The following is a 72,089-nucleotide window of genomic DNA, read 5'->3' on the forward strand; positions in this document are numbered from 1 at the left end:
CATCAATCTTCTACAGCCGCGAGTAAAAGCTGAATTATAGCAGTCAATCTTCGACGGCCACGAGTAAAAGTTGAATTATAGCAGTCAATCTTCTGCAGCCGCGAGTAAAAGCTGAATTATAGTCGTCAATCTTCTACTGTCGCGAGTAAAAGCTGAATTATAGTAGTCAGTCTTCTACAGCCACGAGTAAAAGCTGAATTTTAGGTGTCAATCTTCTACAGCCACGAGTAAACGCTGAATTATAGTTGTCAATCTTCTACAGCCGTGAGTAAAAGCTGAATTATAGTCGTCAATCTTCTACGGTGGCGAGTAAAAGCGGATTTATAGCAGTCTATCTTCTACAGCCATGAGTAAAAGCTGAATTATAGTCGTCAATCTTCTACAGCTACGAGTAAAAGCTGAATTATAGTCGTCAATCTTCTACGGTCCCGAGTAAAAGCTGAATTATAGTAGTCAATCTTCTACAGCCACGAGTAAACGCTGAATTATAGTTGTCAATCTTCTACAGCCATGAGTAAATGCTGAATTATAGTGGTCAATCTTCTACAGCCACGAGTAAAAGCTGAATTATAGTCGTCAATCTTCTACGGCGGGGAGTAAAAGCGGATTTATAGCAGTCTATCTTCTACAGCCACGAGTAAAAGCTGAATTATAGTCGTCAATCTTCTAGGGCGGTGAGTAAGTGCTGAATTATAGTAGTCCATCTTCTACAGCCACGAGTAAAAGCTGAATTATAGTAGTCAATCTTCGACAGCCACGAGTAAAAGCTGAATTATACTAGTCAATCTTCTCCAGCCACGAGTGAAAGCTGAATTATAGTAGTAAATTCATTCAAAAAGAACTAAAAATGTCGGAACGGGCCCCGGGAAGGTTGTAGGCAAGGTGGCGAGGCCAGTCGCTGCCGCCTCGGCCGGGCTGGGCCCATTTCGCAATTAAAAGCTGAGCTGAACTATAGTGGTCAATCTTCTCCAGCCACAAGTAAAAGCTTAATTATATTCGTGAATTTTCTACAGCCGCGAATAAAAGCTGAATTAGAGTAGTCAATCTTCTACGGCTGCGAGTATAAGCTGAATTATAGTAGTCAATCTTTTTAAGCCACAAGTAAAAGCTGAATTATAGGAGTCTATCTTCTTCAGCCGCGAGTAAAAGATGAATTATAGTCGTCAATCTTTGACAGCAAAGAGTAAAAGCTGAATTATAGTCGTCAATCTTCTTCGGCCGTTATTAAAATCTGAATTATAGTCGCAATCTTCTACGGCCATGAGTAAAAGCTGAATTATCGTAGTCAATCTTCAACAGCCGCAAGTAAAAGCTGAATTATAGTAGTCAATCTTCTTCAGCCATGAGTAAAAGCTGAATTATAGTAGTCAATCTTCTACAGCCGCGAGTAAAAGTTGAATTATTGTAGTCAATCTTCGACAGCCATGAGTAAAACCTGAATTATAGCAGTAAATCTTCTACAGCCACGAGTAAAAGCTGAATTATAGAAGTCAATCTTCTGCAGCCACGAGTAAAAGATGAATTATATTAGTGAATCTTCTGCAGCCACGAGTAAAAGCTGAATTATAGTAGTCAACCTTCTTCGGCCACGAGTAAAAGCTGAATTATTTAGTCAATCTTCTATAGCCGCGAGTAAAAGCTGAATTATAGAAGTCAATCTTTTACGGCCACGAGTAAAAGCTGAATTATAGTAGTCAATCTTCTACAGCCGCGAGTAAAAGCTGAATTATTGTAGTCAATCTTCTCCAGCCACGAGTAAAAGCTGAATTATAGTAGTCAATCTTCTGCAGCCACGAGTAAAAGCTGAAATATAGTAGTCAATCTTCTACGGCCGTGAGTAAAAGCTGAATTATAGTTGTCAATCTTCTACAGCCACGAGTAAAAGCTGAATTATAGTCTTCAATCTTCTACAGCCATGAGTAAAAGCTGAATAATCGTCGTAAATCTTCTACAGCCGCGAGTAAAAGCTGAAATATAGTTGTCAATCTTCAACAGCCGCGAGTAAAAGCTGAATAATATCAGTAGTCAATCTTCGACAGCCGCGAGTAAAAGCTGAATTATAGTAGTCAATCTTCTACAGCCGCCACTAAAAGCTGAATTATATTCGGAAATCTTCTGCAGCCACGACTAAAAGATGAATTATATTAGTGAATCTTCTCCAGCTGCGAGTAAAAGCTGAATTATAGTTGTCAATCTTCTACGTCCGCGAGTAAAAGCTGAATTATAGTAGTCAATCTTCTACAGCTGTGAGTAAAAGCTGAATTATATCAGTCAATCTTCTACAGCAGCAAGTAAAAACTGAATTACAGTCGTCCATCTTCTACAGCCACGAGTAAAAGCTCAATTATAGTCGTCAATCTTCTACAGCCGTGAGTAAAAGCTGAATTATAGTCGACAATCTTCTACAGCCATGAGTAAAAGCTGAATTATAGTCGTCAATCTTCTACAGCCACGAGTAAAAGCTGAATTATAATCGTCAATCTTCTACAGCCACGAGTAAAAGCTGAATTATAGTAGACAATCTTCTACAGCCACGAGTAAAAGCTGAATTATAGTAGTCAATCTTCTACAGCCACGAGTAAAAGCCGAATTATTGTAGTCAATAATCTACAGCCACGAGTAAAAGCTGAATTATAGTCGTCAATCTTCCACAGCCGCGAGTAAAAGCTGAATTATAGGAGTCAATCTTCGACAGCCACGAGTAAAAGTTGAATTATAGCAGTCAATCTTCTGCAGCCGCGAGTAAAAACTGAACTATAGTCGTCAATCTTCTACTGTTGCGAGTAAAAGCTGAATTATAGTGGTCAATCTTCTACAGCCACGAGTAAAAGCTGAATTTTAGTAGTCAAACTTCTACAGCCACGAGTAAAAGCTGAATTATGGTAGTCAATCTTCTAAAGCCACGAGTAAAAGCTGAATTATAGAAGTCAATCTTCTGCAGCCACGAGTAAAAGGTGAATTATAGTAGTCAATCTTCTACAGCCACGAGTATAAGCTGAATTATAGTAGTCAAGCTTCTGCGGCCGCGTGTAAAAGCTGAATTATCACAGTCAATCTTCTGCAGCCGCGAGTAAAAGCTGCATTATTGTAGTCAATCTTCTACAGCCACGAGTAAAAGCTGAATTATAGAAGTCAATCTTCTGCAGCCATGAGTAAAAGCTGAAATATAGTAGTCAATCTTCTACGGCCATGAGTAAAAGCTGAATTATAGGAGTCAATCTTCAACAGCCACGAGTAAAAGCTGAATAATATTAGTCGTCAATCTTCGACAGCCGCGAGTAAAAGCTGAATTATAATAGTCAATCTTCTACAGCCGCAAGTAAAAGCTGATTTATATTCGGAAATCTACTACAGCCACGAGTAAAAGATGAATTATATTCGTGAATCTTCTCCAGCTGCGAGTAAAAGCTGAATTATAGTAGTCAATCTTCTACGGCCACGAGTAAAAGATGAATTATATCAGTCAATCTTCTACAGCCGCGAGTAAAATCTGAATTACAGTCGTCCATCTTCTACAGCCATGAGTAAAAGCTCAATTATAGTCGTCAATCTTCTATAGCCATGAGTAAAAGCTGAATTAAGTAGAGAATCTTCTACAGCCATGAGTAAAAGCTGAATTATAGTCGTCAATCTTCTACAGCCACGAGTAAAAGCTGAATTATAGTCGTCAATCTTCTACAGCCACGAGTAAAAGCTGAATTATAGTAGACAATCATCTACAGCCACGAGTAAAAGCTGAATTATAGTATTCAATCTTCTACAGCCACGAGTAAAAGCTGAATTAATGGAGTCAATCTTCTGCAGCCACGAGTAAAAGCTGAATTAGTGTAGTCAATCTTCTGCAGCCACGAGTAAAAGCTGAATTATAGAAGTCAATCTTCCACGGCCACGAGTAAAAGCTGAAGTATAGTCGTCAATCTTCTACGGCCGCGAGTAAAAGCTGAATTATAGCAGTCAATCTTCTACAGCCACGAGTAAAAGCTGAATTATAGAAGTTAACCTTCTACAGCTGTGAGTAAAAGCTGAATTATGGTCGTCAATCTTTTGCAGCCACGAGTAAAAGCTGAATTTTTGAAGTCAATATTCTGCAGCCGCGAGTCAAAGCTGAATTATAGTAGTCAATCTTCTATGGCCACGAGTAAAAGCTGAATTATACTAGTCAAACTTCTACAGCCACGAGTAAAAGCTGAATTATCGCAGTCAGTCTTCTACAGCCATGAGTAAAACCTGAATTATGGTAGTCAATCTTCTGCAGCCATGAGTAAAAGGTGAATTATAGTAGTCAATCTTCTACAGCCACGAGTAAAAGCTGAATTATAGTAGTCAAGCTTCTGCGGCCGTGTGTAAAAGCTGAATTATCACAGTCAATCTTCTGCAGCCGCGAGTAAAAGCTGAATTATAGTCGTCAATCTTCTACGGTCGCGGGGTAAAAGCTGAATTATAGAAGTCAATCTTATACAGCCATGAGTAAAAGCTCAATTATAGTCGTCAATCTTCTACAGCCGCGAGTAAAAGCTGAATTATAGTAGAGAATCTTCTACAGCCATGAGTAAAAGCTGAATTATAGTCGTCAATCTTCTACAGCCACGAGTAAAAGCTGAATTATAGTCGTCAATCTTCTACAGCCACGAGTAAAAGCTGAATTATAGTAGACAATCATCTACAGCCACGAGTAAAAGCTGAATTATAGTATTCAATCTTCTACAGCCACGAGTAAAAGCTGAATTATAGTAGTCAATCTTCTTCAGCCATGAGTAAAAGCTGAATTATAGTAGTCAATCTTCTACAGCCGCGAGTAAAAGTTGAATTATTGTAGTCAATCTTCGACAGCCATGAGTAAAACCTGAATTATAGCAGTAAATCTTCTACAGCCACGAGTAAAAGCTGAATTATAGAAGTCAATCTTCTGCAGCCACGAGTAAAAGATGAATTATATTAGTGAATCTTCTGCAGCCACGAGTAAAAGCTGAATTATAGTAGTCAACCTTCTTCGGCCACGAGTAAAAGCTGAATTATAGTAGTCAATCTTCTATAGCCACGAGTAAAAGCTGAATTATAGAAGACAAACTTTTACGGCCACGAGTAAAAGCTGAATTATAGTAGTCAATCTTCTACAGCCGCGAGTAAAAGCTGAATTATTGTAGTCAATCTTCTCCAGCCACGAGTAAAAGCTGAATTATAGTAGTCAATCTTCTGCAGCCACGAGTAAAAGCTGAAATATAGTAGTCAATCTTCTACGGCCGTGAGTAAAAGCTGAATTATAGTTGTCAATCTTCTACAGCCACGAGTAAAAGCTGAATTATAGTCTTCAATCTTCTACAGCCATGAGTAAAAGCTGAATAATCGTCGTAAATCATCTACAGCCGCGAGTAAAAGCTGAATTATAGTTGTCAATCTTCAACAGCCGCGAGTAAAAGCTGAATAATATCAGTAGTCAATCTTCGACAGCCGCGAGTAAAAGCTGAATTATAGTAGTCAATCTTCTACAGCCGCCAGTAAAAGCTGAATTATATTCGGAAATCTTCTGCAGCCACGACTAAAAGATGAATTATATTAGTGAATCTTCTCCAGCTGCGAGTAAAAGCTGAATTATAGTAGTCAATCTTCTACAGCCGCAAGTAAAAGCTGATTTATATTCGGAAATCTACTACAGCCACGAGTAAAAGATGAATTATATTCGTGAATCTTCTCCAGCTGCGAGTAAAAGCTGAATTATAGTAGTCAATCTTCTACGGCCACGAGTAAAAGATGAATTATATCAGTCAATCTTCTACAGCCGCGAGTAAAATCTGAATTACAGTCGTCCATCTTCTACAGCCATGAGTAAAAGCTCAATTATAGTCGTCAATCTTCTATAGCCATGAGTAAAAGCTGAATTATAGTAGAGAATCTTCTACAGCCATGAGTAAAAGCTGAATTATAGTCGTCAATCTTCTACAGCCACGAGTAAAAGCTGAATTATAGTCGTCAATCTTCTACAGCCACGAGTAAAAGCTGAATTATAGTAGACAATCATCTACAGCCACGAGTAAAAGCTGAATTATAGTATTCAATCTTCTACAGCCACGAGTAAAAGCTGAATTAATGGAGTCAATCTTCTGCAGCCACGAGTAAAAGCTGAATTAATGTAGTCAATCTTCTGCAGCCACGAGTAAAAGCTGAATTATAGAAGTCAATCTTCCACGGCCACGAGTAAAAGCTGAATTATAGTCGTCAATCTTCTACAGCCACGAGTAAAAGCTGAATTATAGTAGACAATCATCTACAGCCACGAGTAAAAGCTGAATTATAGTATTCAATCTTCTACAGCCACGAGTAAAAGCTGAATTAATGGAGTCAATCTTCTGCAGCCACGAGTAAAAGCTGAATTAATGGAGTCAATCTTCTGCAGCCACGAGTAAAAGCTGAATTATAGCAGTCAATCTTCTGCAGCCACGAGTAAAAGCTGAATTATAGAAGTTAACCTTCTACAGCTGTGAGTAAAAGCTGAATTATGGTCGTCAATCTTTTGCAGCCACGAGTAAAAGCTGAATTTTTGAAGTCAATATTCTGCAGCCGCGAGTCAAAGCTGAATTATAGTAGTCAATCTTCTACGGCCACGAGTAAAAGCTGAATTATACTAGTCAAACTTCTACAGCCACGAGTAAAAGCTGAATTATCGCAGTCAGTCTTCTACAGCCATGAGTAAAACCTGAATTATGGTAGTCAATCTTCTGCAGCCATGAGTAAAAGGTGAATTATAGTAGTCAATCTTCTACAGCCACGAGTAAAAGCTGAATTATAGTAGTCAAGCTTCTGCGGCCATGTGTAAAAGCTGAATTATCACAGTCAATCTTCTGCAGCCGCGAGTAAAAGCTGAATTATAGTCGTCAATCTTCTACGGTCGCGGGGTAAAAGCTGAATTATAGAAGTCAATCTTCTACAGCCATGAGTAAAAGCTCAATTATAGTCGTCAATCTTCTACAGCCGCGAGTAAAAGCTGAATTATAGTAGAGAATCTTCTACAGCCATGAGTAAAACTGAATTATAGTCGTCAATCTTCTACAGCCACGAGTAAAAGCTGAATTATAGTCGTCAATCTTCTACAGCCACGAGTAAAAGCTGAATTATAGTAGACAATCATCTACAGCCACGAGTAAAAGCTGAATTATAGTATTCAATCTTCTACAGCCACGAGTAAAAGCTGAATGAATGTAGTCAATCTTCTGCAGCCACGAGTAAAAGCTGAATTATAGAAGTCAATCTTCTACGGCCACGAGTATAAGCTGAATTATAGTAGTCAATCTTTTTAAGCCACAAGTAAAAGCTGAATTATAGGAGTCAATCTTCTTCAGCCGCGAGTAAAAGATGAATTATAGTCGTCAATCTTCTACAGCCACGAGTAAAAGCTGAATTATAGAAGACAATCATCTACAGCCACGAGTAAAAGCTGAATTATAGTATTCAATCTTCTACAGCCACGAGTAAAAGCTGAATTATAGAAGACAATCATCTACAGCCACGAGTAAAAGCTGAATTATAGTATTCAATCTTCTACAGCCACGAGTAAAAGCTGAATTAATGTAGTCAATCTTCTGCAGCCACGAGTAAAAGCTGAATTAATGTAGTCAATCTTCTGCAGCCACGAGTAAAAGCTGAATTATAGAAGTCAATCTTCTACGGCCGCGAGTAAAAGCCGAATTATAGCAGTCAATCTTCTGCAGCCACGAGTAAAAGCTGAATTATAGTAGTTAACCTTCTACAGCTGCGAGTAAAAGCTGAATTATGGTCGTAAATCTTTTGCAGCCACGAGTAAAAGCTGAATTTTTGAAGTCAATATTCTGCAGCCGCGAGTCAAAGCTGAATTATAGTAGTCAATCTTCTACGGCCACGAGTAAAAGCTGAATTATAGTAGTCAAACTTCTACAGCCACGAGTAAAAGCTGAATTATCGCAGTCAGTCTTCTACAGCCATGAGTAAAAGCTGAATTATGGGAGTCAATCTTCTGCAGCCATGAGTAAAAGGTGAATTATAGTCGTCAATCTTCTACGGTCCCGAGTAAAAGCTGAATTATAGTAGTCAATCTTCTACAGCCACGAGTAAACGCTGAATTATAGTTGTCAATCTTCTACAGCCATGAGTAAATGCTGAATTATAGTGGTCAATCTTCTACAGCCACGAGTAAAAGCTGAATTATAGTCGTCAATCTTCTAGGGTGGCAAGTAAGTGCTGAATTATAGTAGTCCATCTTCTACAGCCGCGAGTAAAAGCTGAATTATAGCAGTCAATCTTCGACAGCCACGCGTAAAAGCTGAATTATACTAGTCAATCTTCTCCAGCCACGAGTGAAAGCTGAATTATAGTAGTAAATTCATTCAAAAAGAACTAAAAATTTCAGAACGGGCCCCGGGAAGGTTGTAGGCAAGGTGGCGAGGCCAGTCGCTGCCGCCTCGGCCGGGCTGGGCCCATTTCGCAATTAAAAGCTGAGCTGAACTATAGTGGTCAATCTTCTCCAGCCACGAGTAAAAGCTGAATTATATTAGTGAATCTTCTACAGCCGTGAGTAAAAGCTGAATTATAGTCGTCAATCTTCTTCGGCCGTTAGCAAAAGCTGAATTATAGGAGTCAATCTTCTACAGCCACAAGTAAAAGCTGAATTATATTCGTGAATTTTCTACAGCCGCGAATAAAAGCTGAATTATAGTTGTCAATCTTCTACGGCCGCGAGTATAAGCTGAATTATAGTAGTCAATCTTTTTAAGCCACAAGTAAAAGCTGAATTATAGGAGTCAATCTTCTTCAGCCGCGAGTAAAAGATGAATTATAGTCGTCAATCTTCGACAAAAACGAGTAAAAGCTGAATTATAGTCGTCAATCTTCTTCGGCCATTATTAAAATCTGAATTATAGTAGTCAATCTTCTACGGCCGTGAGTAAAAGCTGAATTATCGTAGTCAATCTTCAACAGCCGCAAGTAAAAGCTGAATTATAGTAGTCAATCTTCTACAGCCGCGAGTAAAAGCTGAATTATTGTAGTCAATCTTCGACAGCCACGAGTAAAACCTGAATTATAGCAGTAAATCTTCTACAGCCACGAGTAAAAGCTGAATTATAGAAGTCAATCTTCTGCAGCCACGAGTAAAAGATGAATTATATTAGTGAATCTTCTGCAGCCACGAGTAAAAGCTGAATTATAGTAGTCAATCTTCTTTGGCCACGAGTAAAAGCTGAATTATAACAGTCAATCTTCTATAGCCGCGAGTAAAAGCTGAATTATAGAAGTCAATCTTCTACAGCCGCGAGTAAAAGCTGAATTATAGTCGTCAATCTTCTACAGCCGCGAGTAAAAGCTGAATTTTAGTAGTCAAACTTCTACAGCCACGAGTAAAAGCTGAATTATGGTAGTCAATCTTCTAAAGCCACGAGTAAAAGCTGAATTATAGAAGTCAATCTTCTGCAGCCACGAGTAAAAGGTGAATTATAGTAGTCAATCTTCTACAGCCACGAGTATAAGCTGAATTATAGTAGTCAAGCTTCTGCGGCCGCGTGTAAAAGCTGAATTATCACAGTCAATCTTCTGCAGCCGCGAGTAAAAGCTGCATTATTGTAGTCAATCTTCTACAGCCACGAGTAAAAGCTGAATTATAGAAGTCAATCTTCTGCAGCCATGAGTAAAAGCTGAAATATAGTAGTCAATCTTCTACGGCCACGAGTAAAAGCTGAATTATAGGAGTCAATCTTCAACAGCCACGAGTAAAAGCTGAATAATATTAGTCGTCAATCTTCGACAGCCGCGAGTAAAAGCTGAATTATAGTAGTCAATCTTCTACAGCCGCAAGTAAAAGCTGATTTATATTCGGAAATCTACTACAGCCACGAGTAAAAGATGAATTATATTCGTGAATCTTCTCCAGCTGCGAGTAAAAGCTGAATTATAGTCGTCAATCTTCTACGGCCACGAGTAAAAGATGAATTATATCAGTCAATCTTCTACAGCCGCGAGTAAAATCTGAATTACAGTCGTCCATCTTCTACAGCCATGAGTAAAAGCTCAATTATAGTCGTCAATCTTCTATAGCCATGAGTAAAAGCTGAATTATAGTAGAGAATCTTCTACAGCCATGAGTAAAAGCTGAATTATAGTCGTCAATCTTCTACAGCCACGAGTAAAAGCTGAATTATAGTCGTCAATCTTCTACAGCCACGAGTAAAAGCTGAATTATAGTAGACAATCATCTACAGCCACGAGTAAAAGCTGAATTATAGTATTCAATCTTCTACAGCCACGAGTAAAAGCTGAATTAATGGAGTCAATCTTCTGCAGCCACGAGTAAAAGCTGAATTAATGTAGTCAATCTTCTGCAGCCACGAGTAAAAGCTGAATTATAGAAGTCAATCTTCTACAGCCGCAAGTAAAAGCTGATTTATATTCGGAAATCTACTACAGCCACGAGTAAAAGATGAATTATATTCGTGAATCTTCTCCAGCTGCGAGTAAAAGCTGAATTATAGTAGTCAATCTTCTACGGCCACGAGTAAAAGATGAATTATATCAGTCAATCTTCTACAGCCGCGAGTAAAATCTGAATTACAGTCGTCCATCTTCTACAGCCATGAGTAAAAGCTCAATTATAGTCGTCAATCTTCTATAGCCATGAGTAAAAGCTGAATTATAGTAGAGAATCTTCTACAGCCATGAGTAAAAGCTGAATTATAGTCGTCAATCTTCTACAGCCACGAGTAAAAGCTGAATTATAGTCGTCAATCTTCTACAGCCACGAGTAAAAGCTGAATTATAGTAGACAATCATCTACAGCCACGAGTAAAAGCTGAATTATAGTATTCAATCTTCTACAGCCACGAGTAAAAGCTGAATTAATGGAGTCAATCTTCTGCAGCCACGAGTAAAAGCTGAATTAATGTAGTCAATCTTCTGCAGCCACGAGTAAAAGCTGAATTATAGAAGTCAATCTTCCACGGCCACGAGTAAAAGCTGAATTATAGTCGTCAATCTTCTACGGCCGCGAGTAAAAGCTGAATTATAGCAGTCAATCTTCTGCAGCCACGAGTAAAAGCTGAATTATAGAAGTTAACCTTCTACAGCTGTGAGTAAAAGCTGAATTATGGTCGTCAATCTTTTGCAGCCACGAGTAAAAGCTGAATTTTTGAAGTCAATATTCTGCAGCCGCGAGTCAAAGCTGAATTATAGTAGTCAATCTTCTACGGCCACGAGTAAAAGCTGAATTATACTAGTCAAACTTCTACAGCCACGAGTAAAAGCTGAATTATCGCAGTCAGTCTTCTACAGCCATGAGTAAAACCTGAATTATGGTAGTCAATCTTCTGCAGCCATGAGTAAAAGGTGAATTATAGTAGTCAATCTTCTACAGCCACGAGTAAAAGCTGAATTATAGTAGTCAAGCTTCTGCGGCCGTGTGTAAAAGCTGAATTATCACAGTCAATCTTCTGCAGCCGCGAGTAAAAGCTGAATTATAGTCGTCAATCTTCTACGGTCGCGGGGTAAAAGCTGAATTATAGAAGTCAATCTTCTACAGCCATGAGTAAAAGCTCAATTATAGTCGTCAATCTTCTACAGCCGCGAGTAAAAGCTGAATTATAGTAGAGAATCTTCTACAGCCATGAGTAAAAGCTGAATTATAGTCGTCAATCTTCTACAGCCACGAGTAAAAGCTGAATTATAGTCGTCAATCTTCTACAGCCACGAGTAAAAGCTGAATTATAGTAGACAATCATCTACAGCCACGAGTAAAAGCTGAATTATAGTATTCAATCTTCTACAGCCACGAGTAAAAGCTGAATGAATGTAGTCAATCTTCTGCAGCCACGAGTAAAAGCTGAATTATAGAAGTCAATCTTCTACGGCCACGAGTATAAGCTGAATTATAGTAGTCAATCTTTTTAAGCCACAAGTAAAAGCTGAATTATAGGAGTCAATCTTCTTCAGCCGCGAGTAAAAGATGAATTATAGTCGTCAATCTTCTACAGCCACGAGTAAAAGCTGAATTATAGAAGACAATCATCTACAGCCACGAGTAAAAGCTGAATTATAGTATTCAATCTTCTACAGCCACGAGTAAAAGCTGAATTATAGAAGACAATCATCTACAGCCACGAGTAAAAGCTGAATTATAGTATTCAATCTTCTACAGCCACGAGTAAAAGCTGAATTAATGTAGTCAATCTTCTGCAGCCACGAGTAAAAGCTGAATTAATGTAGTCAATCTTCTGCAGCCACGAGTAAAAGCTGAATTATAGAAGTCAATCTTCTACGGCCGCGAGTAAAAGCCGAATTATAGCAGTCAATCTTCTGCAGCCATGAGTAAAAGCTGAATTATAGTAGTTAACCTTCTACAGCTGCGAGTAAAAGCTGAATTATGGTCGTCAATCTTTTGCAGCCACGAGTAAAAGCTGAATTTTTGAAGTCAATATTCTGCAGCCGCGAGTCAAAGCTGAATTATAGTAGTCAATCTTCTACGGCCACGAGTAAAAGCTGAATTATAGTAGTCAAACTTCTACAGCCACGAGTAAAAGCTGAATTATCGCAGTCAGTCTTCTACAGCCATGAGTAAAAGCTGAATTATGGGAGTCAATCTTCTGCAGCCATGAGTAAAAGGTGAATTATAGTCGTCAATCTTCTACGGTCCCGAGTAAAAGCTGAATTATAGTAGTCAATCTTCTACAGCCACGAGTAAACGCTGAATTATAGTTGTCAATCTTCTACAGCCATGAGTAAATGCTGAATTATAGTGGTCAATCTTCTACAGCCACGAGTAAAAGCTGAATTATAGTCGTCAATCTTCTAGGGTGGCGAGTAAGTGCTGAATTATAGTAGTCCATCTTCTACAGCCACGAGTAAAAGCTGAATTATAGCAGTCAATCTTCGACAGCCACGCGTAAAAGCTGAATTATACTAGTCAATCTTCTCCAGCCACGAGTGAAAGCTGAATTATAGTAGTAAATTCATTCAAAAAGAACTAAAAATTTCAGAACGGGCCCCGGGAAGGTTGTAGGCAAGGTGGCGAGGCCAGTCGCTGCCGCCTCGGCCGGGCTGGGCCCATTTCGCAATTAAAAGCTGAGCTGAACTATAGTGGTCAATCTTCTCCAGCCACGAGTAAAAGCTGAATTATATTAGTGAATCTTCTACAGCCGTGAGTAAAAGCTGAATTATAGTCGTCAATCTTCTTCGGCCGTTAGCAAAAGCTGAATTATAGGAGTCAATCTTCTACAGCCACAAGTAAAAGCTGAATTATATTCGTGAATTTTCTACAGCCGCGAATAAAAGCTGAATTATAGTTGTCAATCTTCTACGGCCGCGAGTATAAGCTGAATTATAGTAGTCAATCTTTTTAAGCCACAAGTAAAAGCTGAATTATAGGAGTCAATCTTCTTCAGCCGCGAGTAAAAGATGAATTATAGTCGTCAATCTTCGACAAAAACGAGTAAAAGCTGAATTATAGTCGTCAATCTTCTTCGGCCATTATTAAAATCTGAATTATAGTAGTCAATCTTCTACGGCCGTGAGTAAAAGCTGAATTATCGTAGTCAATCTTCAACAGCCGCAAGTAAAAGCTGAATTATAGTAGTCAATCTTCTACAGCCGCGAGTAAAAGCTGAATTATTGTAGTCAATCTTCGACAGCCATGAGTAAAACCTGAATTATAGCAGTAAATCTTCTACAGCCACGAGTAAAAGCTGAATTATAGAAGTCAATCTTCTGCAGCCACGAGTAAAAGATGAATTATATTAGTGAATCTTCTGCAGCCACGAGTAAAAGCTGAATTATAGTAGTCAATCTTCTTTGGCCACGAGTAAAAGCTGAATTATAACAGTCAATCTTCTATAGCCGCGAGTAAAAGCTGAATTATAGAAGTCAATCTTCTACAGCCGCGAGTAAAAGCTGAATTATAGTCGTCAATCTTCTACAGCCGCGAGTAAAAGCTGAATTTTAGTAGTCAAACTTCTACAGCCACGAGTAAAAGCTGAATTATGGTAGTCAATCTTCTAAAGCCATGAGTAAAAGCTGAATTATAGAAGTCAATCTTCTGCAGCCACGAGTAAAAGGTGAATTATAGTAGTCAATCTTCTACAGCCACGAGTATAAGCTGAATTATAGTAGTCAAGCTTCTGCGGCCGCGTGTAAAAGCTGAATTATCACAGTCAATCTTCTGCAGCCGCGAGTAAAAGCTGCATTATTGTAGTCAATCTTCTACAGCCACGAGTAAAAGCTGAATTATAGAAGTCAATCTTCTGCAGCCATGAGTAAAAGCTGAAATATAGTAGTCAATCTTCTACGGCCACGAGTAAAAGCTGAATTATAGGAGTCAATCTTCAACAGCCATGAGTAAAAGCTGAATAATATTAGTCGTCAATCTTCGACAGCCGCGAGTAAAAGCTGAATTATAGTAGTCAATCTTCTACAGCCGCAAGTAAAAGCTGATTTATATTCGGAAATCTACTACAGCCACGAGTAAAAGATGAATTATATTCGTGAATCTTCTCCAGCTGCGAGTAAAAGCTGAATTATAGTCGTCAATCTTCTACGGCCACGAGTAAAAGATGAATTATATCAGTCAATCTTCTACAGCCGCGAGTAAAATCTGAATTACAGTCGTCCATCTTCTACAGCCATGAGTAAAAGCTCAATTATAGTCGTCAATCTTCTATAGCCATGAGTAAAAGCTGAATTATAGTAGAGAATCTTCTACAGCCATGAGTAAAAGCTGAATTATAGTCGTCAATCTTCTACAGCCACGAGTAAAAGCTGAATTATAGTCGTCAATCTTCTACAGCCACGAGTAAAAGCTGAATTATAGTAGACAATCATCTACAGCCACGAGTAAAAGCTGAATTATAGTATTCAATCTTCTACAGCCACGAGTAAAAGCTGAATTAATGGAGTCAATCTTCTGCAGCCACGAGTAAAAGCTGAATTAATGTAGTCAATCTTCTGCAGCCACGAGTAAAAGCTGAATTATAGAAGTCAATCTTCCACGGCCACGAGTAAAAGCTGAATTATAGTCGTCAATCTTCTACGGCCGCAAGTAAAAGCTGAATTATAGCAGTCAATCTTCTGCAGCCACGAGTAAAAGCTGAATTATAGAAGTTAACCTTCTACAGCTGTGAGTAAAAGCTGAATTATGGTCGTCAATCTTTTGCAGCCACGAGTAAAAGCTGAATTTTTGAAGTCAATATTCTGCAGCCGCGAGTCAAAGCTGAATTATAGTAGTCAATCTTCTACGGCCACGAGTAAAAGCTGAATTATACTAGTCAAACTTCTACAGCCACGAGTAAAAGCTGAATTATCGCAGTCAGTCTTCTACAGCCATGAGTAAAACCTGAATTATGGTAGTCAATCTTCTGCAGCCATGAGTAAAAGGTGAATTATAGTAGTCAATCTTCTACAGCCACGAGTAAAAGCTGAATTATAGTAGTCAAGCTTCTGCGGCCGTGTGTAAAAGCTGAATTATCACAGTCAATCTTCTGCAGCCGCGAGTAAAAGCTGAATTATAGTCGTCAATCTTCTACGGTCGCGTGGTAAAAGCTGAATTATAGAAGTCAATCTTCTACAGCCATGAGTAAAAGCTCAATTATAGTCGTCAATCTTCTACAGCCGCGAGTAAAAGCTGAATTATAGTAGAGAATCTTCTACAGCCATGAGTAAAAGCTGAATTATAGTCGTCAATCTTCTACAGCCACGAGTAAAAGCTGAATTATAGTCGTCAATCTTCTACAGCCACGAGTAAAAGCTGAATTATAGTAGACAATCATCTACAGCCACGAGTAAAAGCTGAATTATAGTATTCAATCTTCTACAGCCACGAGTAAAAGCTGAATGAATGTAGTCAATCTTCTGCAGCCACGAGTAAAAGCTGAATTATAGAAGTCAATCTTCTATGGCCACGAGTATAAGCTGAATTATAGTAGTCAATCTTTTTAAGCCACAAGTAAAAGCTGAATTATAGGAGTCAATCTTCTTCAGCCGCGAGTAAAAGATGAATTATAGTCGTCAATCTTCTACAGCCACGAGTAAAAGCTGAATTATAGAAGACAATCATCTACAGCCACGAGTAAACGCTGAATTATAGTATTCAATCTTCTACAGCCACGAGTAAAAGCTGAATTAATGTAGTCAATCTTCTGCAGCCACGAGTAAAAGCTGAATTAATGTAGTCAATCTTCTGCAGCCACGAGTAAAAGCTGAATTATAGAAGTCAATCTTCTACGGCCGCGAGTAAAAGCCGAATTATAGCAGTCAATCTTCTGCAGCCACGAGTAAAAGCTGAATTATAGTAGTTAACCTTCTACAGCTGCGAGTAAAAGCTGAATTATGGTCGTCAATCTTTTGCAGCCACGAGTAAAAGCTGAATTTTTGAAGTCAATATTCTGCAGCCGCGAGTCAAAGCTGAATTATAGTAGTCAATCTTCTACGGCCACGAGTAAAAGCTGAATTATAGTAGTCAAACTTCTACAGCCACGAGTAAAAGCTGAATTATCGCAGTCAGTCTTCTACAGCCATGAGTAAAAGCTGAATTATGGGAGTCAATCTTCTGCAGCCATGAGTAAAAGGTGAATTATAGTCGTCAATCTTCTACGGTCCCGAGTAAAAGCTGAATTATAGTAGTCAATCTTCTACAGCCACGAGTAAACGCTGAATTATAGTTGTCAATCTTCTACAGCCATGAGTAAATGCTGAATTATAGTGGTCAATCTTCTACAGCCACGAGTAAAAGCTGAATTATAGTCGTCAATCTTCTAGGGTGGCGAGTAAGTGCTGAATTATAGTAGTCCATCTTCTACAGCCGCGAGTAAAAGCTGAATTATAGCAGTCAATCTTCGACAGCCACGCGTAAAAGCTGAATTATACTAGTCAATCTTCTCCAGCCACGAGTGAAAGCTGAATTATAGTAGTAAATTCATTCAAAAAGAACTAAAAATTTCAAAACGGGCCCCGGGAAGGTTGTAGGCAAGGTGGCGAGGCCAGTCGCTGCCGCCTCGGCCGGGCTGGGCCCATTTCGCAATTAAAAGCTGAGCTGAACTATAGTGGTCAATCTTCTCCAGCCACGAGTAAAAGCTGAATTATATTAGTGAATCTTCTACAGCCGTGAGTAAAAGCTGAATTATAGTCGTCAATCTTCTTCGGCCGTTAGCAAAAGCTGAATTATAGGAGTCAATCTTCTACAGCCACAAGTAAAAGCTGAATTATATTCGTGAATTTTCTACAGCCGCGAATAAAAGCTGAATTATAGTTGTCAATCTTCTACGGCCGCGAGTATAAGCTGAATTATAGTAGTCAATCTTTTTAAGCCACAAGTAAAAGCTGAATTATAGGAGTCAATCTTCGACAAAAACGAGTAAAAGCTGAATTATAGTCGTCAATCTTCTTCGGCCATTATTAAAATCTGAATTATAGTAGTCAATCTTCTACGGCCGTGAGTAAAAGCTGAATTATCGTAGTCAATCTTCAACAGCCGCAAGTAAAAGCTGAATTATAGTAGTCAATCTTCTACAGCCGCGAGTAAAAGCTGAATTATTGTAGTCAATCTTCGACAGCCACGAGTAAAACCTGAATTATAGCAGTAAATCTTCTACAGCCACGAGTAAAAGCTGAATTATAGAAGTCAATCTTCTGCAGCCACGAGTAAAAGATGAATTATATTAGTGAATCTTCTGCAGCCACGAGTAAAAGCTGAATTATAGTCGTCAATCTTCTACGGCCGCGAGTAAAAGCTGAATTATAGTAGTCAATCTTCTACAGCCGCAAGCAAAAGCTGATTTATATTCGGAAATCTACTACAGCCACGAGTAAAAGATGAATTATATTCGTGAATCTTCTCCAGCTGCGAGTAAAAGCTGAATTATAGTAGTCAATCTTCTACGGCCACGAGTAAAAGATGAATTATATCAGTCAATCTTCTACAGCCGCGAGTAAAATCTGAATTACAGTCGTCCATCTTCTACAGCCATGAGTAAAAGCTCAATTATAGTCGTCAATCTTCTATAGCCATGAGTAAAAGCTGAATTATAGTAGAGAATCTTCTACAGCCATGAGTAAAAGCTGAATTATAGTCGTCAATCTTCTACAGCCACGAGTAAAAGCTGAATTATAGTCGTCAATCTTCTACAGCCACGAGTAAAAGCTGAATTATAGTAGACAATCATCTACAGCCACGAGTAAAAGCTGAATTATAGTATTCAATCTTCTACAGCCACGAGTAAAAGCTGAATTAATGGAGTCAATCTTCTGCAGCCACGAGTAAAAGCTGAATTAATGTAGTCAATCTTCTGCAGCCACGAGTAAAAGCTGAATTATAGAAGTCAATCTTCCACGGCCACGAGTAAAAGCTGAATTATAGTCGTCAATCTTCTACGGCCGCGAGTAAAAGCTGAATTATAGCAGTCAATCTTCTGCAGCCACGAGTAAAAGCTGAATTATAGAAGTTAACCTTCTACAGCTGTGAGTAAAAGCTGAATTATGGTCGTCAATCTTTTGCAGCCACGAGTAAAAGCTGAATTTTTGAAGTCAATATTCTGCAGCCGCGAGTCAAAGCTGAATTATAGTAGTCAATCTTCTACGGCCATGAGTAAAAGCTGAATTATACTAGTCAAACTTCTACAGCCACGAGTAAAAGCTGAATTATCGCAGTCAGTCTTCTACAGCCATGAGTAAAACCTGAATTATGGTAGTCAATCTTCTGCAGCCATGAGTAAAAGGTGAATTATAGTAGTCAATCTTCTACAGCCACGAGTAAAAGCTGAATTATAGTAGTCAAGCTTCTGCGGCCGTGTGTAAAAGCTGAATTATCACAGTCAATCTTCTGCAGCCGCGAGTAAAAGCTGAATTATAGTCGTCAATCTTCTACGGTCGCGGGGTAAAAGCTGAATTATAGAAGTCAATCTTCTACAGCCATGAGTAAAAGCTCAATTATACTCGTCAATCTTCTACAGCCGCGAGTAAAAGCTGAATTATAGTAGAGAATCTTCTACAGCCATGAGTAAAAGCTGAATTATAGTCGTCAATCTTCTACAGCCACGAGTAAAAGCTGAATTATAGTCGTCAATCTTCTACAGCCACGAGTAAAAGCTGAATTATAGTAGACAATCATCTACAGCCACGAGTAAAAGCTGAATTATAGTATTCAATCTTCTACAGCCACGAGTAAAAGCTGAATGAATGTAGTCAATCTTCTGCAGCCACGAGTAAAAGCTGAATTATAGAAGTCAATCTTCTACGGCCACGAGTATAAGCTGAATTATAGTAGTCAATCTTTTTAAGCCACAAGTAAAAGCTGAATTATAGGAGTCAATCTTCTTCAGCCGCGAGTAAAAGATGAATTATAGTATTCAATCTTCTACAGCCATGAGTAAAAGCTGAATTAATGTAGTCAATCTTCTGCAGCCACGAGTAAAAGCTGAATTAATGTAGTCAATCTTCTGCAGCCACAAGTAAAAGCTGAATTATAGAAGTCAATCTTCTACGGCCGCGAGTAAAAGCTGAATTATAGCAGTCAATCTTCTGCAGCCACGAGTAAAAGCTGAATTATAGTAGTTAACCTTCTACAGCTGCGAGTAAAAGCTGAATTATGGTCGTCAATCTTTTGCAGCCACGAGTAAAAGCTGAATTTTTGAAGTCAATATTCTGCAGCCGCGAGTCAAAGCTGAATTATAGTAGTCAATCTTCTACGGCCACGAGTAAAAGCTGAATTATAGTAGTCAAACTTCTACAGCCACGAGTAAAAGCGGAATTATCGCAGTCAGTCTTCTACAGCCATGAGTAAAAGCTGAATTATGGTAGTCAATCTTCTGCAGCCATGAGTAAAAGGTGAATTATAGGAGTCAATCTTCTACAGCCACAAGTAAAAGCTGAATTATATTCGTGAATTTTCTACAGCCGCAAATAAAAGCTGAATTATAGTAGTCAATCTTCTACGGCCGCGAGTATAAGCTGAATTATAGTAGTCAATCTTTTTAAGCCACAAGTAAAAGCTGAATTATAGGAGTCAATCTTCTTCAGCCGCGAGTAAAAGATGAATTATAGTCGTCAATCTTCGACAGCAACGAGTAAAAGCTGAAATATAGTCGTCAATCTTCTTCGGCCATTATTAAAATCTGAATTATAGTAGTCAATCTTCTACGGCCATGAGTAACAGCTGAATTATCGTAGTCAATCTTCAACAGCCGCAAGTAAAAGCTGAATTATAGTAGTCAATCTTCTACGGCCATGAGAAAAAGCTGAATTATAGTAGTCAATCTTCTACAGCCGCGAGTAAAAGCTGAATTATTGTAGTCAATCTTCGACAGCCACGAGTAAAACCTGAATTATAGCAGTAAATCTTCTACAGCCACGAGTAAAAGCTGAATTATAGAAGTCAATCTTCTGCAGCCACGAGTAAAAGATGAATTATATTAGTGAATCTTCTGCAGCCACGAGTAAAAGCTGAATTATAGTAGTCAATCTTCTATGGCCACGAGTAAAAGCTGAATTATAGCAGTCAATCTTCTATAGCCACGAGTAAAAGCTGAATTATAGAAGTCAATCTTCTACAGCCGCGAGTAAAAGCTGAATTATAGTCGTCAATCTTCTACAGCCGCGAGTAAAAGCTGAATAATCGTCGTAAATCTTCTACAGCCGCGAGTAAAAGCTGAATTATAGTAGTCAATCTTCAACAGCCGCGAGTAAAAGCTGAATAATATCAGTAGTCAATCTTCGACAGCCGCGAGTAAAACCTGAATTATAGCAGTAAATCTTCTACAGCCACGAGTAAAAGCTGAATTTTCGAAGTCAATCTTCTGCAGCCACGAGTAAAAGATGAATTATGTTAGTGAATCTTCTGCAGCCACGAGTAAAAGCTGAATTATAGTAGTCAATCTTCTTTGGCCACGAGTAAAAGCTGAATTATAGCAGTCAATCTTTTACAGCCGCGAGTAAAAGCTGAATTATAGTCGTCAATCTTCTACAGCCGCGAGTAAAAGCTGAATAATCGTCGTAAATCTTCTACAGCCGCGAGTAAAAGCTGAATTATATCAGTAGTCAATCTTCGACAGCCGCGAGTAAAAGCTGAATTATAGTAGTCAATCTTCTACAGCCGCAAGTAAAAGCTGAATTATATTCGGAAATCTTCTGCAGCCACGACTAAAAGCTGAATTATAGTCGTCAATCTTCTACGGCCGCGAGTAAAAGCTGAATTATAGTCGTCAATCTTCTACAGCCACGAGTAAAAGTTGAATTATAGGAGTCAATCTTCTACAGCCGTGAGTAAAAGCTGAATGATATCAGTCAATCTTCTACAGCCGCAAGTAAAAACTGAATTACAGTCGTCCATCTTCTACAGCCACGAGTAAAAGCTCAATTATAGTCGTCAATATTCTACTGCCGCGAGTAAAAGCTGAATTATAGTAGACAAACTTCTACAGCCATGAGTAAAAGCTGAATTATAGTCGTCAATATTCTACAGCCATGAGTAAAAGCCGAATTAATGTAGTCAATAATCTACAGCCACGAGTAAAAGCTGAATTATAGTCATCAATCTTCTACAGCCGCGAGTAAAAGCTGAATTATAGCAGTCAATCTTCGACGGCCACGAGTAAAAGTTGAATTATAGCAGTCAATCTTCTGCAGCCGCGAGTAAAAGCTGAATTATAGTCGTCAATCTTCTACTGTCACGAGTAAAAGCTGAATTATAGTAGTCAGTCTTCTACAGCCACGAGTAAAAGCTGAATTTTAGGTGTCAATCTTCTACAGCCACGAGTAAACGCTGAATTATAGTTGTCAATCTTCTACAGCCGCGAGTAAAAGCTGAATTATAGTCGTCAATCTTCTACGGTGGCGAGTAAAAGCGGATTTATAGCAGTCTATCTTCTACAGCCATGAGTAAAAGCTGAATTATAGTCGTCAATCTTCTACAGCTACGAGTAAAAGCTGAATTATAGTCGTCAATCTTCTACGGTCCTGAGTAAAAGCTGAATTATAGTAGTCAATCTTCTACAGCCACGAGTAAACGCTGAATTATAGTTGTCAATCTTCTACAGCCATGAGTAAATGCTGAATTATAGTGGTCAATCTTCTACAGCCACGAGTAAAAGCTGAATTATAGTCGTCAATCTTCTACGGCGGCGAGTAAAAGCGGATTTATAGCAGTCTATCTTCTACAGCCACGAGTAAAAGCTGAATTATAGTCGTCAATCTTCTAGGGCGGTGAGTAAGTGCTGAATTATAGTAGTCCATCTTCTACAGCCACGAGTAAAAGCTGAATTATAGTAGTCAATCTTCGACAGCCACGAGTAAAAGCTGAATTATACTAGTCAATCTTCTCCAGCCACGAGTGAAAGCTGAATTATAGTAGTAAATTCATTCAAAAAGAACTAAAAATGTCGGAACGGGCCCCGGGAAGGTTGTAGGCAAGGTGGCGAGGCCAGTCGCTGCCGCCTCGGCCGGGCTGGGCCCATTTCGCAATTAAAAGCTGAGCTGAACTATAGTGGTCAATCTTCTCCAGCCACAAGTAAAAGCTTAATTATATTCGTGAATTTTCTACAGCCGCGAATAAAAGCTGAATTAGAGTAGTCAATCTTCTGCGGCTGCGAGTATAAGCTGAATTATAGTAGTCAATCTTTTTAAGCCACAAGTAAAAGCTGAATTATAGGAGTCTATCTTCTTCAGCCGCGAGTAAAAGATGAATTATAGTCGTCAATCTTTGACAGCAAAGAGTAAAAGCTGAATTATAGTCGTCAATCTTCTTCGGCCATTATTAAAATCTGAATTATAGTCGCAATCTTCTACGGCCATGAGTAAAAGCTGAATTATCGTAGTCAATCTTCAACAGCCGCAAGTAAAAGCTGAATTATAGTAGTCAATCTTCTTCAGCCATGAGTAAAAGCTGAATTATAGTAGTCAATCTTCTACAGCCGCGAGTAAAAGTTGAATTATTGTAGTCAATCTTCAACAGCCATGAGTAAAACCTGAATTATAGCAGTAAATCTTCTACAGCCACGAGTAAAAGCTGAATTATAGAAGTCAATCTTCTGCAGCCACGAGTAAAAGATGAATTATATTAGTGAATCTTCTGCAGCCACGAGTAAAAGCTGAATTATAGTAGTCAACCTTCTTCGGCCACGAGTAAAAGCTGAATTATAGTAGTCAATCTTCTATAGCCGCGAGTAAAAGCTGAATTATAGAAGTCAATCTTTTACGGCCACGAGTAAAAGCTGAATTATAGTAGTCAATCTTCTACAGCCGCGAGTAAAAGCTGAATTATTGTAGTCAATCTTCTCCAGCCACGAGTAAAAGCTGAATTATAGTAGTCAATCTTCTGCAGCCACGAGTAAAAGCTGAAATAGAGTAGTCAATCTTCTACGGCCATGAGTAAAAGCTGAATTATAGTTGTCAATCTTCTACAGCCACGAGTAAAAGCTGAATTATAGTCTTCAATCTTCTACAGCCATGAGTAAAAGCTGAATAATCGTCGTAAATCTTCTACAGCCGCGAGTAAAAGCTGAATTATAGTTGTCAATCTTCAACAGCCGCGAGTAAAAGCTGAATAATATCAGTAGTCAATCTTCGACAGCCGCGAGTAAAAGCTGAATTATAGTAGTCAATCTTCTACAGCCGCAAGTAAAAGCTGAATTATATTCGGAAATCTTCTGCAGCCACGACTAAAAGATGAATTATATTAGTGAATCTTCTCCAGCTGCGAGTAAAAGCTGAATTATCGTTGTCAATCTTCTACGTCCGCGAGTAAAAGCTGAATTATAGTAGTCAATCTTCTACAGCTGTGAGTAAAAGCTGAATTATATCAGTCAATCTTCTACAGCCGCAAGTAAAAACTGAATTACAGTCGTCCATCTTCTACAGCCACGAGTAAAAGCTCAATTATAGTCGTCGATCTTCTACAGCCGTGAGTAAAAGCTGAATTATAGTCGACAATCTTCTACAGCCATGAGTAAAAGCTGAATTATAGTCGTCAATCTTCTACGGCCGCGAGTAAAAGCTGAATTATAGTCGTCAATCTTCTACAGCCACGAGTAAAAGTTGAATTATAGGAGTCAATCTTCTACAGCCGTGAGTAAAAGCTGAATGATATCAGTCAATCTTCTACAGCTGCAAGTAAAAACTGAATTACAGTCGTCCATCTTCTACAGCCACGAGTAAAAGCTCAATTATAGTCGTCAATATTCTACTGCCGCGAGTAAAAGCTGAATTATAGTAGACAAACTTCTACAGCCATGAGTAAAAGCTGAATTATAGTCGTCAATATTCTACAGCCATGAGTAAAAGCCGAATTAATGTAGTCAATAATCTACAGCCACGAGTAAAAGCTGAATTATAGTCATCAATCTTCTACAGCCGCGAGTAAAAGCTGAATTATAGCAGTCAATCTTCGACGGCCACGAGTAAAAGTTGAATTATAGCAGTCAATCTTCTGCAGCCGCGAGTAAAAGCTGAATTATAGTCGTCAATCTTCTACTGTCGCGAGTAAAAGCTGAATTATAGTAGTCAGTCTTCTACAGCCACGAGTAAAAGCTGAATTTTAGGTGTCAATCTTCTACAGCCACGAGTAAACGCTGAATTATAGTTGTCAATCTTCTACAGCCGCGAGTAAAAGCTGAATTATAGTCGTCAATCTTCTACGGTGGCGAGTAAAAGCGGATTTATAGCAGTCTATCTTCTACAGCCATGAGTAAAAGCTGAATTATAGTCGTCAATCTTCTACAGCTACGAGTAAAAGCTGAATTATAGTCGTCAATCTTCTACGGTCCCGAGTAAAAGCTGAATTATAGTAGTCAATCTTCTACAGCCACGAGTAAACGCTGAATTATAGTTGTCAATCTTCTACAGCCATGAGTAAATGCTGAATTATAGTGGTCAATCTTCTACAGCCACGAGTAAAAGCTGAATTATAGTCGTCAATCTTCTACGGCGGCGAGTAAAAGCGGATTTATAGCAGTCTATCTTCTACAGCCACGAGTAAAAGCTGAATTATAGTCGTCAATCTTCTAGGGCGGTGAGTAAGTGCTGAATTATAGTAGTCCATCTTCTACAGCCACGAGTAAAAGCTGAATTATAGTAGTCAATCTTCGACAGCCACGAGTAAAAGCTGAATTATACTAGTCAATCTTCTCCAGCCACGAGTGAAAGCTGAATTATAGTAGTAAATTCATTCAAAAAGAACTAAAAATGTCGGAACGGGCCCCGGGAAGGTTGTAGGCAAGGTGGCGAGGCCAGTCGCTGCCGCCTCGGCCGGGCTGGGCCCATTTCGCAATTAAAAGCTGAGCTGAACTATAGTGGTCAATCTTCTCCAGCCACAAGTAAAAGCTTAATTATATTCGTGAATTTTCTACAGCCGCGAATAAAAGCTGAATTAGAGTAGTCAATCTTCTACGGCTGCGAGTATAAGCTGAATTATAGTAGTCAATCTTTTTAAGCCACAAGTAAAAGCTGAATTATAGGAGTCTATCTTCTTCAGCCGCGAGTAAAAGATGAATTATAGTCGTCAATCTTTGACAGCAAAGAGTAAAAGCTGAATTATAGTCGTCAATCTTCTTCGGCCGTTATTAAAATCTGAATTATAGTCGCAATCTTCTACGGCCATGAGTAAAAGCTGAATTATCGTAGTCAATCTTCAACAGCCGCAAGTAAAAGCTGAATTATAGTAGTCAATCTTCTTCAGCCATGAGTAAAAGCTGAATTATAGTAGTCAATCTTCTACAGCCGCGAGTAAAAGTTGAATTATTGTAGTCAATCTTCGACAGCCATGAGTAAAACCTGAATTATAGCAGTAAATCTTCTACAGCCACGAGTAAAAGCTGAATTATAGAAGTCAATCTTCTGCAGCCACGAGTAAAAGATGAATTATATTAGTGAATCTTCTGCAGCCACGAGTAAAAGCTGAATTATAGTAGTCAACCTTCTTCGGCCACGAGTAAAAGCTGAATTATAGTAGTCAATCTTCTATAGCCGCGAGTAAAAGCTGAATTATAGAAGTCAATCTTTTACGGCCACGAGTAAAAGCTGAATTATAGTAGTCAATCTTCTACAGCCGCGAGTAAAAGCTGAATTATTGTAGTCAATCTTCTCCAGCCACGAGTAAAAGCTGAATTATAGTAGTCAATCTTCTGCAGCCACGAGTAAAAGCTGAAATATAGTAGTCAATCTTCTACGGCCGTGAGTAAAAGCTGAATTATAGTTGTCAATCTTCTACAGCCACGAGTAAAAGCTGAATTATAGTCTTCAATCTTCTACAGCCATGAGTAAAAGCTGAATAATCGTCGTAAATCTTCTACAGCCGCGAGTAAAAGCTGAATTATAGTTGTCAATCTTCAACAGCCGCGAGTAAAAGCTGAATAATATCAGTAGTCAATCTTCGACAGCCGCGAGTAAAAGCTGAATTATAGTAGTCAATCTTCTACAGCCGCAAGTAAAAGCTGAATTATATTCGGAAATCTTCTGCAGCCACGACTAAAAGATGAATTATATTAGTGAATCTTCTCCAGCTGCGAGTAAAAGCTGAATTATAGTTGTCAATCTTCTACGTCCGCGAGTAAAAGCTGAATTATAGTAGTCAATCTTCTACAGCTGTGAGTAAAAGCTGAATTTTATCAGTCAATCTTCTACAGCCGCAAGTAAAAACTGAATTACAGTCGTCCATCTTCTACAGCCACGAGTAAAAGCTCAATTATAGTCGTCAATCTTCTACAGCCGTGAGTAAAAGCTGAATTATAGTCGACAATCTTCTACAGCCATGAGTAAAAGCTGAATTATAGTCGTCAATCTTCTACAGCCACGAGTAAAAGCTGAATTATAATCGTCAATCTTCTACAGCCACGAGTAAAAGCTGAATTATAGTAGACAATCTTCTACAGCCACGAGTAAAAGCTGAATTATAGTAGTCAATCTTCTACAGCCACGAGTAAAAGCCGAATTAATGTAGTCAATAATCTACAGCCACGAGTAAAAGCTGAATTATAGTCGTCAATCTTCCACAGCCGCGAGTAAAAGCTGAATTATAGGAGTCAATCTTCGACAGCCACGAGTAAAAGTTGAATTATAGCAGTCAATCTTCTGCAGCCGCGAGTAAAAACTGAACTATAGTCGTCAATCTTCTACTGTTGCGAGTAAAAGCTGAATTATAGTGGTCAATCTTCTACAGCCACGAGTAAAAGCTGAATTTTAGTAGTCAAACTTCTACAGCCACGAGTAAAAGCTGAATTATGGTAGTCAATCTTCTAAAGCCACGAGTAAAAGCTGAATTATAGAAGTCAATCTTCTGCAGCCACGAGTAAAAGGTGAATTATAGTAGTCAATCTTCTACAGCCACGAGTATAAGCTGAATTATAGTAGTCAAGCTTCTGCGGCCGCGTGTAAAAGCTGAATTATCACAGTCAATCTTCTGCAGCCGCGAGTAAAAGCTGCGTTATTGTAGTCAATCTTCTACAGCCACGATAAAAGCTGAATTATAGAAGTCAATCTTCTGCAGCCATGAGTAAAAGCTGAAATATAGTAGTCAATCTTCTACGGCCACGAGTAAAAGCTGAATTATAGGAGTCAATCTTCAACAGCCACGAGTAAAAGCTGAATAATATTAGTCGTCAATCTTCGACAGCCGCGAGTAAAAGCTGAATTATAGTAGTCAATCTTCTACAGCCGCAAGTAAAAGCTGATTTATATTCGGAAATCTACTACAGCCACGAGTAAAAGATGAATTATATTCGTGAATCTTCTCCAGCTGCGAGTAAAAGCTGAATTATAGTAGTCAATCTTCTACGGCCACGAGTAAAAGATGAATTATATCAGTCAATCTTCTACAGCCGCGAGTAAAATCTGAATTACAGTCGTCCATCTTCTACAGCCATGAGTAAAAGCTCAATTATAGTCGTCAATCTTCTATAGCCATGAGTAAAAGCTGAATTATAGAAGAGAATCTTGTACAGCCATGAGTAAAAGCTGAATTATAGTCGTCAATCTTCTACAGCCACGAGTAAAAGTTGAATTATAGGAGTCAATCTTCTACAGCCGTGAGTAAAAGCTGAATGATATCAGTCAATCTTCTACAGCCGCAAGTAAAAACTGAATTACAGTCGTCCATCTTCTACAGCCACGAGTAAAAGCTCAATTATAGTCGTCAATATTCTACTGCCGCGAGTAAAAGCTGAATTATAGTAGACAAACTTCTACAGCCATGAGTAAAAGCTGAATTATAGTCGTCAATATTCTACAGCCATGAGTAAAAGCCGAATTAATGTAGTCAATAATCTACAGCCACGAGTAAAAGCTGAATTATAGTCATCAATCTTCTACAGCCGCGAGTAAAAGCTGAATTATAGCAGTCAATCTTCGACGGCCACGAGTAAAAGTTGAATTATAGCAGTCAATCTTCTGCAGCCGCGAGTAAAAGCTGAATTATAGTCGTCAATCTTCTACTGTCGCGAGTAAAAGCTGAATTATAGTAGTCAGTCTTCTACAGCCACGAGTAAAAGCTGAATTTTAGGTGTCAATCTTCTACAGCCACGAGTAAACGCTGAATTATAGTTGTCAATCTTCTACAGCCGTGAGTAAAAGCTGAATTATAGTCGTCAATCTTCTACGGTGGCGAGTAAAAGCGGATTTATAGCAGTCTATCTTCTACAGCCATGAGTAAAAGCTGAATTATAGTCGTCAATCTTCTACAGCTACGAGTAAAAGCTGAATTATAGTCGTCAATCTTCTACGGTCCCGAGTAAAAGCTGAATTATAGTAGTCAATCTTCTACAGCCACGAGTAAACGCTGAATTATAGTTGTCAATCTTCTACAGCCATGAGTAAATGCTGAATTATAGTGGTCAATCTTCTACAGCCACGAGTAAAAGCTGAATTATAGTCGTCAATCTTCTACGGCGGGGAGTAAAAGCGGATTTATAGCAGTCTATCTTCTACAGCCACGAGTAAAAGCTGAATTATAGTCGTCAATCTTCTAGGGCGGTGAGTAAGTGCTGAATTATAGTAGTCCATCTTCTACAGCCACGAGTAAAAGCTGAATTATAGTAGTCAATCTTCGACAGCCACGAGTAAAAGCTGAATTATACTAGTCAATCTTCTCCAGCCACGAGTGAAAGCTGAATTATAGTAGTAAATTCATTCAAAAAGAACTAAAAATGTCGGAACGGGCCCCGGGAAGGTTGTAGGCAAGGTGGCGAGGCCAGTCGCTGCCGCCTCGGCCGGGCTGGGCCCATTTCGCAATTAAAAGCTGAGCTGAACTATAGTGGTCAATCTTCTCCAGCCACAAGTAAAAGCTTAATTATATTCGTGAATTTTCTACAGCCGCGAATAAAAGCTGAATTAGAGTAGTCAATCTTCTACGGCTGCGAGTATAAGCTGAATTATAGTAGTCAATCTTTTTAAGCCACAAGTAAAAGCTGAATTATAGGAGTCTATCTTCTTCAGCCGCGAGTAAAAGATGAATTATAGTCGTCAATCTTTGACAGCAAAGAGTAAAAGCTGAATTATAGTCGTCAATCTTCTTCGGCCGTTATTAAAATCTGAATTATAGTCGCAATCTTCTACGGCCATGAGTAAAAGCTGAATTATCGTAGTCAATCTTCAACAGCCGCAAGTAAAAGCTGAATTATAGTAGTCAATCTTCTTCAGCCATGAGTAAAAGCTGAATTATAGTAGTCAATCTTCTACAGCCGCGAGTAAAAGTTGAATTATTGTAGTCAATCTTCGACAGCCATGAGTAAAACCTGAATTATAGCAGTAAATCTTCTACAGCCACGAGTAAAAGCTGAATTATAGAAGTCAATCTTCTGCAGCCACGAGTAAAAGATGAATTATATTAGTGAATCTTCTGCAGCCACGAGTAAAAGCTGAATTATAGTAGTCAACCTTCTTCGGCCACGAGTAAAAGCTGAATTATTTAGTCAATCTTCTATAGCCGCGAGTAAAAGCTGAATTATAGAAGTCAATCTTTTACGGCCACGAGTAAAAGCTGAATTATAGTAGTCAATCTTCTACAGCCGCGAGTAAAAGCTGAATTATTGTAGTCAATCTTCTCCAGCCACGAGTAAAAGCTGAATTATAGTAGTCAATCTTCTGCAGCCACGAGTAAAAGCTGAAATATAGTAGTCAATCTTCTACGGCCGTGAGTAAAAGCTGAATTATAGTTGTCAATCTTCTACAGCCACGAGTAAAAGCTGAATTATAGTCTTCAATCTTCTACAGCCATGAGTAAAAGCTGAATAATCGTCGTAAATCTTCTACAGCCGCGAGTAAAAGCTGAAATATAGTTGTCAATCTTCAACAGCCGCGAGTAAAAGCTGAATAATATCAGTAGTCAATCTTCGACAGCCGCGAGTAAAAGCTGAATTATAGTAGTCAATCTTCTACAGCCGCCAGTAAAAGCTGAATTATATTCGGAAATCTTCTGCAGCCACGACTAAAAGATGAATTATATTAGTGAATCTTATCCAGCTGCGAGTAAAAGCTGAATTATAGTTGTCAATCTTCTACGTCCGCGAGTAAAAGCTGAATTATAGTAGTCAATCTTCTACAGCTGTGAGTAAAAGCTGAATTATATCAGTCAATCTTCTACAGCCGCAAGTAAAAACTGAATTACAGTCGTCCATCTTCTACAGCCACGAGTAAAAGCTCAATTATAGTCGTCAATCTTCTACAGCCGTGAGTAAAAGCTGAATTATAGTCGACAATCTTCTACAGCCATGAGTAAAAGCTGAATTATAGTCGTCAATCTTCTACAGCCACGAGTAAAAGCTGAATTATAATCGTCAATCTTCTACAGCCACGAGTAAAAGCTGAATTATAGTAGACAATCTTCTACAGCCACGAGTAAAAGCTGAATTATAGTAGTCAATCTTCTACAGCCACGAGTAAAAGCCGAATTAATGTAGTCAATAATCTACAGCCACGAGTAAAAGCTGAATTATAGTCGTCAATCTTCCACAGCCGCGAGTAAAAGCTGAATTATAGGAGTCAATCTTCGACAGCCACGAGTAAAAGTTGAATTATAGCAGTCAATCTTCTGCAGCCGCGAGTAAAAACTGAACTATAGTCGTCAATCTTCTACTGTTGCGAGTAAAAGCTGAATTATAGTGGTCAATCTTCTACAGCCACGAGTAAAAGCTGAATTTTAGTAGTCAAACTTCTACAGCCACGAGTAAAAGCTGAATTATGGTAGTCAATCTTCTAAAGCCACGAGTAAAAGCTGAATTATAGAAGTCAATCTTCTGCAGCCACGAGTAAAAGGTGAATTATAGTAGTCAATCTTCTACAGCCACGAGTATAAGCTGAATTATAGTAGTCAAGCTTCTGCGGCCGCGTGTAAAAGCTGAATTATCACAGTCAATCTTCTGCAGCCGCGAGTAAAAGCTGCATTATTGTAGTCAATCTTCTACAGCCACGAGTAAAAGCTGAATTATAGAAGTCAATCTTCTGCAGCCATGAGTAAAAGCTGAAATATAGTAGTCAATCTTCTACGGCCACGAGTAAAAGCTGAATTATAGGAGTCAATCTTCAACAGCCACGAGTAAAAGCTGAATAATATTAGTCGTCAATCTTCGACAGCCGCGAGTAAAAGCTGAATTATAGTAGTCAATCTTCTACAGCCGCAAGTAAAAGCTGATTTATATTCGGAAATCTACTACAGCCACGAGTAAAAGATGAATTATATTCGTGAATCTTCTCCAGCTGCGAGTAAAAGCTGAATTATAGTAGTCAATCTTCTACGGCCACGAGTAAAAGATGAATTATATCAGTCAATCTTCTACAGCCGCGAGTAAAATCTGAATTACAGTCGTCCATCTTCTACAGCCATGAGTAAAAGCTCAATTATAGTCGTCAATCTTCTATAGCCATGAGTAAAAGCTGAATTATAGTAGAGAATCTTCTACAGCCATGAGTAAAAGCTGAATTATAGTCGTCAATCTTCTACAGCCACGAGTAAAAGCTGAATTATAGTCGTCAATCTTCTACAGCCACGAGTAAAAGCTGAATTATAGTAGACAATCATCTACAGCCACGAGTAAAAGCTGAATTATAGTATTCAATCTTCTACAGCCACGAGTAAAAGCTGAATTAATGGAGTCAATCTTCTGCAGCCACGAGTAAAAGCTGAATTAGTGTAGTCAATCTTCTGCAGCCACGAGTAAAAGCTGAATTATAGAAGTCAATCTTCCACGGCCACGAGTAAAAGCTGAAGTATAGTCGTCAATCTTCTACGGCCGCGAGTAAAAGCTGAATTATAGCAGTCAATCTTCTGCAGCCACGAGTAAAAGCTGAATTATAGAAGTTAACCTTCTACAGCTGTGAGTAAAAGCTGAATTATGGTCGTCAATCTTTTGCAGCCACGAGTAAAAGCTGAATTTTTGAAGTCAATATTCTGCAGCCGCGAGTCAAAGCTGAATTATAGTAGTCAATCTTCTATGGCCACGAGTAAAAGCTGAATTATACTAGTCAAACTTCTACAGCCACGAGTAAAAGCTGAATTATCGCAGTCAGTCTTCTACAGCCATGAGTAAAACCTGAATTATGGTAGTCAATCTTCTGCAGCCATGAGTAAAAGGTGAATTATAGTAGTCAATCTTCTACAGCCACGAGTAAAAGCTGAATTATAGTAGTCAAGCTTCTGCGGCCGTGTGTAAAAGCTGAATTATCACAGTCAATCTTCTGCAGCCGCGAGTAAAAGCTGAATTATAGTCGTCAATCTTCTACGGTCGCGGGGTAAAAGCTGAATTATAGAAGTCAATCTTCTACAGCCATGAGTAAAAGCTCAATTATAGTCGTCAATCTTCTACAGCCGCGAGTAAAAGCTGAATTATAGTAGAGAATCTTCTACAGCCATGAGTAAAAGCTGAATTATAGTCGTCAATCTTCTACAGCCACGAGTAAAAGCTGAATTATAGTCGTCAATCTTCTACAGCCACGAGTAAAAGCTGAATTATAGTAGACAATCATCTACAGCCACGAGTAAAAGCTGAATTATAGTATTCAATCTTCTACAGCCACGAGTAAAAGCTGAATTATAGTAGTCAATCTTCTTCAGCCATGAGTAAAAGCTGAATTATAGTAGTCAATCTTCTACAGCCGCGAGTAAAAGTTGAATTATTGTAGTCAATCTTCGACAGCCATGAGTAAAACCTGAATTATAGCAGTAAATCTTCTACAGCCACGAGTAAAAGCTGAATTATAGAAGTCAATCTTCTGCAGCCACGAGTAAAAGATGAATTATATTAGTGAATCTTCTGCAGCCACGAGTAAAAGCTGAATTATAGTAGTCAACCTTCTTCGGCCACGAGTAAAAGCTGAATTATAGTAGTCAATCTTCTATAGCCACGAGTAAAAGCTGAATTATAGAAGACAAACTTTTACGGCCACGAGTAAAAGCTGAATTATAGTAGTCAATCTTCTACAGCCGCGAGTAAAAGCTGAATTATTGTAGTCAATCTTCTCCAGCCACGAGTAAAAGCTGAATTATAGTAGTCAATCTTCTGCAGCCACGAGTAAAAGCTGAAATATAGTAGTCAATCTTCTACGGCCGTGAGTAAAAGCTGAATTATAGTTGTCAATCTTCTACAGCCACGAGTAAAAGCTGAATTATAGTCTTCAATCTTCTACAGCCATGAGTAAAAGCTGAATAATCGTCGTAAATCATCTACAGCCGCGAGTAAAAGCTGAATTATAGTTGTCAATCTTCAACAGCCACGAGTAAAAGCTGAATAATATCAGTAGTCAATCTTCGACAGCCGCGAGTAAAAGCTGAATTATAGTAGTCAATCTTCTACAGCCGCCAGTAAAAGCTGAATTATATTCGGAAATCTTCTGCAGCCACGACTAAAAGATGAATTATATTAGTGAATCTTCTCCAGCTGCGAGTAAAAGCTGAATTATAGTTGTCAATCTTCTACGTCCGCGAGTAAAAGCTGAATTATAGTAGTCAATCTTCTACAGCTGTGAGTAAAAGCTGAATTATATCAGTCAATCTTCTACAGCCGCAAGTAAAAACTGAATTACAGTCGTCCATCTTCTACAGCCACGAGTAAAAGCTCAATTATAGTCGTCAATCTTCTACAGCCGTGAGTAAAAGCTGAATTATAGTCGACAATCTTCTACAGCCATGAGTAAAAGCTGAATTATAGTCGTCAATCTTCTACAGCCACGAGTAAAAGCTGAATTATAATCGTCAATCTTCTACAGCCACGAGTAAAAGCTGAATTATAGTAGACAATCTTCTACAGCCACGAGTAAAAGCTGAATTATAGTAGTCAATCTTCTACAGCCACGAGTAAAAGCCGAATTAATGTAGTCAATAATCTACAGCCACGAGTAAAAGCTTAATTATAGTCGTCAATCTTCCACAGCCGCGAGTAAAAGCTGAATTATAGGAGTCAATCTTCGACAGCCACGAGTAAAAGTTGAATTATAGCAGTCAATCTTCTGCAGCCGCGAGTAAAAACTGAACTATAGTCGTCAATCTTCTACTGTTGCGAGTAAAAGCTGAATTATAGTGGTCAATCTTCTACAGCCACGAGTAAAAGCTGAATTTTAGTAGTCAAACTTCTACAGCCACGAGTAAAAGCTGAATTATGGTAGTCAATCTTCTAAAGCCACGAGTAAAAGCTGAATTATAGAAGTCAATCTTCTGCAGCCACGAGTAAAAGGTGAATTATAGTAGTCAATCTTCTACAGCCACGAGTATAAGCTGAATTATAGTAGTCAAGCTTCTGCGGCCGCGTGTAAAAGCTGAATTATCACAGTCAATCTTCTGCAGCCGCGAGTAAAAGCTGCATTATTGTAGTCAATCTTCTACAGCCACGAGTAAAAGCTGAATTATAGAAGTCAATCTTCTGCAGCCATGAGTAAAAGCTGAAATATAGTAGTCAATCTTCTACCGCCACGAGTAAAAGCTGAATTATAGGAGTCAATCTTCAACAGCCACGAGTAAAAGCTGAATAATATTAGTCGTCAATCTTCGACAGCCGCGAGTAAAAGCTGAATTATAGTAGTCAATCTTCTACAGCCGCAAGTAAAAGCTGATTTATATTCGGAAATCTACTACAGCCACGAGTAAAAGATGAATTATATTCGTGAATCTTCTCCAGCTGCGAGTAAAAGCTGAATTATAGTAGTCAATCTTCTACGGCCACGAGTAAAAGATGAATTATATCAGTCAATCTTCTACAGCCGCGAGTAAAATCTGAATTACAGTCGTCCATCTTCTACAGCCATGAGTAAAAGCTCAATTATAGTCGTCAATCTTCTATAGCCATGAGTAAAAGCTGAATTATAGTAGAGAATCTTCTACAGCCATGAGTAAAAGCTGAATTATAGTCGTCAATCTTCTACAGCCACGAGTAAAAGCTGAATTATAGTCGTCAATCTTCTACAGCCACGAGTAAAAGCTGAATTATAGTAGACAATCATCTACAGCCACGAGTAAAAGCTGAATTATAGTATTCAATCTTCTACAGCCACGAGTAAAAGCTGAATTAATGGAGTCAATCTTCTGCAGCCACGAGTAAAAGCTGAATTAATGTAGTCAATCTTCTGCAGCCACGAGTAAAAGCTGAATTATAGAAGTCAATCTTCCACGGCCACGAGTAAAAGCTGAATTATAGTCGTCAATCTTCTACAGCCACGAGTAAAAGCTGAATTATAGTAGACAATCATCTACAGCCACGAGTAAAAGCTGAATTATAGTATTCAATCTTCTACAGCCACGAGTAAAAGCTGAATTAATGGAGTCAATCTTCTGCAGCCACGAGTAAAAGCTGAATTAATGGAGTCAATCTTCTGCAGCCACGAGTAAAAGCTGAATTATAGCAGTCAATCTTCTGCAGCCACGAGTAAAAGCTGAATTATAGAAGTTAACCTTCTACAGCTGTGAGTAAAAGCTGAATTATGGTCGTCAATCTTTTGCAGCCACGAGTAAAAGCTGAATTTTTGAAGTCAATATTCTGCAGCCGCGAGTCAAAGCTGAATTATAGTAGTCAATCTTCTACGGCCACGAGTAAAAGCTGAATTATACTAGTCAAACTTCTACAGCCACGAGTAAAAGCTGAATTATCGCAGTCAGTCTTCTACAGCCATGAGTAAAACCTGAATTATGGTAGTCAATCTTCTGCAGCCATGAGTAAAAGGTGAATTATAGTAGTCAATCTTCTACAGCCACGAGTAAAAGCTGAATTATAGTAGTCAAGCTTCTGCGGCCATGTGTAAAAGCTGAATTATCACAGTCAATCTTCTGCAGCCGCGAGTAAAAGCTGAATTATAGTCGTCAATCTTCTACGGTCGCGGGGTAAAAGCTGAATTATAGAAGTCAATCTTCTACAGCCATGAGTAAAAGCTCAATTATAGTCGTCAATCTTCTACAGCCGCGAGTAAAAGCTGAATTATAGTAGAGAATCTTCTACAGCCATGAGTAAAAGCTGAATTATAGTCGTCAATCTTCTACAGCCACGAGTAAAAGCTGAATTATAGTCGTCAATCTTCTACAGCCACGAGTAAAAGCTGAATTATAGTAGACAATCATCTACAGCCACGAGTAAAAGCTGAATTATAGTATTCAATCTTCTACAGCCACGAGTAAAAGCTGAATGAATGTAGTCAATCTTCTGCAGCCACGAGTAAAAGCTGAATTATAGAAGTCAATCTTCTACGGCCACGAGTATAAGCTGAATTATAGTAGTCAATCTTTTTAAGCCACAAGTAAAAGCTGAATTATAGGAGTCAATCTTCTTCAGCCGCGAGTAAAAGATGAATTATAGTCGTCAATCTTCTACAGCCACGAGTAAAAGCTGAATTATAGAAGACAATCATCTACAGCCACGAGTAAAAGCTGAATTATAGTATTCAATCTTCTACAGCCACGAGTAAAAGCTGAATTATAGAAGACAATCATCTACAGCCACGAGTAAAAGCTGAATTATAGTATTCAATCTTCTACAGCCACGAGTAAAAGCTGAATTAATGTAGTCAATCTTCTGCAGCCACGAGTAAAAGCTGAATTAATGTAGTCAATCTTCTGCAGCCACGAGTAAAAGCTGAATTATAGAAGTCAATCTTCTACGGCCGCGAGTAAAAGCCGAATTATAGCAGTCAATCTTCTGCAGCCACGAGTAAAAGCTGAATTATAGTAGTTAACCTTCTACAGCTGCGAGTAAAAGCTGAATTATGGTCGTCAATCTTTTGCAGCCACGAGTAAAAGCTGAATTTTTGAAGTCAATATTCTGCAGCCGCGAGTCAAAGCTGAATTATAGTAGTCAATCTTCTATGGCCACGAGTAAAAGCTGAATTATAGTAGTCAAACTTCTACAGCCACGAGTAAAAGCTGAATTATCGCAGTCAGTCTTCTACAGCCATGAGTAAAAGCTGAATTATGGGAGTCAATCTTCTGCAGCCATGAGTAAAAGGTGAATTATAGTAGTCAATCTTCTACAGCCGCGAGTAAAATCTGAATTACAGTCGTCCATCTTCTACAGCCATGAGTAAAAGCTCAATTATAGTCGTCAATCTTCTATAGCCATGAGTAAAAGCTGAATTATAGTAGAGAATCTTCTACAGCCATGAGTAAAAGCTGAATTATAGTCGTCAATCTTCTACAGCCACGAGTAAAAGCTGAATTATAGTCGTCAATCTTCTACAGCCACGAGTAAAAGCTGAATTATAGTAGACAATCATCTACAGCCACGAGTAAAAGCTGAATTATAGTATTCAATCTTCTACAGCCACGAGTAAAAGCTGAATTAATGGAGTCAATCTTCTGCAGCCACGAGTAAAAGCTGAATTAATGTAGTCAATCTTCTGCAGCCACGAGTAAAAGCTGAATTATAGAAGTCAATCTTCCACGGCCACGAGTAAAAGCTGAATTATAGTCGTCAATCTTCTACAGCCACGAGTAAAAGCTGAATTATAGTAGACAATCATCTACAGCCACGAGTAAAAGCTGAATTATAGTATTCAATCTTCTACAGCCACGAGTAAAAGCTGAATTAATGGAGTCAATCTTCTGCAGCCACGAGTAAAAGCTGAATTAATGGAGTCAATCTTCTGCAGCCACGAGTAAAAGCTGAATTATAGCAGTCAATCTTCTGCAGCCACGAGTAAAAGCTGAATTATAGAAGTTAACCTTCTACAGCTGTGAGTAAAAGCTGAATTATGGTCGTCAATCTTTTGCAGCCACGAGTAAAAGCTGAATTTTTGAAGTCAATATTCTGCAGCCGCGAGTCAAAGCTGAATTATAGTAGTCAATCTTCTACGGCCACGAGTAAAAGCTGAATTATACTAGTCAAACTTCTACAGCCACGAGTAAAAGCTGAATTATCGCAGTCAGTCTTCTACAGCCATGAGTAAAACCTGAATTATGGTAGTCAATCTTCTGCAGCCATGAGTAAAAGGTGAATTATAGTAGTCAATCTTCTACAGCCACGAGTAAAAGCTGAATTATAGTAGTCAAGCTTCTGTGGCCATGTGTAAAAGCTGAATTATCACAGTCAATCTTCTGCAGCCGCGAGTAAAAGCTGAATTATAGTCGTCAATCTTCTACGGTCGCGGGGTAAAAGCTGAATTATAGAAGTCAATCTTCTACAGCCATGAGTAAAAGCTCAATTATAGTCGTCAATCTTCTACAGCCGCGAGTAAAAGCTGAATTATAGTAGAGAATCTTCTACAGCCATGAGTAAAAGCTGAATTATAGTCGTCAATCTTCTACAGCCACGAGTAAAAGCTGAATTATAGTCGTCAATCTTCTACAGCCACGAGTAAAAGCTGAATTATAGTAGACAATCATCTACAGCCACGAGTAAAAGCTGAATTATAGTATTCAATCTTCTACAGCCACGAGTAAAAGCTGAATGAATGTAGTCAATCTTCTGCAGCCACGAGTAAAAGCTGAATTATAGAAGTCAATCTTCTACGGCCACGAGTATAAGCTGAATTATAGTAGTCAATCTTTTTAAGCCACAAGTAAAAGCTGAATTATAGGAGTCAATCTTCTTCAGCCGCGAGTAAAAGATGAATTATAGTCGTCAATCTTCTACAGCCACGAGTAAAAGCTGAATTATAGAAGACAATCATCTACAGCCACGAGTAAAAGCTGAATTATAGTATTCAATCTTCTACAGCCACGAGTAAAAGCTGAATTATAGAAGACAATCATCTACAGCCACGAGTAAAAGCTGAATTATAGTATTCAATCTTCTACAGCCACGAGTAAAAGCTGAATTAATGTAGTCAATCTTCTGCAGCCACGAGTAAAAGCTGAATTAATGTAGTCAATCTTCTGCAGCCACGAGTAAAAGCTGAATTATAGAAGTCAATCTTCTACGGCCGCGAGTAAAAGCCGAATTATAGCAGTCAATCTTCTGCAGCCACGAGTAAAAGCTGAATTATAGTAGTTAACCTTCTACAGCTGCGAGTAAAAGCTGAATTATGGTCGTCAATCTTTTGCAGCCACGAGTAAAAGCTGAATTTTTGAAGTCAATATTCTGCAGCCGCGAGTCAAAGCTGAATTATAGTAGTCAATCTTCTATGGCCACGAGTAAAAGCTGAATTATAGTAGTCAAACTTCTACAGCCACGAGTAAAAGCTGAATTATCGCAGTCAGTCTTCTACAGCCATGAGTAAAAGCTGAATTATGGGAGTCAATCTTCTGCAGCCATGAGTAAAAGGTGAATTATAGTCGTCAATCTTCTACGGTCCCGAGTAAAAGCTGAATTATAGTAGTCAATCTTCTACAGCCACGAGTAAACGCTGAATTATAGTTGTCAATCTTCTACAGCCATGAGTAAATGCTGAATTATAGTGGTCAATCTTCTACAGCCACGAGTAAAAGCTGAATTATAGTCGTCAATCTTCTAGGGTGGCGAGTAAGTGCTGAATTATAGTAGTCCATCTTCTACAGCCGCGAGTAAAAGCTGAATTATAGCAGTCAATCTTCGACAGCCACGCGTAAAAGCTGAATTATACTAGTCAATCTTCTCCAGCCACGAGTGAAAGCTGAATTATAGTAGTAAATTCATTCAAAAAGAACTAAAAATTTCAGAACGGGCCCCGGGACGGTTGTAGGCAAGGTGGCGAGGCCAGTCGCTGCCGCCTCGGCCGGGCTGGGCCCATTTCGCAATTAAAAGCTGAGCTGAACTATAGTGGTCAATCTTCTCCAGCCACGAGTAAAAGCTGAATTATATTAGTGAATCTTCTACAGCCGTGAGTAAAAGCTGAATTATAGTCGTCAATCTTCTTCGGCCGTTAGCAAAAGCTGAATTATAGGAGTCAATCTTCTACAGCCACAAGTAAAAGCTGAATTATATTCGTGAATTTTCTATAGCCGCGAATAAAAGCTGAATTATAGTTGTCAATCTTCTACGGCCGCGAGTATAAGCTGAATTATAGTAGTCAATCTTTTTAAGCCACAAGTAAAAGCTGAATTATAGGAGTCAATCTTCTTCAGCCGCGAGTAAAAGATGAATTATAGTCGTCAATCTTCGACAAAAACGAGTAAAAGCTGAATTATAGTCGTCAATCTTCTTCGGCCATTATTAAAATCTGAATTATAGTAGTCAATCTTCTACGGCCGTGAGTAAAAGCTGAATTATCGTAGTCAATCTTCAACAGCCGCAAGTAAAAGCTGAATTATAGTAGTCAATCTTCTACAGCCGCGAGTAAAAGCTGAATTATTGTAGTCAATCTTCGACAGCCACGAGTAAAACCTGAATTATAGCAGTAAATCTTCTACAGCCACGAGTAAAAGCTGAATTATAGAAGTCAATCTTCTGCAGCCACGAGTAAAAGATGAATTATATTAGTGAATCTTCTGCAGCCACGAGTAAAAGCTGAATTATAGTAGTCAATCTTCTTTGGCCACGAGTAAAAGCTGAATTATAACAGTCAATCTTCTATAGCCGCGAGTAAAAGCTGAATTATAGAAGTCAATCTTCTACAGCCGCGAGTAAAAGCTGAATTATAGTCGTCAATCTTCTACAGCCGCGAGTAAAAGCTGAATTTTAGTAGTCAAACTTCTACAGCCACGAGTAAAAGCTGAATTATGGTAGTCAATCTTCTAAAGCCACGAGTAAAAGCTGAATTATAGAAGTCAATCTTCTGCAGCCACGAGTAAAAGGTGAATTATAGTAGTCAATCTTCTACAGCCACGAGTATAAGCTGAATTATAGTAGTCAAGCTTCTGCGGCCGCGTGTAAAAGCTGAATTATCACAGTCAATCTTCTGCAGCCGCGAGTAAAAGCTGCATTATTGTAGTCAATCTTCTACAGCCACGAGTAAAAGCTGAATTATAGAAGTCAATCTTCTGCAGCCATGAGTAAAAGCTGAAATATAGTAGTCAATCTTCTACGGCCACGAGTAAAAGCTGAATTATAGGAGTCAATCTTCAACAGCCACGAGTAAAAGCTGAATAATATTAGTCGTCAATCTTCGACAGCCGCGAGTAAAAGCTGAATTATAGTAGTCAATCTTCTACAGCCGCAAGTAAAAGCTGATTTATATTCGGAAATCTACTACAGCCACGAGTAAAAGATGAATTATATTCGTGAATCTTCTCCAGCTGCGAGTAAAAGCTGAATTATAGTCGTCAATCTTCTACGGCCACGAGTAAAAGATGAATTATATCAGTCAATCTTCTACAGCCGCGAGTAAAATCTGAATTACAGTCGTCCATCTTCTACAGCCATGAGTAAAAGCTCAATTATAGTCGTCAATCTTCTATAGCCATGAGTAAAAGCTGAATTATAGTAGAGAATCTTCTACAGCCATGAGTAAAAGCTGAATTATAGTCGTCAATCTTCTACAGCCACGAGTAAAAGCTGAATTATAGTCGTCAATCTTCTACAGCCACGAGTAAAAGCTGAATTATAGTAGACAATCATCTACAGCCACGAGTAAAAGCTGAATTATAGTATTCAATCTTCTACAGCCACGAGTAAAAGCTGAATTAATGGAGTCAATCTTCTGCAGCCACGAGTAAAAGCTGAATTAATGTAGTCAATCTTCTGCAGCCACGAGTAAAAGCTGAATTATAGAAGTCAATCTTCTACAGCCGCAAGTAAAAGCTGATTTATATTCGGAAATCTACTACAGCCACGAGTAAAAGATGAATTATATTCGTGAATCTTCTCCAGCTGCGAGTAAAAGCTGAATTATAGTAGTCAATCTTCTACGGCCACGAGTAAAAGATGAATTATATCAGTCAATCTTCTACAGCCGCGAGTAAAATCTGAATTACAGTCGTCCATCTTCTACAGCCATGAGTAAAAGCTCAATTATAGTCGTCAATCTTCTATAGCCATGAGTAAAAGCTGAATTATAGTAGAGAATCTTCTACAGCCATGAGTAAAAGCTGAATTATAGTCGTCAATCTTCTACAGCCACGAGTAAAAGCTGAATTATAGTCGTCAATCTTCTACAGCCACGAGTAAAAGCTGAATTATAGTAGACAATCATCTACAGCCACGAGTAAAAGCTGAATTATAGTATTCAATCTTCTACAGCCACGAGTAAAAGCTGAATTAATGGAGTCAATCTTCTGCAGCCACGAGTAAAAGCTGAATTAATGTAGTCAATCTTCTGCAGCCACGAGTAAAAGCTGAATTATAGAAGTCAATCTTCCACGGCCACGAGTAAAAGCTGAATTATAGTCGTCAATCTTCTACGGCCGCGAGTAAAAGCTGAATTATAGCAGTCAATCTTCTGCAGCCACGAGTAAAAGCTGAATTATAGAAGTTAACCTTCTACAGCTGTGAGTAAAAGCTGAATTATGGTCGTCAATCTTTTGCAGCCACGAGTAAAAGCTGAATTTTTGAAGTCAATATTCTGCAGCCGCGAGTCAAAGCTGAATTATAGTAGTCAATCTTCTACGGCCACGAGTAAAAGCTGAATTATACTAGTCAAACTTCTACAGCCACGAGTAAAAGCTGAATTATCGCAGTCAGTCTTCTACAGCCATGAGTAAAACCTGAATTATGGTAGTCAATCTTCTGCAGCCATGAGTAAAAGGTGAATTATAGTAGTCAATCTTCTACAGCCACGAGTAAAAGCTGAATTATAGTAGTCAAGCTTCTGCGGCCGTGTGTAAAAGCTGAATTATCACAGTCAATCTTCTGCAGCCGCGAGTAAAAGCTGAATTATAGTCGTCAATCTTCTACGGTCGCGGGGTAAAAGCTGAATTATAGAAGTCAATCTTCTACAGCCATGAGTAAAAGCTCAATTATAGTCGTCAATCTTCTACAGCCGCGAGTAAAAGCTGAATTATAGTAGAGAATCTTCTACAGCCATGAGTAAAAGCTGAATTATAGTCGTCAATCTTCTACAGCCACGAGTAAAAGCTGAATTATAGTCGTCAATCTTCTACAGCCACGAGTAAAAGCTGAATTATAGTAGACAATCATCTACAGCCACGAGTAAAAGCTGAATTATAGTATTCAATCTTCTACAGCCACGAGTAAAAGCTGAATGAATGTAGTCAATCTTCTGCAGCCACGAGTAAAAGCTGAATTATAGAAGTCAATCTTCTACGGCCACGAGTATAAGCTGAATTATAGTAGTCAATCTTTTAAAGCCACAAGTAAAAGCTGAATTATAGGAGTCAATCTTCTTCAGCCGCGAGTAAAAGATGAATTATAGTCGTCAATCTTCTACAGCCACGAGTAAAAGCTGAATTATAGAAGACAATCATCTACAGCCACGAGTAAAAGCTGAATTATAGTATTCAATCTTCTACAGCCACGAGTAAAAGCTGAATTATAGAAGACAATCATCTACAGCCACGAGTAAAAGCTGAATTATAGTATTCAATCTTCTACAGCCACGAGTAAAAGCTGAATTAATGTAGTCAATCTTCTGCAGCCACGAGTAAAAGCTGAATTAATGTAGTCAATCTTCTGCAGCCACGAGTAAAAGCTGAATTATAGAAGTCAATCTTCTACGGCCGCGAGTAAAAGCCGAATTATAGCAGTCAATCTTCTGCAGCCACGAGTAAAAGCTGAATTATAGTAGTTAACCTTCTACAGCTGCGAGTAAAAGCTGAATTATGGTCGTCAATCTTTTGCAGCCACGAGTAAAAGCTGAATTTTTGAAGTCAATATTCTGCAGCCGCGAGTCAAAGCTGAATTATAGTAGTCAATCTTCTACGGCCACGAGTAAAAGCTGAATTATAGTAGTCAAACTTCTACAGCCACGAGTAAAAGCTGAATTATCGCAGTCAGTCTTCTACAGCCATGAGTAAAAGCTGAATTATGGGAGTCAATCTTCTGCAGCCATGAGTAAAAGGTGAATTATAGTCGTCAATCTTCTACGGTCCCGAGTAAAAGCTGAATTATAGTAGTCAATCTTCTACAGCCACGAGTAAACGCTGAATTATAGTTGTCAATCTTCTACAGCCATGAGTAAATGCTGAATTATAGTGGTCAATCTTCTACAGCCACGAGTAAAAGCTGAATTATAGTCGTCAATCTTCTAGGGTGGCGAGTAAGTGCTGAATTATAGTAGTCCATCTTCTACAGCCACGAGTAAAAGCTGAATTATAGCAGTCAATCTTCGACAGCCACGCGTAAAAGCTGAATTATACTAGTCAATCTTCTCCAGCCACGAGTGAAAGCTGAATTATAGTAGTAAATTCATTCAAAAATAACTAAAAATTTCAGAACGGGCCCCGGGAAGGTTGTAGGCAAGGTGGCGAGGCCAGTCGCTGCCGCCTCGGCCGGGCTGGGCCCATTTCGCAATTAAAAGCTGAGCTGAACTATAGTGGTCAATCTTCTCCAGCCACGAGTAAAAGCTGAATTATATTAGTGAATCTTCTACAGCCGTGAGTAAAAGCTGAATTATAGTCGTCAATCTTCTTCGGCCGTTAGCAAAAGCTGAATTATAGGAGTCAATCTTCTACAGCCACAAGTAAAAGCTGAATTATATTCGTGAATTTTCTACAGCCGCGAATAAAAGCTGAATTATAGTTGTCAATCTTCTACGGCCGCGAGTATAAGCTGAATTATAGTAGTCAATCTTTTTAAGCCACAAGTAAAAGCTGAATTATAGGAGTCAATCTTCTTCAGCCGCGAGTAAAAGATGAATTATAGTCGTCAATCTTCGACAAAAACGAGTAAAAGCTGAATTATAGTCGTCAATCTTCTTCGGCCATTATTAAAATCTGAATTATAGTAGTCAATCTTCTACGGCCGTGAGTAAAAGCTGAATTATCGTAGTCAATCTTCAACAGCCGCAAGTAAAAGCTGAATTATAGTAGTCAATCTTCTACAGCCGCGAGTAAAAGCTGAATTATTGTAGTCAATCTTCGACAGCCACGAGTAAAACCTGAATTATAGCAGTAAATCTTCTACAGCCACGAGTAAAAGCTGAATTATAGAAGTCAATCTTCTGCAGCCACGAGTAAAAGATGAATTATATTAGTGAATCTTCTGCAGCCACGAGTAAAAGCTGAATTATAGTAGTCAATCTTCTTTGGCCACGAGTAAAAGCTGAATTATAACAGTCAATCTTCTATAGCCGCGAGTAAAAGCTGAATTATAGAAGTCAATCTTCTACAGCCGCGAGTAAAAGCTGAATTATAGTCGTCAATCTTCTACAGCCGCGAGTAAAAGCTGAATTTTAGTAGTCAAACTTCTACAGCCACGAGTAAAAGCTGAATTATGGTAGTCAATCTTCTAAAGCCATGAGTAAAAGCTGAATTATAGAAGTCAATCTTCTGCAGCCACGAGTAAAAGGTGAATTATAGTAGTCAATCTTCTACAGCCACGAGTATAAGCTGAATTATAGTAGTCAAGCTTCTGCGGCCGCGTGTAAAAGCTGAATTATCACAGTCAATCTTCTGCAGCCGCGAGTAAAAGCTGCATTATTGTAGTCAATCTTCTACAGCCACGAGTAAAAGCTGAATTATAGAAGTCAATCTTCTGCAGCCATGAGTAAAAGCTGAAATATAGTAGTCAATCTTCTACGGCCACGAGTAAAAGCTGAATTATAGGAGTCAATCTTCAACAGCCACGAGTAAAAGCTGAATAATATTAGTCGTCAATCTTCGACAGCCGCGAGTAAAAGCTGAATTATAGTAGTCAATCTTCTACAGCCGCAAGTAAAAGCTGATTTATATTCGGAAATCTACTACAGCCACGAGTAAAAGATGAATTATATTCGTGAATCTTCTCCAGCTGCGAGTAAAAGCTGAATTATAGTCGTCAATCTTCTACGGCCACGAGTAAAAGATGAATTATATCAGTCAATCTTCTACAGCCGCGAGTAAAATCTGAATTACAGTCGTCCATCTTCTACAGCCATGAGTAAAAGCTCAATTATAGTCGTCAATCTTCTATAGCCATGAGTAAAAGCTGAATTATAGTAGAGAATCTTCTACAGCCATGAGTAAAAGCTGAATTATAGTCGTCAATCTTCTACAGCCACGAGTAAAAGCTGAATTATAGTCGTCAATCTTCTACAGCCACGAGTAAAAGCTGAATTATAGTAGACAATCATCTACAGCCACGAGTAAAAGCTGAATTATAGTATTCAATCTTCTACAGCCACGAGTAAAAGCTGAATTAATGGAGTCAATCTTCTGCAGCCACGAGTAAAAGCTGAATTAATGTAGTCAATCTTCTGCAGCCACGAGTAAAAGCTGAATTATAGAAGTCAATCTTCCACGGCCACGAGTAAAAGCTGAATTATAGTCGTCAATCTTCTACGGCCGCAAGTAAAAGCTGAATTATAGCAGTCAATCTTCTGCAGCCACGAGTAAAAGCTGAATTATAGAAGTTAACCTTCTACAGCTGTGAGTAAAAGCTGAATTATGGTCGTCAATCTTTTGCAGCCACGAGTAAAAGCTGAATTTTTGAAGTCAATATTCTGCAGCCGCGAGTCAAAGCTGAATTATAGTAGTCAATCTTCTACGGCCACGAGTAAAAGCTGAATTATACTAGTCAAACTTCTACAGCCACGAGTAAAAGCTGAATTATCGCAGTCAGTCTTCTACAGCCATGAGTAAAACCTGAATTATGGTAGTCAATCTTCTGCAGCCATGAGTAAAAGGTGAATTATAGTAGTCAATCTTCTACAGCCACGAGTAAAAGCTGAATTATAGTAGTCAAGCTTCTGCGGCCGTGTGTAAAAGCTGAATTATCACAGTCAATCTTCTGCAGCCGCGAGTAAAAGCTGAATTATAGTCGTCAATCTTCTACGGTCGCGGGGTAAAAGCTGAATTATAGAAGTCAATCTTCTACAGCCATGAGTAAAAGCTCAATTATAGTCGTCAATCTTCTACAGCCGCGAGTAAAAGCTGAATTATAGTAGAGAATCTTCTACAGCCATGAGTAAAAGCTGAATTATAGTCGTCAATCTTCTACAGCCACGAGTAAAAGCTGAATTATAGTCGTCAATCTTCTACAGCCACGAGTAAAAGCTGAATTATAGTAGACAATCATCTACAGCCACGAGTAAAAGCTGAATTATAGTATTCAATCTTCTACAGCCACGAGTAAAAGCTGAATGAATGTAGTCAATCTTCTGCAGCCACGAGTAAAAGCTGAATTATAGAAGTCAATCTTCTACGGCCACGAGTATAAGCTGAATTATAGTAGTCAATCTTTTTAAGCCACAAGTAAAAGCTGAATTATAGGAGTCAATCTTCTTCAGCCGCGAGTAAAAGATGAATTATAGTCGTCAATCTTCTACAGCCACGAGTAAAAGCTGAATTATAGAAGACAATCATCTACAGCCACGAGTAAAAGCTGAATTATAGTATTCAATCTTCTACAGCCACGAGTAAAAGCTGAATTAATGTAGTCAATCTTCTGCAGCCACGAGTAAAAGCTGAATTAATGTAGTCAATCTTCTGCAGCCACGAGTAAAAGCTGAATTATAGAAGTCAATCTTCTACGGCCGCGAGTAAAAGCCGAATTATAGCAGTCAATCTTCTGCAGCCACGAGTAAAAGCTGAATTATAGTAGTTAACCTTCTACAGCTGCGAGTAAAAGCTGAATTATGGTCGTCAATCTTTTGCAGCCACGAGTAAAAGCTGAATTTTTGAAGTCAATATTCTGCAGCCGCGAGTCAAAGCTGAATTATAGTAGTCAATCTTCTACGGCCACGAGTAAAAGCTGAATTATAGTAGTCAAACTTCTACAGCCACGAGTAAAAGCTGAATTATCGCAGTCAGTCTTCTACAGCCATGAGTAAAACCTGAATTATGGTAGTCAATCTTCTGCAGCCATGAGTAAAAGGTGAATTATAGTAGTCAATCTTCTACAGCCACGAGTAAAAGCTGAATTATAGTAGTCAAGCTTCTGCGGCCGTGTGTAAAAGCTGAATTATCACAGTCAATCTTCTGCAGCCGCGAGTAAAAGCTGAATTATAGTCGTCAATCTTCTACGGTCGCGGGGTAAAAGCTGAATTATAGAAGTCAATCTTCTACAGCCATGAGTAAAAGCTCAATTATAGTCGTCAATCTTCTACAGCCGCGAGTAAAAGCTGAATTATAGTAGAGAATCTTCTACAGCCATGAGTAAAAGCTGAATTATAGTCGTCAATCTTCTACAGCCACGAGTAAAAGCTGAATTATAGTCGTCAATCTTCTACAGCCACGAGTAAAAGCTGAATTATAGTAGACAATCATCTACAGCCACGAGTAAAAGCTGAATTATAGTATTCAATCTTCTACAGCCACGAGTAAAAGCTGAATGAATGTAGTCAATCTTCTGCAGCCACGAGTAAAAGCTGAATTATAGAAGTCAATCTTCTACGGCCACGAGTATAAGCTGAATTATAGTAGTCAATCTTTTAAAGCCACAAGTAAAAGCTGAATTATAGGAGTCAATCTTCTTCAGCCGCGAGTAAAAGATGAATTATAGTCGTCAATCTTCTACAGCCACGAGTAAAAGCTGAATTATAGAAGACAATCATCTACAGCCACGAGTAAAAGCTGAATTATAGTATTCAATCTTCTACAGCCACGAGTAAAAGCTGAATTATAGAAGACAATCATCTACAGCCACGAGTAAAAGCTGAATTATAGTATTCAATCTTCTACAGCCACGAGTAAAAGCTGAATTAATGTAGTCAATCTTCTGCAGCCACGAGTAAAAGCTGAATTAATGTAGTCAATCTTCTGCAGCCACGAGTAAAAGCTGAATTATAGAAGTCAATCTTCTACGGCCGCGAGTAAAAGCCGAATTATAGCAGTCAATCTTCTGCAGCCACGAGTAAAAGCTGAATTATAGTAGTTAACCTTCTACAGCTGCGAGTAAAAGCTGAATTATGGTCGTCAATCTTTTGCAGCCACGAGTAAAAGCTGAATTTTTGAAGTCAATATTCTGCAGCCGCGAGTCAAAGCTGAATTATAGTAGTCAATCTTCTACGGCCACGAGTAAAAGCTGAATTATAGTAGTCAAACTTCTACAGCCACGAGTAAAAGCTGAATTATCGCAGTCAGTCTTCTACAGCCATGAGTAAAAGCTGAATTATGGGAGTCAATCTTCTGCAGCCATGAGTAAAAGGTGAATTATAGTCGTCAATCTTCTACGGTCCCGAGTAAAAGCTGAATTATAGTAGTCAATCTTCTACAGCCACGAGTAAACGCTGAATTATAGTTGTCAATCTTCTACAGCCATGAGTAAATGCTGAATTATAGTGGTCAATCTTCTACAGCCACGAGTAAAAGCTGAATTATAGTCGTCAATCTTCTAGGGTGGCGAGTAAGTGCTGAATTATAGTAGTCCATCTTCTACAGCCACGAGTAAAAGCTGAATTATAGCAGTCAATCTTCGACAGCCACGCGTAAAAGCTGAATTATACTAGTCAATCTTCTCCAGCCACGAGTGAAAGCTGAATTATAGTAGTAAATTCATTCAAAAAGAACTAAAAATTTCAGAACGGGCCCCGGGAAGGTTGTAGGCAAGGTGGCGAGGCCAGTCGCTGCCGCCTCGGCCGGGCTGGGCCCATTTCGCAATTAAAAGCTGAGCTGAACTATAGTGGTCAATCTTCTCCAGCCACGAGTAAAAGCTGAATTATATTAGTGAATCTTCTACAGCCGTGAGTAAAAGCTGAATTATAGTCGTCAATCTTCTTCGGCCGTTAGCAAAAGCTGAATTATAGGAGTCAATCTTCTACAGCCACAAGTAAAAGCTGAATTATATTCGTGAATTTTCTACAGCCGCGAATAAAAGCTGAATTATAGTTGTCAATCTTCTACGGCCGCGAGTATAAGCTGAATTATAGTAGTCAATCTTTTTAAGCCACAAGTAAAAGCTGAATTATAGGAGTCAATCTTCTTCAGCCGCGAGTAAAAGATGAATTATAGTCGTCAATCTTCGACAAAAACGAGTAAAAGCTGAATTATAGTCGTCAATCTTCTTCGGCCATTATTAAAATCTGAATTATAGTAGTCAATCTTCTACGGCCGTGAGTAAAAGCTGAATTATCGTAGTCAATCTTCAACAGCCGCAAGTAAAAGCTGAATTATAGTAGTCAATCTTCTACAGCCGCGAGTAAAAGCTGAATTATTGTAGTCAATCTTCGACAGCCACGAGTAAAACCTGAATTATAGCAGTAAATCTTCTACAGCCACGAGTAAAAGCTGAATTATAGAAGTCAATCTTCTGCAGCCACGAGTAAAAGATGAATTATATTAGTGAATCTTCTGCAGCCACGAGTAAAAGCTGAATTATAGTAGTCAATCTTCTTTGGCCACGAGTAAAAGCTGAATTATAACAGTCAATCTTCTATAGCCGCGAGTAAAAGCTGAATTATAGAAGTCAATCTTCTACAGCCGCGAGTAAAAGCTGAATTATAGTCGTCAATCTTCTACAGCCGCGAGTAAAAGCTGAATTTTAGTAGTCAAACTTCTACAGCCACGAGTAAAAGCTGAATTATGGTAGTCAATCTTCTAAAGCCATGAGTAAAAGCTGAATTATAGAAGTCAATCTTCTGCAGCCACGAGTAAAAGGTGAATTATAGTAGTCAATCTTCTACAGCCACGAGTATAAGCTGAATTATAGTAGTCAAGCTTCTGCGGCCGCGTGTAAAAGCTGAATTATCACAGTCAATCTTCTGCAGCCGCGAGTAAAAGCTGCATTATTGTAGTCAATCTTCTACAGCCACGAGTAAAAGCTGAATTATAGAAGTCAATCTTCTGCAGCCATGAGTAAAAGCTGAAATATAGTAGTCAATCTTCTACGGCCACGAGTAAAAGCTGAATTATAGGAGTCAATCTTCAACAGCCACGAGTAAAAGCTGAATAATATTAGTCGTCAATCTTCGACAGCCGCGAGTAAAAGCTGAATTATAGTAGTCAATCTTCTACAGCCGCAAGTAAAAGCTGATTTATATTCGGAAATCTACTACAGCCACGAGTAAAAGATGAATTATATTCGTGAATCTTCTCCAGCTGCGAGTAAAAGCTGAATTATAGTCGTCAATCTTCTACGGCCACGAGTAAAAGATGAATTATATCAGTCAATCTTCTACAGCCGCGAGTAAAATCTGAATTACAGTCGTCCATCTTCTACAGCCATGAGTAAAAGCTCAATTATAGTCGTCAATCTTCTATAGCCATGAGTAAAAGCTGAATTATAGTAGAGAATCTTCTACAGCCATGAGTAAAAGCTGAATTATAGTCGTCAATCTTCTACAGCCACGAGTAAAAGCTGAATTATAGTCGTCAATCTTCTACAGCCACGAGTAAAAGCTGAATTATAGTAGACAATCATCTACAGCCACGAGTAAAAGCTGAATTATAGTATTCAATCTTCTACAGCCACGAGTAAAAGCTGAATTAATGGAGTCAATCTTCTGCAGCCACGAGTAAAAGCTGAATTAATGTAGTCAATCTTCTGCAGCCACGAGTAAAAGCTGAATTATAGAAGTCAATCTTCCACGGCCACGAGTAAAAGCTGAATTATAGTCGTCAATCTTCTACGGCCGCAAGTAAAAGCTGAATTATAGCAGTCAATCTTCTGCAGCCACGAGTAAAAGCTGAATTATAGAAGTTAACCTTCTACAGCTGTGAGTAAAAGCTGAATTATGGTCGTCAATCTTTTGCAGCCACGAGTAAAAGCTGAATTTTTGAAGTCAATATTCTGCAGCCGCGAGTCAAAGCTGAATTATAGTAGTCAATCTTCTACGGCCACGAGTAAAAGCTGAATTATACTAGTCAAACTTCTACAGCCACGAGTAAAAGCTGAATTATCGCAGTCAGTCTTCTACAGCCATGAGTAAAACCTGAATTATGGTAGTCAATCTTCTGCAGCCATGAGTAAAAGGTGAATTATAGTAGTCAATCTTCTACAGCCACGAGTAAAAGCTGAATTATAGTAGTCAAGCTTCTGCGGCCGTGTGTAAAAGCTGAATTATCACAGTCAATCTTCTGCAGCCGCGAGTAAAAGCTGAATTATAGTCGTCAATCTTCTACGGTCGCGGGGTAAAAGCTGAATTATAGAAGTCAATCTTCTACAGCCATGAGTAAAAGCTCAATTATAGTCGTCAATCTTCTACAGCCGCGAGTAAAAGCTGAATTATAGTAGAGAATCTTCTACAGCCATGAGTAAAAGCTGAATTATAGTCGTCAATCTTCTACAGCCACGAGTAAAAGCTGAATTATAGTCGTCAATCTTCTACAGCCACGAGTAAAAGCTGAATTATAGTAGACAATCATCTACAGCCACGAGTAAAAGCTGAATTATAGTATTCAATCTTCTACAGCCACGAGTAAAAGCTGAATGAATGTAGTCAATCTTCTGCAGCCACGAGTAAAAGCTGAATTATAGAAGTCAATCTTCTACGGCCACGAGTATAAGCTGAATTATAGTAGTCAATCTTTTTAAGCCACAAGTAAAAGCTGAATTATAGGAGTCAATCTTCTTCAGCCGCGAGTAAAAGATGAATTATAGTCGTCAATCTTCTACAGCCACGAGTAAAAGCTGAATTATAGAAGACAATCATCTACAGCCACGAGTAAAAGCTGAATTATAGTATTCAATCTTCTACAGCCACGAGTAAAAGCTGAATTAATGTAGTCAATCTTCTGCAGCCACGAGTAAAAGCTGAATTAATGTAGTCAATCTTCTGCAGCCACGAGTAAAAGCTGAATTATAGAAGTCAATCTTCTACGGCCGCGAGTAAAAGCCGAATTATAGCAGTCAATCTTCTGCAGCCACGAGTAAAAGCTGAATTATAGTAGTTAACCTTCTACAGCTGCGAGTAAAAGCTGAATTATGGTCGTCAATCTTTTGCAGCCACGAGTAAAAGCTGAATTTTTGAAGTCAATATTCTGCAGCCGCGAGTCAAAGCTGAATTATAGTAGTCAATCTTCTACGGCCACGAGTAAAAGCTGAATTATAGTAGTCAAACTTCTACAGCCACGAGTAAAAGCTGAATTATCGCAGTCAGTCTTCTACAGCCATGAGTAAAAGCTGAATTATGGGAGTCAATCTTCTGCAGCCATGAGTAAAAGGTGAATTATAGTCGTCAATCTTCTACGGCCCCGAGTAAAAGCTGAATTATAGTAGTCAATCTTCTACAGCCACGAGTAAACGCTGAATTATAGTTGTCAATCTTCTACAGCCATGAGTAAATGCTGAATTATAGTGGTCAATCTTCTACAGCCACGAGTAAAAGCTGAATTATAGTCGTCAATCTTCTAGGGTGGCGAGTAAGTGCTGAATTATAGTAGTCCATCTTCTACAGCCGCGAATAAAAGCTGAATTATAGCAGTCAATCTTCGACAGCCACGCGTAAAAGCTGAATTATACTAGTCAATCTTCTCCAGCCACGAGTGAAAGCTGAATTATAGTAGTAAATTCATTCAAAAAGAACTAAAAATTTCAAAACGGGCCCCGGGAAGGTTGTAGGCAAGGTGGCGAGGCCAGTCGCTGCCGCCTCGGCCGGGCTGGGCCCATTTCGCAATTAAAAGCTGAGCTGAACTATAGTGGTCAATCTTCTCCAGCCACGAGTAAAAGCTGAATTATATTAGTGAATCTTCTACAGCCGTGAGTAAAAGCTGAATTATAGTCGTCAATCTTCTTCGGCCGTTAGCAAAAGCTGAATTATAGGAGTCAATCTTCTACAGCCACAAGTAAAAGCTGAATTATATTCGTGAATTTTCTACAGCCGCGAATAAAAGCTGAATTATAGTTGTCAATCTTCTACGGCCGCGAGTATAAGCTGAATTATAGTAGTCAATCTTTTTAAGCCACAAGTAAAAGCTGAATTATAGGAGTCAATCTTCGACAAAAACGAGTAAAAGCTGAATTATAGTCGTCAATCTTCTTCGGCCATTATTAAAATCTGAATTATAGTAGTCAATCTTCTACGGCCGTGAGTAAAAGCTGAATTATCGTAGTCAATCTTCAACAGCCGCAAGTAAAAGCTGAATTATAGTAGTCAATCTTCTACAGCCGCGAGTAAAAGCTGAATTATTGTAGTCAATCTTCGACAGCCACGAGTAAAACCTGAATTATAGCAGTAAATCTTCTACAGCCACGAGTAAAAGCTGAATTATAGAAGTCAATCTTCTGCAGCCACGAGTAAAAGATGAATTATATTAGTGAATCTTCTGCAGCCACGAGTAAAAGCTGAATTATAGTCGTCAATCTTCTACGGCCGCGAGTAAAAGCTGAATTATAGTAGTCAATCTTCTACAGCCGCAAGCAAAAGCTGATTTATATTCGGAAATCTACTACAGCCACGAGTAAAAGATGAATTATATTCGTGAATCTTCTCCAGCTGCGAGTAAAAGCTGAATTATAGTAGTCAATCTTCTACGGCCACGAGTAAAAGATGAATTATATCAGTCAATCTTCTACAGCCGCGAGTAAAATCTGAATTACAGTCGTCCATCTTCTACAGCCATGAGTAAAAGCTCAATTATAGTCGTCAATCTTCTATAGCCATGAGTAAAAGCTGAATTATAGTAGAGAATCTTCTACAGCCATGAGTAAAAGCTGAATTATAGTCGTCAATCTTCTACAGCCACGAGTAAAAGCTGAATTATAGTCGTCAATCTTCTACAGCCACGAGTAAAAGCTGAATTATAGTAGACAATCATCTACAGCCACGAGTAAAAGCTGAATTATAGTATTCAATCTTCTACAGCCACGAGTAAAAGCTGAATTAATGGAGTCAATCTTCTGCAGCCACGAGTAAAAGCTGAATTAATGTAGTCAATCTTCTGCAGCCACGAGTAAAAGCTGAATTATAGAAGTCAATCTTCCACGGCCACGAGTAAAAGCTGAATTATAGTCGTCAATCTTCTACGGCCGCGAGTAAAAGCTGAATTATAGCAGTCAATCTTCTGCAGCCACGAGTAAAAGCTGAATTATAGAAGTTAACCTTCTACAGCTGTGAGTAAAAGCTGAATTATGGTCGTCAATCTTTTGCAGCCACGAGTAAAAGCTGAATTTTTGAAGTCAATATTCTGCAGCCGCGAGTCAAAGCTGAATTATAGTAGTCAATCTTCTACGGCCATGAGTAAAAGCTGAATTATACTAGTCAAACTTCTACAGCCACGAGTAAAAGCTGAATTATCGCAGTCAGTCTTCTACAGCCATGAGTAAAACCTGAATTATGGTAGTCAATCTTCTGCAGCCATGAGTAAAAGGTGAATTATAGTAGTCAATCTTCTACAGCCACGAGTAAAAGCTGAATTATAGTAGTCAAGCTTCTGCGGCCGTGTGTAAAAGCTGAATTATCACAGTCAATCTTCTGCAGCCGCGAGTAAAAGCTGAATTATAGTCGTCAATCTTCTACGGTCGCGGGGTAAAAGCTGAATTATAGAAGTCAATCTTCTACAGCCATGAGTAAAAGCTCAATTATACTCGTCAATCTTCTACAGCCGCGAGTAAAAGCTGAATTATAGTAGAGAATCTTCTACAGCCATGAGTAAAAGCTGAATTATAGTCGTCAATCTTCTACAGCCACGAGTAAAAGCTGAATTATAGTCGTCAATCTTCTACAGCCACGAGTAAAAGCTGAATTATAGTAGACAATCATCTACAGCCACGAGTAAAAGCTGAATTATAGTATTCAATCTTCTACAGCCACGAGTAAAAGCTGAATGAATGTAGTCAATCTTCTGCAGCCACGAGTAAAAGCTGAATTATAGAAGTCAATCTTCTACGGCCACGAGTATAAGCTGAATTATAGTAGTCAATCTTTTTAAGCCACAAGTAAAAGCTGAATTATAGGAGTCAATCTTCTTCAGCCGCGAGTAAAAGATGAATTATAGTCGTCAATCTTCTACAGCCACGAGTAAAAGCTGAATTATAGAAGACAATCATCTACAGCCACGAGTAAAAGCTGAATTATAGTATTCAATCTTCTACAGCCACGAGTAAAAGCTGAATTATAGAAGACAATCATCTACAGCCACGAGTAAAAGCTGAATTATAGTATTCAATCTTCTACAGCCACGAGTAAAAGCTGAATTAATGTAGTCAATCTTCTGCAGCCACGAGTAAAAGCTGAATTAATGTAGTCAATCTTCTGCAGCCACGAGTAAAAGCTGAATTATAGAAGTCAATCTTCTACAGCCGCGAGTAAAAGCCGAATTATAGCAGTCAATCTTCTGCAGCCACGAGTAAAAGCTGAATTATAGTAGTTAACCTTCTACAGCTGCGAGTAAAAGCTGAATTATGGTCGTCAATCTTTTGCAGCCACGAGTAAAAGCTGAATTTTTGAAGTCAATATTCTGCAGCCGCGAGTCAAAGCTGAATTATAGTAGTCAATCTTCTACGGCCACGAGTAAAAGCTGAATTATAGTAGTCAAACTTCTACAGCCACGAGTAAAAGCTGAATTATCGCAGTCAGTCTTCTACAGCCATGAGTAAAAGCTGAATTATGGGAGTCAATCTTCTGCAGCCATGAGTAAAAGGTGAATTATAGTCGTCAATCTTCTACGGTCCCGAGTAAAAGCTGAATTATAGTAGTCAATCTTCTACAGCCACGAGTAAACGCTGAATTATAGTTGTCAATCTTCTACAGCCATGAGTAAATGCTGAATTATAGTGGTCAATCTTCTACAGCCACGAGTAAAAGCTGAATTATAGTCGTCAATCTTCTAGGGTGGCGAGTAAGTGCTGAATTATAGTAGTCCATCTTCTACAGCCGCGAGTAAAAGCTGAATTATAGCAGTCAATCTTCGACAGCCACGCGTAAAAGCTGAATTATACTAGTCAATCTTCTCCAGCCACGAGTGAAAGCTGAATTATAGTAGTAAATTCATTCAAAAAGAACTAAAAATTTCAGATCGGGCCCCGGGAAGGTTGTAGGCAAGGTGGCGAGGCCAGTCGCTGCCGCCTCGGCCGGGCTGGGCCCATTTCGCAATTAAAAGCTGAGCTGAACTATAGTGGTCAATCTTCTCCAGCCACGAGTAAAAGCTGAATTATATTAGTGAATCTTCTACAGCCGTGAGTAAAAGCTGAATTATAGTCGTCAATCTTCTTCGGCCGTTAGCAAAAGCTGAATTATAGGAGTCAATCTTCTACAGCCACAAGTAAAAGCTGAATTATATTCGTGAATTTTCTACAGCCGCGAATAAAAGCTGAATTATAGTTGTCAATCTTCTACGGCCGCGAGTATAAGCTGAATTATAGTAGTCAATCTTTTTAAGCCACAAGTAAAAGCTGAATTATAGGAGTCAATCTTCTTCAGCCGCGAGTAAAAGATGAATTATAGTCGTCAATCTTCGACAAAAACGAGTAAAAGCTGAATTATAGTCGTCAATCTTCTTCGGCCATTATTAAAATCTGAATTATAGTAGTCAATCTTCTACGGCCGTGAGTAAAAGCTGAATTATCGTAGTCAATCTTCAACAGCCGCAAGTAAAAGCTGAATTATAGTAGTCAATCTTCTACAGCCGCGAGTAAAAGCTGAATTATTGTAGTCAATCTTCGACAGCCACGAGTAAAACCTGAATTATAGCAGTAAATCTTCTACAGCCACGAGTAAAAGCTGAATTATAGAAGTCAATCTTCTGCAGCCACGAGTAAAAGATGAATTATATTAGTGAATCTTCTGCAGCCACGAGTAAAAGCTGAATTATAGTAGTCAATCTTCTTTGGCCACGAGTAAAAGCTGAATTATAACAGTCAATCTTCTATAGCCGCGAGTAAAAGCTGAATTATAGAAGTCAATCTTCTACAGCCGCGAGTAAAAGCTGAATTATAGTCGTCAATCTTCTACAGCCGCGAGTAAAAGCTGAATTTTAGTAGTCAAACTTCTACAGCCACGAGTAAAAGCTGAATTATGGTAGTCAATCTTCTAAAGCCACGAGTAAAAGCTGAATTATAGAAGTCAATCTTCTGCAGCCACGAGTAAAAGGTGAATTATAGTAGTCAATCTTCTACAGCCACGAGTATAAGCTGAATTATAGTAGTCAAGCTTCTGCGGCCGCGTGTAAAAGCTGAATTATCACAGTCAATCTTCTGCAGCCGCGAGTAAAAGCTGCATTATTGTAGTCAATCTTCTACAGCCACGAGTAAAAGCTGATTTATAGAAGTCAATCTTCTGCAGCCATGAGTAAAAGCTGAAATATAGTAGTCAATCTTCTACGGCCACGAGTAAAAGCTGAATTATAGGAGTCAATCTTCAACAGCCACGAGTAAAAGCTGAATAATATTAGTCGTCAATCTTCGACAGCCGCGAGTAAAAGCTGAATTATAGTAGTCAATCTTCTACAGCCGCAAGTAAAAGCTGATTTATATTCGGAAATCTACTACAGCCACGAGTAAAAGATGAATTATATTCGTGAATCTTCTCCAGCTGCGAGTAAAAGCTGAATTATAGTAGTCAATCTTCTACGGCCACGAGTAAAAGATGAATTATATCAGTCAATCTTCTACAGCCGCGAGTAAAATCTGAATTACAGTCGTCCATCTTCTACAGCCATGAGTAAAAGCTCAATTATAGTCGTCAATCTTCTATAGCCATGAGTAAAAGCTGAATTATAGTAGAGAATCTTCTACAGCCATGAGTAAAAGCTGAATTATAGTCGTCAATCTTCTACAGCCACGAGTAAAAGCTGAATTATAGTCGTCAATCTTCTACAGCCACGAGTAAAAGCTGAATTATAGTAGACAATCATCTACAGCCACGAGTAAAAGCTGAATTATAGTATTCAATCTTCTACAGCCACGAGTAAAAGCTGAATTAATGGAGTCAATCTTCTGCAGCCACGAGTAAAAGCTGAATTAATGTAGTCAATCTTCTGCAGCCACGAGTAAAAGTTGAATTATAGAAGTCAATCTTCCACGGCCACGAGTAAAAGCTGAATTATAGTCGTCAATCTTCTACGGCCGCAAGTAAAAGCTGAATTATAGCAGTCAATCTTCTGCAGCCACGAGTAAAAGCTGAATTATAGAAGTTAACCTTCTACAGCTGTGAGTAAAAGCTGAATTATGGTCGTCAATCTTTTGCAGCCACGAGTAAAAGCTGAATTTTTGAAGTCAATATTCTGCAGCCGCGAGTCAAAGCTGAATTATAGTAGTCAATCTTCTACGGCCACGAGTAAAAGCTGAATTATACTAGTCAAACTTCTACAGCCACGAGTAAAAGCTGAATTATCGCAGTCAGTCTTCTACAGCCATGAGTAAAACCTGAATTATGGTAGTCAATCTTCTGCAGCCATGAGTAAAAGGTGAATTATAGTAGTCAATCTTCTACAGCCACGAGTAAAAGCTGAATTATAGTAGTCAAGCTTCTGCGGCCGTGTGTAAAAGCTGAATTATCACAGTCAATCTTCTGCAGCCGCGAGTAAAAGCTGAATTATAGTCGTCAATCTTCTACGGTCGCGGGGTAAAAGCTGAATTATAGAAGTCAATCTTCTACAGCCATGAGTAAAAGCTCAATTATAGTCGTCAATCTTCTACAGCCGCGAGTAAAAGCTGAATTATAGTAGAGAATCTTCTACAGCCATGAGTAAAAGCTGAATTATAGTCGTCAATCTTCTACAGCCACGAGTAAAAGCTGAATTATAGTCGTCAATCTTCTACAGCCACGAGTAAAAGCTGAATTATAGTAGACAATCATCTACAGCCACGAGTAAAAGCTGAATTATAGTATTCAATCTTCTACAGCCACGAGTAAAAGCTGAATGAATGTAGTCAATCTTCTGCAGCCACGAGTAAAAGCTGAATTATAGAAGTCAATCTTCTATGGCCACGAGTATAAGCTGAATTATAGTAGTCAATCTTTTTAAGCCACAAGTAAAAGCTGAATTATAGGAGTCAATCTTCTTCAGCCGCGAGTAAAAGATGAATTATAGTCGTCAATCTTCTACAGCCACGAGTAAAAGCTGAATTATAGAAGACAATCATCTACAGCCACGAGTAAAAGCTGAATTATAGTATTCAATCTTCTACAGCCACGAGTAAAAGCTGAATTAATGTAGTCAATCTTCTGCAGCCACGAGTAAAAGCTGAATTAATGTAGTCAATCTTTCGCAGCCACGAGTAAAAGCTGAATTATAGAAGTCAATCTTCTACGGCCGCGAGTAAAAGCCGAATTATAGCAGTCAATCTTCTGCAGCCACGAGTAAAAGCTGAATTATAGTAGTTAACCTTCTACAGCTGCGAGTAAAAGCTGAATTATGGTCGTCAATCTTTTGCAGCCACGAGTAAAAGCTGAATTTTTGAAGTCAATATTCTGCAGCCGCGAGTCAAAGCTGAATTATAGTAGTCAATCTTCTACGGCCACGAGTAAAAGCTGAATTATAGCAGTCAATCTTCGACAGCCACGCGTAAAAGCTGAATTATACTAGTCAATCTTCTCCAGCCACGAGTGAAAGCTGAATTATAGTAGTAAATTCATTCAAAAAGAACTAAAAATTTCAGAACGGGCCCCGGGAAGGTTGTAGGCAAGGTGGCGAGGCCAGTCGCTGCCGCCTCGGCCGGGCTGGGCCCATTTCGCAATTAAAAGCTGAGCTGAACTATAGTGGTCAATCTTCTCCAGCCACGAGTAAAAGCTGAATTATATTAGTGAATCTTCTACAGCCGTGAGTAAAAGCTGAATTATAGTCGTCAATCTTCTTCGGCCGTTAGCAAAAGCTGAATTATAGGAGTCAATCTTCTACAGCCACAAGTAAAAGCTGAATTATATTCGTGAATTTTCTACAGCCGCGAATAAAAGCTGAATTATAGTTGTCAATCTTCTACGGCCGCGAGTATAAGCTGAATTATAGTAGTCAATCTTTTTAAGCCACAAGTAAAAGCTGAATTATAGGAGTCAATCTTCTTCAGCCGCGAGTAAAAGATGAATTATAGTCGTCAATCTTCGACAAAAACGAGTAAAAGCTGAATTATAGTCGTCAATCTTCTTCGGCCATTATTAAAATCTGAATTATAGTAGTCAATCTTCTACGGCCGTGAGTAAAAGCTGAATTATCGTAGTCAATCTTCAACAGCCGCAAGTAAAAGCTGAATTATAGTAGTCAATCTTCTACAGCCGCGAGTAAAAGCTGAATTATTGTAGTCAATCTTCGACAGCCACGAGTAAAACCTGAATTATAGCAGTAAATCTTCTACAGCCACGAGTAAAAGCTGAATTATAGAAGTCAATCTTCTGCAGCCACGAGTAAAAGATGAATTATATTAGTGAATCTTCTGCAGCCACGAGTAAAAGCTGAATTATAGTAGTCAATCTTCTTTGGCCACGAGTAAAAGCTGAATTATAACAGTCAATCTTCTATAGCCGCGAGTAAAAGCTGAATTATAGAAGTCAATCTTCTACAGCCGCGAGTAAAAGCTGAATTATAGTCGTCAATCTTCTACAGCCGCGAGTAAAAGCTGAATTTTAGTAGTCAAACTTCTACAGCCACGAGTAAAAGCTGAATTATGGTAGTCAATCTTCTAAAGCCACGAGTAAAAGCTGAATTATAGAAGTCAATCTTCTGCAGCCACGAGTAAAAGGTGAATTATAGTAGTCAATCTTCTACAGCCACGAGTATAAGCTGAATTATAGTAGTCAAGCTTCTGCGGCCGCGTGTAAAAGCTGAATTATCACAGTCAATCTTCTGCAGCCGCGAGTAAAAGCTGCATTATTGTAGTCAATCTTCTACAGCCACGAGTAAAAGCTGAATTATAGAAGTCAATCTTCTGCAGCCATGAGTAAAAGCTGAAATATAGTAGTCAATCTTCTACGGCCACGAGTAAAAGCTGAATTATAGGAGTCAATCTTCAACAGCCACGAGTAAAAGCTGAATAATATTAGTCGTCAATCTTCGACAGCCGCGAGTAAAAGCTGAATTATAGTAGTCAATCTTCTACAGCCGCAAGTAAAAGCTGATTTATATTCGGAAATCTACTACAGCCACGAGTAAAAGATGAATTATATTCGTGAATCTTCTCCAGCTGCGAGTAAAAGCTGAATTATAGTAGTCAATCTTCTACGGCCACGAGTAAAAGATGAATTATATCAGTCAATCTTCTACAGCCGCGAGTAAAATCTGAATTACAGTCGTCCATCTTCTACAGCCATGAGTAAAAGCTCAATTATAGTCGTCAATCTTCTATAGCCATGAGTAAAAGCTGAATTATAGTAGAGAATCTTCTACAGCCATGAGTAAAAGCTGAATTATAGTCGTCAATCTTCTACAGCCACGAGTAAAAGCTGAATTATAGTCGTCAATCTTCTACAGCCACGAGTAAAAGCTGAATTATAGTAGACAATCATCTACAGCCACGAGTAAAAGCTGAATTATAGTATTCAATCTTCTACAGCCACGAGTAAAAGCTGAATTAATGGAGTCAATCTTCTGCAGCCACGAGTAAAAGCTGAATTAATGTAGTCAATCTTCTGCAGCCACGAGTAAAAGTTGAATTATAGAAGTCAATCTTCCACGGCCACGAGTAAAAGCTGAATTATAGTCGTCAATCTTCTACGGCCGCAAGTAAAAGCTGAATTATAGCAGTCAATCTTCTGCAGCCACGAGTAAAAGCTGAATTATAGAAGTTAACCTTCTACAGCTGTGAGTAAAAGCTGAATTATGGTCGTCAATCTTTTGCAGCCACGAGTAAAAGCTGAATTTTTGAAGTCAATATTCTGCAGCCGCGAGTCAAAGCTGAATTATAGTAGTCAATCTTCTACGGCCACGAGTAAAAGCTGAATTATACTAGTCAAACTTCTACAGCCACGAGTAAAAGCTGAATTATCGCAGTCAGTCTTCTACAGCCATGAGTAAAACCTGAATTATGGTAGTCAATCTTCTGCAGCCATGAGTAAAAGGTGAATTATAGTAGTCAATCTTCTACAGCCACGAGTAAAAGCTGAATTATAGTAGTCAAGCTTCTGCGGCCGTGTGTAAAAGCTGAATTATCACAGTCAATCTTCTGCAGCCGCGAGTAAAAGCTGAATTATAGTCGTCAATCTTCTACGGTCGCGGGGTAAAAGCTGAATTATAGAAGTCAATCTTCTACAGCCATGAGTAAAAGCTCAATTATAGTCGTCAATCTTCTACAGCCGCGAGTAAAAGCTGAATTATAGTAGAGAATCTTCTACAGCCATGAGTAAAAGCTGAATTATAGTCGTCAATCTTCTACAGCCACGAGTAAAAGCTGAATTATAGTCGTCAATCTTCTACAGCCACGAGTAAAAGCTGAATTATAGTAGACAATCATCTACAGCCACGAGTAAAAGCTGAATTATAGTATTCAATCTTCTACAGCCACGAGTAAAAGCTGAATGAATGTAGTCAATCTTCTGCAGCCACGAGTAAAAGCTGAATTATAGAAGTCAATCTTCTACGGCCACGAGTATAAGCTGAATTATAGTAGTCAATCTTTTTAAGCCACAAGTAAAAGCTGAATTATAGGAGTCAATCTTCTTCAGCCGCGAGTAAAAGATGAATTATAGTCGTCAATCTTCTACAGCCACGAGTAAAAGCTGAATTATAGAAGACAATCATCTACAGCCACGAGTAAAAGCTGAATTATAGTATTCAATCTTCTACAGCCACGAGTAAAAGCTGAATTAATGTAGTCAATCTTCTGCAGCCACGAGTAAAAGCTGAATTAATGTAGTCAATCTTTCGCAGCCACGAGTAAAAGCTGAATTATAGAAGTCAATCTTCTACGGCCGCGAGTAAAAGCCGAATTATAGCAGTCAATCTTCTGCAGCCACGAGTAAAAGCTGAATTATAGTAGTTAACCTTCTACAGCTGCGAGTAAAAGCTGAATTATGGTCGTCAATCTTTTGCAGCCACGAGTAAAAGCTGAATTTTTGAAGTCAATATTCTGCAGCCGCGAGTCAAAGCTGAATTATAGTAGTCAATCTTCTACGGCCACGAGTAAAAGCTGAATTATAGCAGTCAATCTTCGACAGCCACGCGTAAAAGCTGAATTATACTAGTCAATCTTCTCCAGCCACGAGTGAAAGCTGAATTATAGTAGTAAATTCATTCAAAAAGAACTAAAAATTTCAGAACGGGCCCCGGGAAGGTTGTAGGCAAGGTGGCGAGGCCAGTCGCTGCCGCCTCGGCCGGGCTGGGCCCATTTCGCAATTAAAAGCTGAGCTGAACTATAGTGGTCAATCTTCTCCAGCCACGAGTAAAAGCTGAATTATATTAGTGAATCTTCTACAGCCGTGAGTAAAAGCTGAATTATAGTCGTCAATCTTCTTTGGCCGTTAGCAAAAGCTGAATTATAGGAGTCAATCTTCTACAGCCACAAGTAAAAGCTGAATTATATTCGTGAATTTTCTACAGCCGCGAATAAAAGCTGAATTATAGTTGTCAATCTTCTACGGCCGCGAGTATAAGCTGAATTATAGTAGTCAATCTTTTTAAGCCACAAGTAAAAGCTGAATTATAGGAGTCAATCTTCTTCAGCCGCGAGTAAAAGATGAATTATAGTCGTCAATCTTCGACAAAAACGAGTAAAAGCTGAATTATAGTCGTCAATCTTCTTCGGCCATTATTAAAATCTGAATTATAGTAGTCAATCTTCTACGGCCGTGAGTAAAAGCTGAATTATCGTAGTCAATCTTCAACAGCCGCAAGTAAAAGCTGAATTATAGTAGTCAATCTTCTACAGCCGCGAGTAAAAGCTGAATTATTGTAGTCAATCTTCGACAGCCACGAGTAAAACCTGAATTATAGCAGTAAATCTTCTACAGCCACGAGTAAAAGCTGAATTATAGAAGTCAATCTTCTGCAGCCATGAGTAAAAGATGAATTATATTAGTGAATCTTCTGCAGCCACGAGTAAAAGCTGAATTATAGTAGTCAATCTTCTTTGGCCACGAGTAAAAGCTGAATTATAACAGTCAATCTTCTATAGCCGCGAGTAAAAGCTGAATTATAGAAGTCAATCTTCTACAGCCGCGAGTAAAAGCTGAATTATAGTCGTCAATCTTCTACAGCCGCGAGTAAAAGCTGAATTTTAGTAGTCAAACTTCTACAGCCACGAGTAAAAGCTGAATTATGGTAGTCAATCTTCTAAAGCCACGAGTAAAAGCTGAATTATAGAAGTCAATCTTCTGCAGCCACGAGTAAAAGGTGAATTATAGTAGTCAATCTTCTACAGCCACGAGTATAAGCTGAATTATAGTAGTCAAGCTTCTGCGGCCGCGTGTAAAAGCTGAATTATCACAGTCAATCTTCTGCAGCCGCGAGTAAAAGCTGCATTATTGTAGTCAATCTTCTACAGCCACGAGTAAAAGCTGAATTATAGAAGTCAATCTTCTGCAGCCATGAGTAAAAGCTGAAATATAGTAGTCAATCTTCTACGGCCACGAGTAAAAGCTGAATTATAGGAGTCAATCTTCAACAGCCACGAGTAAAAGCTGAATAATATTAGTCGTCAATCTTCGACAGCCGCGAGTAAAAGCTGAATTATAGTAGTCAATCTTCTACAGCCGCAAGTAAAAGCTGATTTATATTCGGAAATCTACTACAGCCACGAGTAAAAGATGAATTATATTCGTGAATCTTCTCCAGCTGCGAGTAAAAGCTGAATTATAGTAGTCAATCTTCTACGGCCACGAGTAAAAGATGAATTATATCAGTCAATCTTCTACAGCCGCGAGTAAAATCTGAATTACAGTCGTCCATCTTCTACAGCCATGAGTAAAAGCTCAATTATAGTCGTCAATCTTCTATAGCCATGAGTAAAAGCTGAATTATAGTAGAGAATCTTCTACAGCCATGAGTAAAAGCTGAATTATAGTCGTCAATCTTCTACAGCCACGAGTAAAAGCTGAATTATAGTCGTCAATCTTCTACAGCCACGAGTAAAAGCTGAATTATAGTAGACAATCATCTACAGCCACGAGTAAAAGCTGAATTATAGTATTCAATCTTCTACAGCCACGAGTAAAAGCTGAATTAATGGAGTCAATCTTCTGCAGCCACGAGTAAAAGCTGAATTAATGTAGTCAATCTTCTGCAGCCACGAGTAAAAGTTGAATTATAGAAGTCAATCTTCCACGGCCACGAGTAAAAGCTGAATTATAGTCGTCAATCTTCTACGGCCGCAAGTAAAAGCTGAATTATAGCAGTCAATCTTCTGCAGCCACGAGTAAAAGCTGAATTATAGAAGTTAACCTTCTACAGCTGTGAGTAAAAGCTGAATTATGGTCGTCAATCTTTTGCAGCCACGAGTAAAAGCTGAATTTTTGAAGTCAATATTCTGCAGCCGCGAGTCAAAGCTGAATTATAGTAGTCAATCTTCTACGGCCACGAGTAAAAGCTGAATTATACTAGTCAAACTTCTACAGCCACGAGTAAAAGCTGAATTATCGCAGTCAGTCTTCTACAGCCATGAGTAAAACCTGAATTATGGTAGTCAATCTTCTGCAGCCATGAGTAAAAGGTGAATTATAGTAGTCAATCTTCTACAGCCACGAGTAAAAGCTGAATTATAGTAGTCAAGCTTCTGCGGCCGTGTGTAAAAGCTGAATTATCACAGTCAATCTTCTGCAGCCGCGAGTAAAAGCTGAATTATAGTCGTCAATCTTCTACGGTCGCGGGGTAAAAGCTGAATTATAGAAGTCAATCTTCTACAGCCATGAGTAAAAGCTCAATTATAGTCGTCAATCTTCTACAGCCGCGAGTAAAAGCTGAATTATAGTAGAGAATCTTCTACAGCCATGAGTAAAAGCTGAATTATAGTCGTCAATCTTCTACAGCCACGAGTAAAAGCTGAATTATAGTCGTCAATCTTCTACAGCCACGAGTAAAAGCTGAATTATAGTAGACAATCATCTACAGCCACGAGTAAAAGCTGAATTATAGTATTCAATCTTCTACAGCCACGAGTAAAAGCTGAATGAATGTAGTCAATCTTCTGCAGCCACGAGTAAAAGCTGAATTATAGAAGTCAATCTTCTACGGCCACGAGTATAAGCTGAATTATAGTAGTCAATCTTTTTAAGCCACAAGTAAAAGCTGAATTATAGGAGTCAATCTTCTTCAGCCGCGAGTAAAAGATGAATTATAGTCGTCAATCTTCTACAGCCACGAGTAAAAGCTGAATTATAGAAGACAATCATCTACAGCCACGAGTAAAAGCTGAATTATAGTATTCAATCTTCTACAGCCACGAGTAAAAGCTGAATTAATGTAGTCAATCTTCTGCAGCCACGAGTAAAAGCTGAATTAATGTAGTCAATCTTCTGCAGCCACGAGTAAAAGCTGAATTATAGAAGTCAATCTTCTACGGCCGCGAGTAAAAGCCGAATTATAGCAGTCAATCTTCTGCAGCCACGAGTAAAAGCTGAATTATAGTAGTTAACCTTCTACAGCTGCGAGTAAAAGCTGAATTATGGTCGTCAATCTTTTGCAGCCACGAGTAAAAGCTGAATTTTTGAAGTCAATATTCTGCAGCCGCGAGTCAAAGCTGAATTATAGTAGTCAATCTTCTACGGCCACGAGTAAAAGCTGAATTATAGTAGTCAAACTTCTACAGCCACGAGTAAAAGCTGAATTATCGCAGTCAGTCTTCTACAGCCATGAGTAAAAGCTGAATTATGGGAGTCAATCTTCTGCAGCCATGAGTAAAAGGTGAATTATAGTCGTCAATCTTCTACGGTCCCGAGTAAAAGCTGAATTATAGTAGTCAATCTTCTACAGCCACGAGTAAACGCTGAATTATAGTTGTCAATCTTCTACAGCCATGAGTAAATGCTGAATTATAGTGGTCAATCTTCTACAGCCACGAGTAAAAGCTGAATTATAGTCGTCAATCTTCTAGGGTGGCGAGTAAGTGCTGAATTATAGTAGTCCATCTTCTACAGCCGCGAGTAAAAGCTGAATTATAGCAGTCAATCTTCGACAGCCACGCGTAAAAGCTGAATTATACTAGTCAATCTTCTCCAGCCACGAGTGAAAGCTGAATTATAGTAGTAAATTCATTCAAAAAGAACTAAAAATTTCAAAACGGGCCCCGGGAAGGTTGTAGGCAAGGTGGCGAGGCCAGTCGCTGCCGCCTCGGCCGGGCTGGGCCCATTTCGCAATTAAAAGCTGAGCTGAACTATAGTGGTCAATCTTCTCCAGCCACGAGTAAAAGCTGAATTATATTAGTGAATCTTCTACAGCCGTGAGTAAAAGCTGAATTATAGTCGTCAATCTTCTTCGGCCGTTAGCAAAAGCTGAATTATAGGAGTCAATCTTCTACAGCCACAAGTAAAAGCTGAATTATATTCGTGAATTTTCTACAGCCGCGAATAAAAGCTGAATTATAGTTGTCAATCTTCTACGGCCGCGAGTATAAGCTGAATTATAGTAGTCAATCTTTTTAAGCCACAAGTAAAAGCTGAATTATAGGAGTCAATCTTCTTCAGCCGCGAGTAAAAGATGAATTATAGTCGTCAATCTTCGACAAAAACGAGTAAAAGCTGAATTATAGTCGTCAATCTTCTTCGGCCATTATTAAAATCTGAATTATAGTAGTCAATCTTCTACGGCCGTGAGTAAAAGCTGAATTATCGTAGTCAATCTTCAACAGCCGCAAGTAAAAGCTGAATTATAGTAGTCAATCTTCTACAGCCGCGAGTAAAAGCTGAATTATTGTAGTCAATCTTCGACAGCCACGAGTAAAACCTGAATTATAGCAGTAAATCTTCTACAGCCACGAGTAAAAGCTGAATTATAGAAGTCAATCTTCTGCAGCCACGAGTAAAAGATGAATTATATTAGTGAATCTTCTGCAGCCACGTGTAAAAGCTGAATTATAGTAGTCAATCTTCTTTGGCCACGAGTAAAAGCTGAATTATAACAGTCAATCTTCTATAGCCGCGAGTAAAAGCTGAATTATAGAAGTCAATCTTCTACAGCCGCGAGTAAAAGCTGAATTATAGTCGTCAATCTTCTACAGCCGCGAGTAAAAGCTGAATAATCGTCGTAAATCTTCTACAGCCGCGAGTAAAAGCTGAATTATAGTAGTCAATCTTCAACAGCCGCGAGTAAAAGCTGAATAATATCAGTAGTCAATCTTCGACAGCCGCGAGTAAAAGCTGAATTATATTCGGAAATCTTCTGCAGCCACGACTAAAAGATGAATTATATTAGAGAATCTTCTCCAGCTGCGAGTAAAAGCTGAATTATAGTCGTCAATCTTCTACGGCCACGAGTAAAAGCTGAATTATAGTCGTCAATCTTCTACAGCCACGAGTAAAAGTTGAATTATAGGAGTCAATCTTCTACAGCCGTGAGTAAAAGCTGAATGATATCAGTCAATCTTCTACAGCCGCAAGTAAAAACTGAATTACAGTCGTCCATCTTCTACAGCCACGAGTAAAAGCTCAATTATAGTCGTCAATATTCTACTGCTGCGAGTCAAAGCTGAATTATAGTAGACAAACTTCTACAGCCATGAGTAAAAGCTGAATTATAGTCGTCAATCTTCTACAGCCACGAGTAAAAGCTGAATTATAATCGTCAATCTTCTACAGCCACGAGTAAAAGCTGAATTATAGTAGACAATCTTCTACAGCCACGAGTAAAAGCTGAATTATAGTAGTCAATTTTCTACAGCCACGAGTAAAAGCCGAATTAATGTAGTCAATAATCTACAGCCACGAGTAAAAGCTGAATTATAGTCATCAATCTTCTACAGCCGTGAGTAAAAGCTGAATTATAGCAGTCAATCTTCGACAGCCATGAGTAAAAGTTGAATTATAGCAGTCGATCTTCTGCAGCCGCGAGTAAAAGCTGAATTATAGTCGTCAATCTTCTACTGTCACGAGTGAAAGCTGAATTATAGTCGTCAATCTTCTACGGTGGCGAGTAAAAGCGGATTTATAGCAGTCTATCTTCTACAGCCACGAGTAAAAGCTGAATTATAGTCGTCAATCTTCTACAGCCACGAGTAAAAGCTGAATTATAGTCGTCAATCTTCTACGGTCCCGAGTAAAAGCTGAATTATAGTAGTCAATCTTCTACAGCCACGAGTAAACGCTGAATTATAGTTGTCAATCTTCTACAGCCATGAGTAAATGCTGAATTATAGTGGTCAATCTTCTACAGCCACGAGTAAAAGCTGAATTATAGTCGTCAATCTTCTACGGCGGCGAGTAAAAGCGGATTTATAGCAGTCTATCTTCTACAGCCACGAGTAAAAGCTGAATTATAGTCGTCAATCTTCTTGGGCGGCGAGTAAGTGCTGAATTATAGTAGTCCATCTTCTACAGCCACGAGTAAAAGCTGAATTATAGTCGTCAATCTTCGACAGCCACGAGTAAAAGCTGAATTATACTAGTCAATCTTCTCCAGCCACGAGTGAAAGCTGAATTATAGTAGTAAATTCATTCAAAAAGAACTAAAAATGACGGAACGGGCCCCGGGAAGGTTGTAGGCAAGGTGGTGAGGCCAGTCGCTGCCGCCTCGGCCGGGCTGGGCCCATTTCGCAATTAAAAGCTGAGCTGAACTATAGTGGTCAATCTTCTCCAGCCACGAGTAAAAGCTGAATTATATTAGTGAATCTTCTACAGCCGTGAGTAAAAGCTGAATTATAGTCGTCAATATTCTTCGGCCGTGAGCAAAAGCTGAATTATAGGAGTCAATCTTCTACAGCCACAAGTAAAAGCTGAATTATATTCGTGAATTTTCTACAGCCGCGAATAAAAGCTGAATTATAGTAGTCAATCTTCTACGGCCGCGAGTATAAGCTGAATTATAGTAGTCAATCTTTTTAAGCCACAAGTAAAAGCTGAATTATAGGAGTCAATCTTCTTCAGCCGCGAGTAAAAGATGAATTATAGTCGTCAATCTTCGACAGCAACGAGTAAAAGCTGAATTATAGTTGTCAATCTTCTGCAGCCACGAGTAAAAGCTGAATTATAGAAGTTAACCTTCTACAGCTGTGAGTAAAAGCTGAATTATGGTCGTCAATCTTTTGCAGCCACGAGTAAAAGCTGAATTTTTGAAGTCAATATTCTGCAGCCGCGAGTCAAAGCTGAATTATAGTAGTCAATCTTCTACGGCCACGAGTAAAAGCTGAATTATACTAGTCAAACTTCTACAGCCACGAGTAAAAGCTGAATTATCGCAGTCAGTCTTCTACAGCCATGAGTAAAACCTGAATTATGGTAGTCAATCTTCTGCAGCCATGAGTAAAAGGTGAATTATAGTAGTCAATCTTCTACAGCCACGAGTAAAAGCTGAATTATAGTAGTCAAGCTTCTGCGGCCGTGTGTAAAAGCTGAATTATAGTAGTCAATTTTCTACAGCCACGAGTAAAAGCCGAATTAATGTAGTCAATAATCTACAGCCACGAGTAAAAGCTGAATTATAGTCATCAATCTTCTACAGCCGTGAGTAAAAGCTGAATTATAGCAGTCAATCTTCGACAGCCATGAGTAAAAGTTGAATTATAGCAGTCGATCTTCTGCAGCCGCGAGTAAAAGCTGAATTATAGTCGTCAATCTTCTACTGTCACGAGTGAAAGCTGAATTATAGTAGTCAATCTTCTACAGCCACGAGTAAAAGCTGAATTTTAGGTGTCAATCTTCTACAGCCACGAGTAAAAGCTGAATTATAATCGTCAATCTTCTACAGCCACGAGTAAAAGCTGAATTATAGTAGACAATCTTCTACAGCTACGAGTAAAAGCTGAATTATAGTAGTCAATTTTCTACAGCCACGAGTAAAAGCCGAATTAATGTAGTCAATAATCTACAGCCAC

Source organism: Myxine glutinosa, chromosome 7, assembly GCF_964187855.1.
Source record: "Myxine glutinosa chromosome 7, kmMyxGlut1.1, whole genome shotgun sequence".
NCBI lineage: Eukaryota > Metazoa > Chordata > Myxini > Myxiniformes > Myxinidae > Myxine > Myxine glutinosa.